The sequence below is a fragment of the Gossypium arboreum genome, unplaced genomic scaffold, assembly GCF_025698485.1.
Source record: "Gossypium arboreum isolate Shixiya-1 unplaced genomic scaffold, ASM2569848v2 Contig00268, whole genome shotgun sequence".
Lineage (NCBI taxonomy): Eukaryota > Viridiplantae > Streptophyta > Magnoliopsida > Malvales > Malvaceae > Gossypium > Gossypium arboreum.
In genome coordinates this window covers 37,337-99,364 of record NW_026440384.1, presented here as the reverse complement: position 1 = coordinate 99,364, position 62,028 = coordinate 37,337, and the positions used below count along the sequence as shown (strand labels likewise).

Below are 62,028 nucleotides of genomic sequence, written 5' to 3'. Positions count from 1 at the left end.
CGTTCATCTATGTGTCCTAGCGCTTGGGAAAGATGATCAAACCGTAGAGGCTTAAGGCAAAAACATCAACCCTTTTCTTCGAATCAGTGCGCAAGAATCAAGTCCTCAAATTCCTCCAAGGAATACACTTACTATCCCTTTTTGCTTGATGCGGCTGCAACCCATTGCTCGCTCATCCCGTTATATTCATCAACTTCTTCAAAAGGGAGGGATGTTGATGGTCTTGAATAGGCCCTATCACCTGAATCTTGGGCAATTAAGTACGCCATGTATTCCTCCACGAGGTACTAAATCAACTTCTCCAAGGTGAAGAACATGTGAGGGTTCCAAAAGCTGCGAGAGCCCGAACAAGTACTTTTCCACCTTTACATCGAGCAAATAGGGTAAATCGCGTAGTTTCATAAAAGAGTTGCTTGACTTCGCCATTCCAACTATTCCATATATCCTTTAACTCTTGCAGTCATTTTGAGTCACACTAATGCGGTGAAATCCCACAACTCCGATTCATATCCCTCGGTCAAACTATCTCCTTTCTCTTGTTGCGTTCTCGCGACACACTCGGACGCGCATTATCCTCCACTCTATCAAGAAATCCTTTTTCCATGCTAAACTCTTCTATTTAGTAACCGACGTAAATCAATACCCTTTTATGATGAGATGCTATCGAAAACAATCAAAAGACAACAAGTTAGTATTATATACAAAGAATAGAATTCAAAACAAATAAGGAGTAAATAAATGCCTAATAGGGTAACCACTAGGGTTCGGTGTGGTTCTACCTAGGGTAGCCTCCTAGGGCTCATTACATGTAGTTCGGTTCTATGGTAAAGGTACGAACCAGCAGATTCCTCGACCTCGCCCATTATAGGCTCATACGGACCGAGTTCGATTGGGAATACATTTCCCCTATCTGGAGATGAAAACCTCACGAAGACGCAGTACGGATGTATCCCAAAAGCGATCCACTATCCTATACTGGAGGTGAAGACCTCACGAAGGAGTAGTTTCTCACTTCCACTTAAGAGGGTGAAATTGACCAATAATGCGATGCAATATGCAAAGATACATCATAGAACTAAACTACTTAAAGCAAACATATTATGAAGAAGGCCATGAAAATAACAAACAATATGCAATGCAGATAATTTAAAACCGATTTTAATTTTAAAAAGACAAAATTAACCAATTTAAGGCTTGACTCTCAAGTCCCGTGGAGTTGCCAAGCTATCGAAACCATTTTTGGATACGGGAATCGACTTTGGTTTTGAAAGTGGAAATTAAAGCGGAGTCGCCACCGATCTTTATTGGGTGTGATCGGATCACCTTTGTTTTAATAAAACATTTTAGTTTACTAAAACGACATTTTGGTCTCTGAAATTTGAGAAAAGCGGGTTCGAGAGGTTACGTACAAGGAAGGATTAGCACCCTCGTAACGTCCAAAATTGGTACCTAATTGATTAATTAGTGTCTCAAAGTCGAAAATTGAAAATCGGAATGGATTTGAAATTCGATCATTTCTATTAATATTGATTTTAAGAGTCTTGAATTAGCTCAAATCGATTGTTTAAAGATTTCTTTATCTCGAGATATCGAGTATCACATCCCGTAAGTTAGGACACAATACCATGAATTCTCGAGCACAAGGTCGTCTTTCAATTTAAATGAGAATTTCATGTGTTTTGAAACTTGAAAAGGATATTGAACATTAATCTTATTTTGGAGACGAATAGATTATATTTCATTAGTCGAGCGAAACCTTGGCGACTAGCATTGTCGACTCTCGGCATGACAAGGGTATAATAAGTAGAGTTCCTTGTCCTAAATTGACATACATGGGAGAAGGTGAAAAAGAGATCAAATGCTTGAAGGCGGAAACCTTGCATTAAAAAATAACACACGTTACAAAAAACACGTGAGGGTGATACATAAGTACAACAGTGATAATAATGCAAATGCTTATGGATACATGTTTGTGTACTGAAGGGTTGTACGAGTGACCAGATTTGACAAAGAAATTGAGTCTGGTTTTTCGTACAAGTTCCATCTTGATATGTTGGAGGATCATCAACAATATGAATCCGGAGGCATTAGTTTTGATGAAGCTGGCATTTGACAGTCGACAATTGAACAACGAGCAGGCATAATCATCACCAAATTTGCCTTCTTTTCTTTGACTGATTTGGTCTATAAATAGTAGTATAAAGTAATTGCAGCTTTGGCATTGAAAATGGTTACTCCTATGCTACTAATTGCTTTCTTGTTTTGATCTGTAAATAGTACTTGAACGAAGGAAGGACATGCTTGATTTCACCAAATGCCTTCATATATACTGTAGTTTAGATTTTATAGCATTTTGAAGTTGGAAAATCAATATGCAATTAAGTTGTTTAGTAGTAGTGCACTAATATTGTTAAAATACTATTTGTTAAAATACTTGGTGGGTTTATTATAAGAAATTAATTAGTTTATAAAATGAATTGAAAAGAAAAACAAACATTTAAATTTATTGATTTATTTTATTTTAAAGTAATACTTAAAACAATTTAAGTATTTAAATTTATTGTCACGTCGCTCACTCGGTACAATCCTTCATACATAAATTTGTACCCAAAAGCATTCGCATTATTATCGCTATCATACTTACATATCACCCTTGTAGGTCTTTTGTCCTCTGATCTCTATTTTCACCTTCTCCCATGTATGTCAAATTAGGACAAGGAACTCTACTTATTATACCCTTGTCATATCGGCTTGAGTCGACAATGCTAGTCGCCAAGGTTTCGCTTTAATTGATGAAATGTAATCTATTCCTCTCGATAGTTATAGTGAAGCCCAGACACACAACTCACCCCTCCAATAGTATTCATCACTGATTTTAATCTCCGGAAGACATCCTATTTGCTTGATTGTGTTAACCTATTTACCTAATACCTTAAGAATGTTGGCTACTCTGCCATCAAGCGCCAAACCACGACATCTACCTTGTTCGGGCTCATCTTATGTTGACCTGATCACTTTGTCCCAAAGCCCTTGTTCTTCAGCAACTCTTTATATCATCTACAGAAACTCTGTCATCTATGTAATGTGCCTAGATTGAATCATGTATGGTCTGAAACAATTTTCAACTTCATAGGGACCGGCAATTTTCGATTTGCAAATGATGGTGTCTATTCCTCGTGTTCATCTTACTTATGTTTCTTCAAATTCAAGAAGGATACTTCCAGGAGAAATTCATTCAACACAAGGAAATGGACCAACCTCCTTTTAGCTTATGTTTCCATGATGAAAAAAGAAAATGAAAACTAAATTATAACATTTGCAGAATTTATGTTGTACAACTGGCAACACAAGGGAAGCTTTTGCTTTGGGGAGCTAAGGTGAGATTCGGATCGATTCGTGAAGTAAATTTCGGAGTCGTATCTGCTTTGGTTTCATTGTAGTTTTGGAAAATGTGGGTTGATCTTTGATTACTGGTAATGCATATTGCATAGTCCTATTGAGAAAGGACAGATTTGGAGGCTGGCCACATATTCTCTTTTGCATGCAAATGTAAGGCACCTTATGGTTTGGTTTAGGATTTCTCAACCAGGAAGTTTATTTCTCTATATGATTGATTAGAATTTGTTGTTTTCAGGTCAATTGTTATTCTTTGAATTCTGTTGGACCTACTGTGGAGAAGTTAAGTGGTTCAAGGAGATTTCTTGCAGTTTACTTGGCATCTGCTATTTCAAGTAACAACTCGTAAACTCATTACAGTAGATTATACATTGCTTGCCTGCTAGTACAATTTTGACTCAATCAGTTGAAAGAAATCTAGGTGCCGCTACAAGTTACTGGTTCTGCAAAGCACCCGCAGTTGGTGCATCAGGCGCAATCTTTGGATTGGTAAGTCCTCGCAAACTTATTCACAGAATAAGATAAATGTTCATATGAAGCTGTTCCGTCTAATATTTGTCTGCCTTGAAATACTTGGCTTTTATTTATTTATTTATTTATTCCAGAACCTCAATTTTCTCATTTTGTAAATCTTTTGGTTGTCTAGGTTGGTTCTGTTGCTGTGTTTGTCATGAGACATAGAGGTATGATCAGAGATGCCAAAGAAGATCTGCAACACATAGCACAAGTTATTTTCCTAAACATGGTATGATTCAAAGCTTTTGCTATTCAATGTATGAGAACCCCAAACAGCCTATCAAATGCTTTAAAAAAAAGAGTTTCTGCTATGTTACTGCTTGATACAATGATTTCCTTTAAGGAATTGTAGCATCAAATGCTTTTGCTCTTATTTTTTCCGAGCTCAGTGGTAATGAATGCGGATCATGCAGGTTATTGGACTAATGTCAAGAGGCATTGATAATTGGGATCATGTAAGTCTTAACTACCGTCCTCCTTACACGTGTACTTGTAGTATACCTGTCTTTAAAGTTTTACTTTTGAGATTGCTTAAAATCTTAACTTGCAATTTCAGCTAGGAGGCTCGCTTGGAGGAGCAGCAGTGTCTTGGCTTGTAGGACCTGCATGAAAGTACGAATCTATGGCCAGTGATGGCCCAAAAATATTCTCAGACCGACCACCACTTTTTTTACCTTACTGACAGAAAACGGAAACCTCGATGAACCAGTGTAAGTATTGAAAATTGTGACACAAGCTCTGATTTAAATTGATTCTAGACATACTTTACAAGGTAGAAGTGAATTCTAATCGAATCAATGATTTACCAGAAAATAATCGAAGGGAAATGGTAATTTCCTACCTATTTTCTGATAAATCACTGACCGTTCAGAGTTCACCACCATTTTGTATTGCATTTTACTAAAACAATCTATTTTCTGATATATGTAGTGTAGTGATGTTTGGAGTGAAGACGGCCCTTTATAAAATATCCTTATTTGGCAGTATGCATATCCACCATCCATCATTAACCTTGAATTATCCTTTAGTGTTGGTAAACCAGAAGTTGCTGTCACCTCTACTAATACAAAAGGATTAACCGAGTATGAATTAATTGAGAGTTTGAAGAAAAAAAGAATTCAGTTTACATATACTTTTAAATCATTTGCCAATGAGGCATTGGTTCTTTGGTTTAATGGCAAGGAAGAGAATTCGAAATTCGAAATTTTAAGATTTCAAGGTCAATTTTTTCCGGAAGAGAGTTCGAGAACTTTTAAGGTTTTGTGGGTCAAATGTATTTTGATGAGTTATTTTTTGGTTTGTGACTTGGAACAGTGAACAACTTGAGATGAGCATAAGCAATTCTAAGCTGTAACGATGCCAACCTATAGAATTTCAGTTAAGCTGTGTTGGATGAGACTAGTCCTTATAAAAATAGACAATAAATAGACAATTTAAATAGAAATTAAGGGTCTGTTTGTTTACTAATAAAAGTTTTCTGAAAAACATTTTCATTGCTTTTCAATGTTTGGTGAAAAATGAATTCTTACTGTAAATCATTCTCAAAAACATGGGAAAATTAATTCCATAATTAAGCATTGAAATTGAGTTGTCAATGTAGATTTTAATTATGAATTCTTCTTGTTGACCGGTTCTATTGTATTTATCGAGCAAGCTATTCCTCACCAAAGTCCTAAATTTTCTAGGCGAGAATCATTAGTTGGAGCAGTTCTTATGAACATTAATCTTATTTTGCAAATAAGTTTGAGATGACTTATGTCGAAACCATTTTTGGATACGGAATCGACTTTGGTTTTGAAAGTGGAAATTAAACCGGGAGTCGCCACCGATCTTTATTGGGTGTGATCGGATCACCTTTGTTTTAATAAAACATTTTAGTTTACTAAAACGACATTTTGGTCTACGAAATTTAAGAAAACGGGTTCGAGAGTCGGTTACGTACAAGGAAGGATTAGCACCCTCGTAACGCCCAAAATTGGTACCTAATTGATTAATTAGTGTCTCAAAGTCGAAAATTGAAAATCGGGAATGGATTTGAAATTCGATCATTTCTATTAATATTGATTTTAAGAGTCTTGAATTAGCTCAAATCGATTGTTTAAAGATTTCTTTATCTCGAGATATCAGAGTATCACATCCCGTAAGTTAGGACACAATACCATGAATTCTCGAGCACAAGGTCGTCTTTCAATTTAAGCGAGAATTTTATTTGTTTTGAAACTTCGAAAAGGATATTTAGCTATTTAGGACCAATGAGAGAACTAAAACCCCGTAAGTTAGGGCACAATTCTTGATGTTCCAAAATGCAAACATTGCCTTATTTTGAAATTTTTATATATATTTTTAATAGTAGCGAATTTGATATTTAAACGACGTGTTATTCGTTCGATTCACATAAAACAATTTATTGGATGAATATAACGGGCTTGATTTATAGGGTGATGATATGAAATGAAGGTGTAATCGACATAGAATGATGATAAAATATTACAAGTGAATGACAATAATATGACAATACAAATAAACGAATCATGTAATGGCGTAATTATACGACATTAATAATCAAAGATAAATGAATTAAATAATCAAAAGATAATAGATAGCATAAAGTTAATTAAAATGGATAAGACGTAAAAGAAACGAAACTAAAAGGATGATAAATGAGTTTTAAATAAATAAATAAATAATATGCAAAAAGAATTTTAAAGAAAGATCAACCATATAAAAATAATTTTAAAAGATTATAATAAGGTTAAAATAGACAATGTATGTGTATCGAAAGTGTGAAACAAATAATGTAAAGAATCTTGAAGTAAATAATAATAAAACATTCCAAAATAAATAAATAGGGTTTTAAAATAAAGTATATATATAACGACTTAAAACAAGTAATGAAAACAATAATTCATAAAAGCAAGTTAAAAATAGTTTATAAAGCAAATTTAGAGTGAATAATATAAAATAACTTAAGATAGTTGATATATGATTCCAATTTAAAATAGAATAAAATAATATATATATATTAACCTTAAGTAAATAGTTTCTTTTAAAAAAAAGAAAAAGGAAAAAAATAAAAAATAAAAACAACATATGAAAACTTAAAATAAATGATATATGGATAAAGAGCTTTAAAATAAATAATCTATAAATCCGGTCTTAACAAAAGTAATAGAAAAAGAGTTTTGAGTAAATAAAATATATGGAGAATAAGGATAAATGATGCTTAAGTGGTTTAAAATAAATAGTGTATAAGAATGATTCAAACGAATAAATAAATAAGAATCTCAAATAGATAATATAGACAAACTTGAAGTAAATAATAATAAAACGGTTTGTAATAAACTATATGTGAAAACTTTGAATATATAAAATAATTTTAACTACATAATATATATAAATTTAAAATATATGATATGTAAAACTTTAAAATAACGGTATATACATAAAATCATAAAATAAATAATATATAAGATAATTTGAAGTAATATATAATAAAACCGTTTAAAGTAGCTAATTAAGAAAATATACTCATAACCTAAAATAATATACAATAACAATTTGAAAAGAATACCATAAATCAGTTTTAAATAAATGGTTCATAAAATGATTTTAAGAGAACTAATATATATATATATATATATATATATATAAAAATAAAAGATCTAAAATAAAATATATAATGGTTTGACAGAATACATATTTTTCTAAAGAATAAGCAAGCAAAATATGCCAAATGGTTTGACATTAGAAGGTTTATGACCAAATTAAAATAAAATTAAATTAAAGGGACAAATTTAAAAGAGAAAGGACTCGAATGGAATGCATGCAAAGAAAGAGGGACTTATAAGGAGAATATCCCCCCTTATACGCTTTATATCATGCAGGACCAAAATGCGACTAGTGTAAAATCCATGGGGCCAAATTAAAGCGCAAAATTAAGAGCCAAAGGGGTGTTGAAAGCGGGTAGTAAAGTGAAGGACCCATAGTGCAAATGCCCCACTTTTGCCTTGAAAACAACTCTGCTGTTTCATGTTTTTTTATTAAGGCCAATTTTCATCTTTTTATTTTTTTATTTTTGCATTCTTTTCTTTTAGAAAAACAGAGTTCTTTAACTCTCTCCTCTCCCTTTTCCTTTGGCCAAAGGGCCACATTGTCCGTCGACCACCCAGACCATCAAATCCGGTGGCCGGTGATGCAAGAAGGACCTTAGCCCTTTTTGAACAGATCCGAGGATGAACCCTCCATGCCCTGAAGATCGAAAGAAAAAGGCCCACTTTCACTCCTTTCATGCCCGATTTCGACCGTGGAAAGAAACTTCCGACGACGGGCCACAAGGTAACTCAGTGAGCCTTTCCTTTTCTTTTATTCTTTATGCCCACTCTTGTTTAATAGATTTTTAAGTCAGATAAAAAGAAATTGAAAAGGAATTGAAGCGAAATGAAAAAAATCGAGAAGATAAACTCGAATATGAACCTTTTGTATATATTTTTGATTCTTGGTGTTCCTTCTTTTTTCTTCCTCTCCCTTTACAAAATTTCTCCTTCGGTTTTATAACTGATTATAATAACAAATAAAAAATGCAACCATTCCTCTCATTGCATTGCTTTTTTGTTGGTGTTTGCGGGGTAGGGTGTGTCGAGCATGAAGGGAGCATATGCCGGTGGTGGTCTTGGAGGAGACTATTGGTTGGCCGAGTGTCTGTCTTTGAAGCTTGAGGGCTACTTGTTTTCTCTTCTCTGCAGGGGCTAGAATTTGGGCTTTAGGATTTGTATTTAATTGGGTTTGGTCTTTTAGTTTGATTGGGCATAATTGGGCTTGTACAACTTACTCATCCAATTATTACTGATGTACCAAGCTGGTGCTTTGAAGAACCAAGAACTTGTAGCGGCACCTAGTTTTCTTTGGTGAGTCAAAATCGTACTTCCATGTAGGTCCTATAAGCCGGACACTGGTGCTCCTCCAAGAGCATACATAGCTGAAATTGTAAGTTTAGATTTTGAACAATTTGGAGTAAAACTCTAATTCGATAACGAAGAAGTATGGTGATTCTTATGATACGTAACGTTACTTTAAATAGCGGTATACTACAAGCACCGTGTAATAGTTAAAACTTACGTGTCCCCAATTATCAATGCCTATTGACATAAGCCCAATAGCATGCATCATCAACATTCATTACTAACATCCAAATGCAGCGCAAAAGCATTTGATCGTTAAGAAAAGTCCGCTGAGGACGGTAGAGACTACACCTTTTTCGAGTAGTCATTGTATCACACCGATAACATAACGAAACTTGAATAAATCTAGACTTACTAAGGCAACAACTCTAGGGACGCATTCGGTATATATGAGACGGGTTTATTGACATGGCTTCACGGTTCCTCCAAATCTCAAATATTGAATTGCAAAAGCTTTGAATCATACCGTGTTTGGGAAAATAACTTGTGCCATGTGCTGCAGATCTTCTTGGTTATCTCTGATCATACCTCGTCTCAAGACAAACACCGAACAAAACCAACTTTGACAGCCAAGAGATTGTCAAATGAGACAAATTCGGCGATAAAAGCAAACAATTAATTTCCCAAGCAAAAAACGAAAAGAAAGAAAACCTAGATTTTAAAAGCGGACAATCATTAGTTGGAAAAGGTTCTTAAGAACATTAATCTTATTTTTGAATATGTTCGAGATGACTTACTAATCCAAAGATTGCACCTAATGCACCAACAAGAGTGCTTTGCGAACAAGCAATTTATAAGGTCTATGACGAGTTTAAAAGTTGTTACTTGAAAGAGCAGAGGTGAAGAAAACTACAAGGAATCTCCTTGGACCGCTTAAATTCTCCATCGTAGGTCCATCGAATTCAAAGAATAACAACCGACACGAAAATAAAAAATTCTATTAAACCAAATATATAAATAAACTTCCTAGTTGAGTAATTTGAAACCATCTAATTTGAAGCCATACCATAAAGCGTCCAATATTAGCATGCAAAGAGAAGATGTGGCCAATCTCCAAATCTCTCTTTTGTCAATGAGGCGTTGAAACCTTAACAATGTAAGGTATTCTTCCCATGGCGGAGTTTTATCCTTCGAATTTCTTTGAGAGCCCAATGCTTTAAGAGGCTCGCAGTAGGCATGGGTTCACAGAGAGGACAGCACCTCGGTTGATGGAGATATGACCTGCAAAACTCACTTTGGAAAGGTGTTAATATATAGTGTAACATTAATTATGGAAATCATTTACGTGTGAGGAGGCTTGAAGCACCAACCTAGGGCATATAGGCAACCTACCTGCAAGTATGATACCACATGAGCCTCCCAATGTAGCTCAAGTGGTATTTTCTCAAAATCTAATACAATTCCACAATTTTATTGTGTATGATTAACTCATGCACCAAACGTTATATTTTTTTGTAATAGTAAAGATAAGAAAGATCTTCTATTTCACTAACTCTAAATGATAATCTAAAGGGGGTGGTGGATACGCATATTGCCATATAAGGAATTTTTATAAATGTTAGCATTAATTAAGTTTCCCTTTCTTTTAACGGATATAATTAAGTGTAATATTCATAAATGAACGGTCAAGATTCAATGAGCTTCAATATAAGAAAAGGGCTATCTTCACTTCAAACTCCACTACACTACGATATCGAACAGATTGTTTTGCAAAATGCAACACGAAATGGTGGTGAACTCGAGCAGTCGTGATTTATCGAAAAATAGCTAGGGAAATCATTATCATCCCTTGATTGTTTCTGTAAATCACCGATTCGATTAGAATTAACTTCACCTCAGAAACCCCTTGTAATACTTTGCATAAAGTATATCTACAACCAATTTAAATTAGAGCCGTGTCACGTTGTCAATACTTAAGGCCGTTTAGCATTGCTTCTAAGAAGCACTTTTTGGACAAAAACACTTTTGAGATAAAAGCATTGCTAAAAAGATGCTTTTTGAGAGAAAAGTACTTTTCAAAACCCAAAATTGGACCAAACGCCTTTGTGAAGCGAAAATCTTAGCTTTTTGCCCAAAAGTGCTTCTAGAAACAATGCTAAAACGCCGTTAGATGATTCATCAAGGTTTCACTTTCTCGATAGAAGGTAAAAGCGGTTTCGATCGAGAATATTCTTTGGCCATTTCGCCATAGATTCATACTTCCATGCAGGTCCATCACAGACGAATGCTCTGCTCCTCAAATCAAGCCTCCTATCCAAATTGTAAATTAAGATGTTAAACAATTTGAATAAAGCTAGTAAATGTCGTATTAATGAAGAATATGGAGATTCTTACAATACATAATCGTTACTTTAAATACGGGTATACTACAAGTACACGTACAAAGAAGGCATTGTAGTTGAGACTTACATAACCACAGTTATCGACGCCTCTTGACATAAGCCTAATAACTGCATGATCAACATTCATTACCACTGAGCTTGGAAAAATAAGAGCAAAAGAACTTGATGCACTAAGAAAGTAGGTGGAGGATTACTAGATACTACAATTTTCTTCAAGGAAATCATCGTATCAAGCAATAACATGGCGAAACTTGAATAAATCTAGACTTACGAAGGCATCTAACTCTAGGGACTGCATTTGGTATGTATGAGACTGGTTTTTGATAAGATATTATATGGTTTTAAGCTCTCAAACATAGAGTAGCAAAGCTTAGAATCATACCATATTTGGGGAAATAACTTGTGCTATGTGTTGCATATCTTCTTTGGCATCTCTGATCATACCTCTATGTCTCAATACAAACACAGCAACAGAAACAACCTAGACAACCAAGAGAATGTCAAATGAAACAAAGACTGGCAATAGAAGCAAACAATTGATTTCACAAGCACAAAAAAAAAAAGGAAGAAGAAGAAAGAAAACCTAAATTTTCAAGGCAGACAATCATTAGTTGGAACAGGTTCTTATGAACATTATTGCGATTAAGTTCGAGATGACTTACTCATCCAATTATTGCGTCTGATGTATCGACTGCGGGTGCTTTGAAGAACCAGTAACTTGTAGTGGCACCTAGTTTTCTTTGGCTGAGTCAAAATCGTACTTCCATGCAGGTCCTATAAGCCAGGACACTGCTCCTCCAAGAAGCAGCTGAAATTGTAAGTTTAGATTCTGAACAATTTCAGAGTAAAGCTGTAACTGTCTGTATTAACGAAGAAGTATGGTGATTCTTCAGAAGTAAATCTTTGAATCATACCGTGTTTGGGAAAATAACTTGTGCCATGTGCTGCAGATCTGATCATATATCTCTGTCTCAAGACAAACACAGCAACAAAACCAACTTAGACAGCCAAGAAATGAGACAAATACCGGCGATAAAAGCAAACAATTGATTTCCCAAGCAGAAAAAAAAAAGACATAAAGAAAACCTAGATATTAAAAGGACAATCATTATATGGAACAGGTTCTTATGAACATTAGTCTTATTTTGCGAATATATTCGAGATGACTTACCAATCCAAAGATTGCACCTAATGCACCAACAGCAGGTGCTTTGCACAACAAGCTATTTATAAGGTACTGTAATGAGTTTAAGAGTTGTTACTTGAAAGAGCAGAGGTGAAGTAAACTGCAGGGATCTCCTTGGACCGCTTAAATTCTCCATAGTAGGTCCATCAGAATTCAAAGAATAACAATTGACCTGAAAACAACAAAGTCTATTAAATCAAATATAGAAATAAACTTCCTGGTTGAGAAATTTGAAACCATCTAATTCGAAACCATACCATAAGGCTTCAATATTAGCATGCAAAGAAAGACGTGGCCAACAAATCTCTCTTTTGTCAATAAGACAATTGAACCCCTAACAATGTAATGTATTCTTCCAGTGGCGTAGTTTTATCCTTCTGAATTTGCTGAGAGCCCAACTGCTTTAAGAGGCCTGCCAGGGTGGGTTAAAGTAGAGTCAAGAGCACCTCGGTTGACGGAGATATGACCTGCAAAACTCACTGGAGAGGTGTCAATATATAGTGTAACATTAATTATGGAAATCATTTATGTGTGAGGAGGCTTGAAGCATCAACCTAAGGCATATAGGCAATCTACTTGCAAGTATGATACCACTTGACCCTCCCTGCATGTAGTTCAAGTTGTATTTTCTAAAAATCTAATATAATTCCATAATTTTATTGTCTACGATTAGCTCATGCACAGAAAGCGGTTATATTTTTTGTATTAGTAAAGATAAGCAACTTCTATTTCACTAACACTAAATGATAATCTAAAGTGGTAGGTGCTGGTCTGGTGGATATGCATAATGCCATATAAGAATTTTTATAAATGTTAGCATTAATTAAGTTTCCCATTTTTAACGGATATGATTAAGTGTAATAATCATAAATCAAGGGTCAAGATTCAACGAACTTCAATATAAAAAAGGGCCATCTTCACTCCAAACTTCACTACACTACAGATATCAGAAAACAGGTTGTTTTGCTAAATTGCAATACAGAAATGGTGACGAACTCTGAACGGTCAGATGTATCAGAATATAGCTAGGAAATCACCATCATCCCTTCGATTATTTTCTGGTAAATCACTGGTTCGATTAGAATTCACTCTTCCTTGCAAACCCCTTATACTTTGCATATAATATAGCTGCAACCAATTAAAATCAGAGCCTGTGTCGCAATTGTCAATGCTTACACTGGTTCATCGAGGTTTCAGCTTTCTGTCAGTAAGGTAAAAGTGGTTTTCAGTCTGAGAATATTCTTTGGCCATTGCTGGCCATAGATTCATACTTCCATGCAGGTCCTACAGACCAGTAAACTGCTGCATCAAACTCTAGGAACTGCATTTGGTATGTATGAGACCGGTTTTTTGATGGTTAATTATATGGTTTTAGGTTAGCGAAAACTTAGAATCATACTGGGCTTGTCGAAATAACTTGTGCTGTGTTGCAGATCTTGTTTGGCATCTCTGATCATACCTCTATATCTCGTTACAAACACAGCAACGGAACCAACCTAGACAACCAAGAGAATGTCAAATGAGACAAAGACACGCAATAAAAGCAAAAATCTATTTCAAAAGAAAATCTAAATTTCAAGGCAGACATGCATTAGTTGGAAGAGGTTCTTATGAACATTAATCTTATTTTGCGAATAAGTTCGAGGTGACTTTCTAATCTAAATATTGTGCCTGATGTACCAACTGCGGGTGCTTGGAAGAACCAGTAACTTGTAGTGGCACCTAGTTTTCTTTGACCGAGTCCAAATACAATATGCATAACCGGTAATCAAATATCAACCCACAGTTTCTAAAACTATAATGAAACCAAAGCAAGAGCTTCCTTGTGTTGCCAATTGTGCAACATAAATTCTGCAAATTATATAATTTACTTTTGTTTTTATACAGACAATTCAATCCTTTGAATGAACATGTAATTGTTTTCACAATCACACAATTCCTTGTGTTCAATGAATTCCTCCTGTAAGTACATATCTTGGATGATCCACTATTTCCAGCATTTCCAAACTTTTTCTTTGTTTTTCTGCATTGAAGAATAAGTAAGATCAACACGAAGGACAGATATCATTTCCAAACCTTTTTCTTTGTCCTTCGCATTCACGGGACATAAAACTCACTGTCAATATATAGTGTAACATTAATTATGGAAATCATTTACGTGTGAGGAGGCTTGAAGCACCAACCTAAGGCATATAGGCAACCTACTTGACCACTTGAGCCTCCCATGTAGCTCAAGTGGTATTTGCTCAAAAATCTAATACAATTCTACAACTTTATTGTGTACAATTAACTCATGCACCAAACGCGGTTATATTTTTTGTAATAGTAAATATAACAGCATCTTCTAATGCACTAACTCTAAATGATAATCTAAAGTGGTAGGTGGTGGATATGCCTATTGCCATAGAAGGAATTTTATAAATGTTAGCATTAATTAAGTTTCCTTTTTTTAATGGATATGATTAAGTGTAATAATCATAAATGAACGGTAAAGATTCAACGAGCTTCAATATAAGAAAAGGGCTATCTTCACTTCAAACTCCACTACACTGCAGATATCAGAACACAGATTGTTTTGCTAAAATGCAACACAGAAATGGTGGTGAACTCTGAACGGTCAGTGATTTATCAGAAAATAGCTAGGGAACATCCCTTCAAAATTTCTGGTAAATCACTGATTTGATTAGGATTCACTTCTACCTTGCAAACCCCTTGTAATACTTTGCATATGGTATATCTACAACCAATTTAAATCGAACCAGTGTCACAATTGTCAATACTTAGGCATTGATTTAAGAAGTACTTTTGGGACAAAAACACTTCTGAGATAAAAGCATTGCTAAACAAGATGCTTTTGAGAGAAAAGTGCTTTTCAAAACCCAAAATTGGCCCAAAAGTGCTTTTGACAGAAGCAGAAAATTTTAGCTTCTCCCCAAAAGTGCTTCTTAGAAGCAATGCTAAAAACTGGCCTTTAGACTGGTTCATCAAGGTTTCAGCTTTCTGTCAGAAGGTAAAAAATACTTGTCAATCTGAGAATAATCTTTGGCCATTGCTGGCCATAGAAAGCATATTTACATGGAGGTCATACAGACTAGTAAATTGCTGCTCCTAAAACCTCCTATCTGAAATTGTAAGTTAAGGTGTTAAACAATCTCGTAAGTAAAACTGTAAATGTCTGTATTAATGAAGTATAAGGAGATTCTTATGATACACAACCGTTACTTTAAATACAGGTATACTACAAGCATGTACAAGAAGGCATTGTAGTTGAGACTTACATAACCACAATTATCGACGCCTCTTGACATTGGCCTAATAACCTGCATGATCAACATTCATTACCACCGAGCTCAGAAAAATAAGAGCAAAAGAACTTGATGCACTAAGAAAGTAGGCTGGAGGATTACTAGATACTACGATTTTCTTCAAGGAAATCATTGTATCAAGCAGTAACATGGCAGAAACTTGATTAAATCTAGACTTACGAAGGCATCTAACTCTAGGGACTGCATTTGGTATGTATGAGACGGGTTTTTGATAAGTGGTTTTAGGCTCTCAAACAGAGTAGCGAAATAACTCAATGTTTGGGGAAATAACTTGTGCTATGTGTTGCATATCTTCTTTGGCATCCAGGCAGCCAGGCAGCAGTTAGCATAGCTCATAACCCTGTACACCATGACCGTACCAAGCATGTGGAAATTGATCGCCACTTTATTACGGAGAAAATTAACAAAGGGGAAGTTTGTGTCATACAAGACAACAAGTAGCAGATGTGTTAACCAAAAGCTTGAGCAGAAAACTGTTCGAAGAATTATGGGCAAGCTGGGTTTGATTAACATCTACACTCCAGCTTGAGGGGAAGTGTTGGAATTCCTTAAATTAAGCAGATTTTCTACCTTAGTTCTAGGAATTTCCTTGTACTATTAGCCATAATCAAATTACTAATTTTTAGGAATAGGCTAATTTCTAGAGATTATTTCCTTTTATTTTCCTGCTATTCTTTAAAAGGCTGTATTCAGATTAGAAGAAATAAGAATTATTCTTTCCTAAACTTGTTCATATAGCCCGGTTTATTGACATGTCTTTTACAGTTCCTCCGACTCTCAAACATTGAATTGCGAAAGCTTTGACTCATACCGTGTTTGGGAAAATAACTTGTGCCATGTGCTGCAGATCTTCTTTGGCATCTCTGATCAAACCTCTGTCTCAAGACGAACACAGCAACAAAACCAACTTAAACAGCCAAGAGATTGTAAAATGAGAAAAGACTGGCGATAAAAGCAAACGATTGATTTCCCAAGCAAAAAAAGAAAAACAAAACAAAAAGAAAGAAAACCTAGATTTTAAAAGCGGACAATCATTAGTTGGAACAGGTTAATCTTATTTCGAATAACTTCAAGATGACTTACTAATCCAGAGATTGCACCTAATGCACCAATTGCAGGTGCTTTGCACAACCAGCAATCTATAAGATACTGTAATGAGTTTAAGAGTTGTTACTTGAAAGAGAAGAGGTGAAGTAAACTACAAGGAATCTCCTTGGACCGCTTAAATTTCCATAGTAGGTCCAACAGAATTCAAAGAATAACAATTGACCTGAAAACAACAAATTCTATTAAATCAAATATAGAAATAAACTTCCTAGTTGAGAAATTTGAAATCATCTAATTCGAAACCGTACCATAAGGCTTCCAATATTAGCATGCAAAAGAGAAGATGTGGCCAACCTCCAAATCTCTCTTTTGTAAATAAGACAATTGAACCCCTAACAATGTAAGGTATTCTTCCCGTGGAGGAGTTTATCCTTCTGAATTTGCTGAGAGCCCGACTGCTTTAAGATGCCTGCACTAGGCATGGGCTTGCAGAGTCGAGAGCACCACGGTTGACGGAGATATGAACTGTAAAACTCACTGGAGAGTTGTCAATATGGTGTGTAACATTAATTATGGAAATCATTTATGTGAGGAGGCTTGAAGCACCAACCTAAGGCATATAGACAACCTACTTGCAAGTATACCACTTGACCCTCCCTGCATGTAGTTCAAGTGGTATTTTCTCAAAAATCTAATATAATTCCTTAATTTTATTGTGTACGATTAACTCATGCAGCAAACGCAGTTATATTTTTTCTATTAGTAAAGATAAACAGCAACTTCTATTTCACTAACACTAAATGATAATCTAAAGTGGTAGGTGCTGGTCTGGTGGATATGCATAATGCCATATAAGGAATTTTTATAAATGTTAGCATTAATTAAGTTTCCCATTTTTTAACGGATATGATTAAGTGTAATAATCATAAATCAATGGTCAAGATTCAATGAGCTTCAATATAAAAAAAGGGCCATCTTCACTCCAAACTTCACTACACTACAGATATCAGAAAACAGATTGTTTTGCTAAATTGCAATACAGAAATGGTGGTGAACTCTGAACGGTCAGTGATGTGTCAGAATATAGATAGGGAAATCACCATCATCCCCTTGATTATTTTCTGGTAAATCACTGGTTCGATTAGAATTCACTTCTACCTTGCAAACCCCTTGCTATACTTTGCATATAATATAGCTGCAACCAATTTAAATCAGAGCCTGTGTCACAATTGTCAATACTTAAACTAGTTCATTGAGGTTTCAGCTTTCTGTCAGTAAGGTAAAAGATGGTTTTCAGTCTGAGAATATTCTTTGGCCATTGCTGGCCATAGATTCATACTTCCATGAAGGTCCTACAGACCAGTAAACTGCTGCTCCTCAACTCAAGCCTCCTATCTGGAATTGTAAGTTAAGATATGAAACAATCTTGGAAGTTAAACTGAAAATGTCCGTATTAATGAAGTATGAGGAGATTCTTATGATACACAAACGTTACTTTAAATACAGGTATACTACTGACATGATCAACATTCATTAGCACCGAGCGCAGAAATTTAAGAGCAAAAGCACTTAATGCGCTAGGAAAGTAGGCTGGAGGATTACTAGATACTATGATTTTCTTCAAGGAAATCATTGTATCAAGCAGTATCATAGCAGAAACTTGAATAAATCTAGACTTACGAAGGCATCTAACTCTAGGGACTGCATTTGGTATGTATGAGACGGGGATTTTGATAGGTAATTATATGGTTTTAGGTTCTCAAACATAGAGCAGTGAAACCTTAGAATCATACTGGATTTATGGAAATAATTTGTGCTGTGTTGCAGATCTTCTTCGGCATCTCTGATCATACCTCTATATCTCGTTACAAACACAGAAACAGAACCAACCTAGACAGCCAAGAGAATGTCAAATGAGACAAAGACACGCAATAAAAGCAAACAATCTATTTCAAAAGAAAATGAAAAAAGAAAACCTAAATTTTCAAGGGAGACATTCATTAGTTGGAAGAGGTTCTTATGAACATTAATCTTATTTTTCGAATAAGTTCGAGGTGACTTTCTAATCTAAATATTGTGCCTGATGTACCAACTGCGGGTGCTTGGAAGAACCAGTAACAGCGGCACCTACTTTTCTTTGACAGAGTGAAAATACAATATACATAACCAGTAATCAAATATCAACCCACAGTTTCTAAAACTACAACGAAACCAAAGCAAGCTTCCCTTGTGTTGCCAATTGTGCAACATAAATTCTGAATATTATATAATTTACTTTTCATTTTTATACAGACAATTCAATCTTTTGTTGAATGAACATGTAATTGTTTTCACAAGCGAAATTACAACACATTAACATCTATAAGGGTGTTGGGCAATTTCCTTGTGTTAAATGAATTTCTCCTGTAAGTATCTATCTTGGATGATCCACTAAAACTCTTTTCTTTGTTCTTCCGCATTGAAGAATAAGTAAGACGAACACGAAGGACAGACAGCGTCGTTTGCAAATCGAAAATTGCCAGTTCTCATGAGTTTGGAAGTTGTTTCAGCCCATACATGCTTCAATCTAGACACATTACATAGATGGAAGAGTTTCTGAATGACATAAGAACCAAAGAATCAATCTTTTATTCTCTCGTTTTTTGTTTTTTTTTTTTAAAAAGATAAATTTGATGGGATTTGTCAACTGGGAAATGGAAAGTAATAGATGGGGAACCTTGAAGGCGGAGCTGGTGGCGGGAGAAGCAGCTGTGGTGATGTGGCACAGCTGAAACCATCAACCCAACAACCAACACCAGAGAAGAACAGTGTCTCAGCGAAACCAAACTGCCCTTTGAGTAATCGAAAACCTTGGTAAAAGCAATAATTTTGCAGTACTTTTTTGAAATTTCATATTTTTTAAAAACTCTAAATTCAATTTAAAATTAACCTGCAATTGAGTAAAATGAAAAGGAAAAAGGTTCATATACTACTAGTTTATTTTGGTTGAAATTAGCTTATAATCTCCTTACTTTACAAAATTAGAATTTAGTTCCCCTACTTGTACTTGTATTTTTAGATTTAATTTTCTACTTTTTAAGACCATTAATATTATTTTAATTTTTAATTATGTTTCTATGACAATTTGAAATAAAAATTATTTGATAAATAATAATTAGTACTATTAAGTATAATATATTAAGTATAAGTATATAATTAGTTATATATAGCATATATTTTCTTTATATATTTATTTGTATATTATTATATTATTTATATATTATTATATATTATTAATATATTTAAATTATATATTTAAATGATAAATAATAATAAAATAAACAAATCAAATCTTATTTATTATATTAATTCTATAATTTGAATTTTCAAAATGGAATAGTGATAGGGATAGGATTTTGTTTAGAAATAAGGAATAAAGAAATTATAGATAAATCCAGCGACACTTTCTTAAATCCAAGTGATCTTTTCGTAAGTGTTTGCCCTCGATCCAATCGAGAGATCGAATTGATTATAGAAACATGAGCTTAATTAGTCGATTTATTAGTGAACAAGGAAAAATATTATTTAGGAGAGTAAATAGATTGACCTTAAAACAACAACGATTAATTACTATTATTGTAAAACAAGTTAGTATTTTATCTTTGTTACCTTTCTTAATAATGAGAAAGTTTGAAAGGGTGAGTCGACTACTAGAACTACTACCCTTAGAACCAAAAATAAATAGGCTTATCCTTCAATTGATTCAACATTATCGAGGCGTGGTCGGTGCTTTTGTCAAAAATTCAATAACCAAAATAGTAGTGTCATAAGAAAAATAAATAAAGAATCGAATCCGATTCGGAAGAAAAAATCTTTTTTATTGATCTTCGCTCATCTTGTTTTGATGACCTTATCAAAATCAAAACTTTTATCATATTAATTTTACTTTACCTTCCCGAGTTCATTCTCGAGAACCCCATTTCATTCAAAGCATTTCATTGGATTCCTTTCGATCTCCTTATTTTCTAATTTCATTGGAAATCATATAAAGAATTTCTTATTTGAGATAGCTATTTGTGCAAGTATTTTACTATTCGAAGCAAATCTTTCTTGTATAGATTGTATATTAATCTACGATAACTCTAGGATACCCCCTACGCAAATTATTACATTTATTTGAGTGATCCACAAACAATGAAAATCCTTTCTTTCCTATCTCTATCTTCATCTCTATCCCGTGAGCTAAAACCTAAGCTCTTATTCTTTGTTGAGTAATAGTTCGAGTAAGTCTTGAATAAGCCCCAAAAGCTTGAAGCAAATAAACTAATTTTTGTTTGACATCTCGAGCTATATATCCGCTTTAATTCGGTCATTGAATAAAAGAAATTTTGATGAATAACTAATTATTTCTATAATAGCCAGTTCGGGCCCTAGTTGGAATAGTAGTTTGGGACAAATTAGTCAGAAAAATATTTTAATATTATTTTCGGTGTTTTACGATATGTGTTTAAACATGTGTGAAGTTTCGTATGAAAATTTTATCATTTGTGCTTAATTTGATAAAAGGACCTAATCGCGTAAATTGTAAAATTGGCCTTCTAATTGTTAAAGTGCCTATTTGCTATGTCTCCTTAATTGTGAGGTCCTTATGTGGTTATTTGACCATGGATTTTATTAAATGACATAAATGGACATTAGTTGGTGGAATTTTAATGATATTAATAAGGTTATTTAAGTAAAATGTATATTAATGTTATTAGATTAATTAAACAAACATGAAAATTAAGCCATTATCATCATCTTGCTTGAAATTCAAAGAAAAAGAAAGGAAAAAGAGATAGTTAGGGTTCTTTAGTTCAAGCATCAATTAAGGTATGAGTTTTGTTCCGCTTTTGATAATTTCTACATTTTTGTAATCGTTGCTTAAGTTCTATCAAGCCCATGCTTCAATTTCTTAAATTTATTATGATTTTAAGATGTGCCATTGTTGATAATGTGAGTTTTATGAAGCTTGATGATATTAAATGGAAGATAGGTGTTAGATTACTAAGTTTTGTCTTTGAATTTTGATTAATTTGAGTAATTTGGACTAAATTGTAAAAATAAGATTTTGAGGGACTAAATGTGAAATAAATGATAAATATGGGCTGATAGGACCATAGGAAAATTCGAATAAGGCATGGTTTTGATGAATTTTGTATATTTGGTGTTTTGTGTAATAAGGACTAAAATGTCAAAATGTGTAATTTTATGGGCTAAAGTGTAAAAATGCCCAAAGATGTGTTTGTGTATTAAATTAAATGTGTTGGTGATTAAATGCATTAATTTTGAATATATATAGATCAATAAAGGAGAAATTTGGACCTAGATCGAGGCAAAAACAAAGTGCTTTCGATTGATCGACTAATATCGTCATTTTTACGTTCGGTAAGTTCATGTATAATACATATTGTTTGTATAATGTTTGTATGTGATGAAATAAATAGAAATGAGATTGAGAAGTTGGAGTATGTGAAATGTGAATCGAATTTGAGGCGCTAAGTGTAGAGAAATGAAATAACTACGACTATTAAAATGGCATTAAGTGTGCGATGTTATTATAGTTGCTGCTAATTAATTGGCACTAAGTGTGCGAGTTTATTGAATGTTCAAGTATGATCGAATGAAGTAGTGCATCGAGCATCGAGTGATAAATGTGATAGACAAAAAGCGTGATTATCTGGTATGTCTGGAACCTATGTGGTTGATGATATTGAGTATGAAGTAGATGAAAGGTTATGTAAATGAAGGATGAGATAAGTTGCATTAAAAGTTAGCTAATTGCTAAAATTATATTTTAATTGATGAGTTAAATGTGTTATATCATGAACTTACTAAGCTTTAAAACTACGTTAAATGTTCTGTTTCTACGTGTTATAAAGCTAGCTGATTCGGGGATCGTCGACAACTCACCACACTATCGAACATCTATTTTGGTACCATTTTGAGAGTTGTATATTTGGTATATGGCATGTATAAGCTAAAATATTTTGGTATATTTTGTGATGTGAATATCTAGCCATGAGATTTGGCTTATAAATATTGGTATGTATGACCTTTTAAAATTTAAATAAAATGATGTGGTGTATATGTTTAATGTGTTTTTCATATAGCAAATGGATCCCAAGCAGCGATAGCTAATGATGTTGAGACAATGCACCCTCAAGAGGGTCAGCAGAGATCTAGGCAGAATCTAGAAATCTAGTAGTCGGGGAGGCTAATAATGACCAGGTGGTTCACGAATTCGTCGAACAATCACGCTCCAACAACCTCCACCCCACCTATTCCTCAACAAGTTTGGTTGTGCCACAAGTAATAGATCTGATTCGATTGAATAAGCCACTGTTGATAAGATTCGTAAACATGAGGTGAAGAGTTTCGAGCTACGGTTGATGATGATGCTTGAGTTTTGAGTTTTTGAGAATACTATCCAAGTATTTGATGAGTTTTCCTATACTCCATATGAATGTATCAAATGTGTAGAATTCTTGCTTAGAGACAATGTATATCACGGTGGAAACGTTGACATCGGGTTCCTAGGGACCGGTTTGAGAATTCTTTCAGACCAAGTTCCAAAATAGTACATAAGCAGAGATTCCTCGATCGAAAAATAAAGAGTTTCGGAATTGAAACAAGGCGGGATAATGTAATAGAATCTGAAAAGAGAATAAATAATCTATAAATCCGGTCTTAACAAAAGTAATAGAAAAAGAGTTTTGAGTAAATAAAATATATGGAGAATAAGGATAAATGATGCTTAAGTGGTTTAAAATAAATAGTGTATAAGAATGATTAAAACGAATAAATAAATAAGAATCTCAAATAGATAATATAGACAAACTTGAAGTAAATAATAATAAAACAGTTTGTAATAAACTATATGTGAAAACTTTGAATATATAAAATAATTTTAACTACATAATATATATAAATTTAAAATATATATATAAAACTTTAAAATAACTATATACATAAAATCATAAAATAAATAATATATAAGATAATTTGAAGTAATATATAATAAAACCGTTTAAAGTAGCTAATTAAAAAATATACTCATAACCTAAAATAATATACAATAACAATTTGAAAAGAATACCATAAATCAGTTTTAAATAAATGGTTCATAAAATGATTTTAAGAGAACTAATATATATATATATATATATATATATATATATAAAAATAAAAGATCTAAAATAAAATATATAATGGTTTGACAGAATACATATTTTTCTAAAGAATAAGCAAGCAAAATATGCCAAATGGTTTGACATTAGAAGGTTTATGACCAAATTAAAATAAAATTAAATTAAAGGGACAAATTTAAAAGAAAGGACTGAATGGAATGCATGCAAAGAAAGAGGACTTATAAGAGAATATCCCGCCCTTATCGCTTTATATCATGCAGGACCAAATCGACTAGTGTAAAATCCATGGGGCCAAATTAAAGCGCAAAATTAAGAGCCAAGGGGTGTTGAAAGCGGTAGTAAAGCTGAAGGACCCATAGTGCAAATGCCCCACTTTTGCCTTGAAAACAACTCTGCCGTTTCATGTTTTTTTAAGGCCAATTTTCATCTTTTTATTTTTTTATTTTTTGCATTCTTTTCTTTTAGAAAGAAACAGAGTTCTTTAACTCTCCCTCTCCCTTTTCCTTTGGCCAAGGGCCACGTTGTCCGTCCTTTCCCATGCCATCAAATCCGGTGGCCGGTGATGCAAGAAGGACCTTTAGCCCTTTTTGAACAGATCCAGGATGAACCCCTCCATGCCCGAAGATCGAAAGAAAAAGGCCCTTTCTCACCTTTCATGCCCGATTTCGACCGTGGAAAGAAACTTCCGACGACGGGCCACAAGGTAACTCAGGTGAGCCTTTCCTTTTTCTTTTATTCTTTATGCCCACTCTTGTTTAATAGATTTTTAAGTACAGATAAAAAGAAATTGAAAAGGAATTGAACGAAATGAAAAAATCGAGAAGATAAACTCGAATATGAACCTTTGTATATATTTTTGATTCTGGTGTTCCTTCTTTTTTCTTCCTCTCCCTTTACAAAATTTCTCCTTCGGTTTTATAACTGATTATAATAACAAATAAAAAATGCAACCATTCTCTTCTTGCTGCTGCTTTTTGTTGGTGTTTGCAGGGTATGGGTGTGTCAGGCATGAAGGAGCATATGCGGTGGTGGTCGCGAGAGACTATTGGTTGGCAGAGTGTCTGCTTTGACTTGCTGTTTTCTCTTCTGGGGCTAGAATTTGGGCTTTAGGATTTGTATTTAATGGGTTTGGTCTTTTAGTTTGGGCTGGGCATAATTGGGCTTGTACAACTTACTCATCCAATTATTGCGCCTGATGTACCAACTGCTGCTTTGAAGAACCAGTAACTTGTAGCGGCACCTAGTTTTCTTTGACTGAGTCAAATATACTTCCATGTAGGTCCTATAAGCCAGGACACTGGTGCTCCTCCAAGACGCCACATAGCTGAAATTGTAAGTTTAGATTTTGAACAATTTCGGAAGTAAAACTCTAACTGTCAGTATTAACGAAGAATGGTGATTCTTATGATACGTAACCGTTACTTTAAATAGCGGTATACTACAAGCACACGTGTAATAGTTAAAACTTACGTGTCAATTATCAATGCCTATTGACATAAGCCCAATAGCATGCATCATCAACATTCATTACTAACATCCGAAATGCAGGCGCAAAAGCATTTGATGCGTTAAGAAAAGTCCGCTTGAGGACGGTAGAGACTACACCTTTTTTCAGAGTAGTCATTGTATCACACCAGTAACATAACAGAAACTTGAATAAATCTAGACTTACTAAGGCAACAACTCTAGGGACTGCATTCGGTATATATGAGACGGGTTTATTGACATGGCTTCATACGGTTCCTCCAAATCTCAAATATTGAATTGCAAAAGCTTTGAATCATACCGTGTTTGGGAAAATAACTTGTGCCATGTGCCAGATCTTCTTGGTTATCTCTGATCATACCTCTGTCTCAAGACAAACACCGCAACAAAACCAACTTTGACAGCCAAGAGATTGTCAAATGAGACAAATTCGGGCGATAAAAGCAAACAATTAATTTCCCAAGCAAAAAACGAAAAGAAAACCTAGATTTTAAAAGCGGACAATCATTAGTTGGAAAAGGTTCTTAAGAACATTAATCTTATTTTGCGAATATGTTCGAGATGACTTACTAATCCAAAGATTGCACCTAATGCACCAACAGCAGGTGCTTTGCAGAACAAGCAATTTATAAGGTACTGTAACGAGTTTAAAAGTTGTTACTTGAAAGAGCAGAGGTGAAGAAAACTACAAGGAATCTCCTTGGACCGCTTAAATTCTCCATCGTAGGTCCATCAGAATTCAAAGAATAACAACTGACCTGAAAATAAAAAATTCTATTAAACCAAATATATAAATAAACTTCCTAGTTGAGTAATTTGAAACCATCTAATTTGAAGCCATACCATAAAGCGTCCAATATTAGCATGCAAAAGAGAAGATGTGGCCAATCTCCAAATCTCTCTTTTGTCAATGAGGCAGTTGAAACCTTAACAATGTAAGGTATTCTTCCCATGGCGGAGTTTTATCCTTCTGAATTTGCTGAGAGCCCAACTGCTTTAAGAGGCCTGCCGTAGGCATGGGTTCACAGAGAGGACAGCACCTCGGTTGATGGAGATATGACCTGCAAAACTCACTGGAAAGGTGTTAATATATAGTGTAACATTAATTATGGAAATCATTTACGTGTGAGGCTTGAAGCACCAACCTAGGGCATATAGGCAACCTACCTGCAAGTATGATACCACATGAGCCTCCTGAATGTAGCTCAAGTGGTATTTTCTCAAAAATCTAATACAATTCCACAATTTTATTGTGTATGATTAACTCATGCACCAAAGCGGTTATATTTTTTGTAATAGTAAAGATAACAGCATCTTCTATTTCACTAACTCTAAATGATAATCTAAAGGGGCAGGTGGTGGATACGCATATTGCCATATAAGAATTTTATAAATGTTAGCATTAATTAAGTTTCCCTTTCTTTTAACGGATATAATTAAGTGTAATATTCATAAATGAACGGTCAAGATTCAATGAGCTTCAATATAAGAAGGGCTATCTTCACTTCAAACTCCACTACACTACAGATATCAGAACACAGATTGTTTTGCAAAAATGCAACACAGAAATGGTGGTGAACTCTGAACGGTCAGTGATTTATCAGAAAATAGCTAGGGAAATCATTATCATCCCTTCGATTGTTTCGTGTAAATCACTGATTCGATTAGAATTAACTTCTACCTCGCAAACCCTTGTAATACTTTGCATAAAGTATATCTACAACCAATTTAAATTAGAGCCGGTGTCACAGTTGTCAATACTTAAGGCCAGTTTAGCATTGCTTCTAAGAAGCACTTTTCGGACAAAAAACACTTTTGAGATAAAAGCATTGCTAAAAAGATGCTTTTTGAGAGAAAAAGTACTTTTCAAAACCCAAAAATTGGACCAAAACTGCCTTTGACAGAAGCAGAAAATCTTAGCTTTTTGCCCAAAAGTGCTTCGTAGAAGCAATGCTAAAAACTGGCCGTTAGACTGATTCATCAAGGTTTCAGCTTTCTGTCAGTAAGGTAAAAACTGGTTTTCAGTCTGAGAATATTCTTTGGCCATTTCTGGCCATAGATTCATACTTCCATGCAGGTCCTACAGACCAGTAACTGCTGCTCCTCAAATCAAGCCTCCTATCTGAAATTGTAAATTAAGATGTTAAACAATTTCAGAATAAAACTGTAAATGTCTGTATTAATGAAGAATATGGAGATTCTTACAATACATAATCGTTACTTTAAATACGGGTATACTACAAGTACACGTACAAGAAGGCATTGTAGTTGAGACTTACATAACCACAGTTATCGACGCCTCTTGACATAAGCCTAATAACCTGCATGATCAACATTCATTACCACTGAGCTTGGAAAATAAGAGCAAAAGAACTTGATGCACTAAGAAAGTAGGCTGGAGGATTACTAGATACTACAATTTTCTTCAAGGAAATCATCGTATCAAGCAGTAACATGGCAGAATAAATCTAGACTTACGAAGGCATCTAACTCTAGGGACTGCATTTGGTATGTATGAGACTGGATAAGATATTATATGGTTTTAAGCTCTCAAACATAGAGTAGCGGCTTAGAATCATACCGTATTTGGGGAAAAAACTTGTGCTATGTGCTGCATATCTTCTTTGGCATCTCTGATCATACCTCTATGTCTCAATACAAACACAGCAACAGAAACAACCTAGACAACCAAGAGAATGTCAAATGAAACAAAGACTGGCAATAGAAGCAAACAATTGATTTCACAAGCACAAAAAAAGTAGAAGAAGAACAAAGAAAACCTAAATTTTCAAGGCAGACAATCATTAGTTGGAACAGGTTCTTATGAACATTAATCTTATTTTGCGAATAAGTTCGAGATGACTTACTCATCCAATTATTGCGCCTGATGTATCGACTGCGGGTGCTTTGAAGAACCAGTAACTTGTAGCGGCACCTAGTTTTCTTTGACTGAGTCAAAATCGTACTTCCATGCAGGTCCTATAAGCCAGGACACTGCTCCTCCAAGAAGCAGCTGAAATTGTAAGTTTAGATTCTGAACAATTTCAGAGTAAAGCTGTAACTGTCTGTATTAACGAAGAAGTATGGTGATTCTTCAGAAGTAAATCTTTGAATCATACCGTGTTTGGGAAAATAACTTGTGCCATGTGCTGCAGATCTGATCATATATCTCTGTCTCAAGACAAACACAGCAACAAAACCAACTTAGACAGCCAAGAAATGAGACAAATACCGGCGATAAAAGCAAACAATTGATTTCCCAAGCAGAAAAAAAAAAGACATAAAGAAAACCTAGATATTAAAAGGACAATCATTATATGGAACAGGTTCTTATGAACATTAGTCTTATTTTGCGAATATATTCGAGATGACTTACCAATCCAAAGATTGCACCTAATGCACCAACAGCAGGTGCTTTGCACAACAAGCTATTTATAAGGTACTGTAATGAGTTTAAGAGTTGTTACTTGAAAGAGCAGAGGTGAAGTAAACTGCAGGGATCTCCTTGGACCGCTTAAATTCTCCATAGTAGGTCCATCAGAATTCAAAGAATAACAATTGACCTGAAAACAACAAAGTCTATTAAATCAAATATAGAAATAAACTTCCTGGTTGAGAAATTTGAAACCATCTAATTCGAAACCATACCATAAGGCTTCAATATTAGCATGCAAAGAAAGACGTGGCCAACAAATCTCTCTTTTGTCAATAAGACAATTGAACCCCTAACAATGTAATGTATTCTTCCAGTGGCGTAGTTTTATCCTTCTGAATTTGCTGAGAGCCCAACTGCTTTAAGAGGCCTGCCAGGGTGGGTTAAAGTAGAGTCAAGAGCACCTCGGTTGACGGAGATATGACCTGCAAAACTCACTGGAGAGGTGTCAATATATAGTGTAACATTAATTATGGAAATCATTTATGTGTGAGGAGGCTTGAAGCATCAACCTAAGGCATATAGGCAATCTACTTGCAAGTATGATACCACTTGACCCTCCCTGCATGTAGTTCAAGTTGTATTTTCTAAAAATCTAATATAATTCCATAATTTTATTGTCTACGATTAGCTCATGCACAGAAAGCGGTTATATTTTTTGTATTAGTAAAGATAAGCAACTTCTATTTCACTAACACTAAATGATAATCTAAAGTGGTAGGTGCTGGTCTGGTGGATATGCATAATGCCATATAAGAATTTTTATAAATGTTAGCATTAATTAAGTTTCCCATTTTTAACGGATATGATTAAGTGTAATAATCATAAATCAAGGGTCAAGATTCAACGAACTTCAATATAAAAAAGGGCCATCTTCACTCCAAACTTCACTACACTACAGATATCAGAAAACAGGTTGTTTTGCTAAATTGCAATACAGAAATGGTGACGAACTCTGAACGGTCAGATGTATCAGAATATAGCTAGGAAATCACCATCATCCCTTCGATTATTTTCTGGTAAATCACTGGTTCGATTAGAATTCACTCTTCCTTGCAAACCCCTTATACTTTGCATATAATATAGCTGCAACCAATTAAAATCAGAGCCTGTGTCGCAATTGTCAATGCTTACACTGGTTCATCGAGGTTTCAGCTTTCTGTCAGTAAGGTAAAAGTGGTTTTCAGTCTGAGAATATTCTTTGGCCATTGCTGGCCATAGATTCATACTTCCATGCAGGTCCTACAGACCAGTAAACTGCTGCATCAAACTCTAGGAACTGCATTTGGTATGTATGAGACCGGTTTTTTGATGGTTAATTATATGGTTTTAGGTTAGCGAAAACTTAGAATCATACTGGGCTTGTCGAAATAACTTGTGCTGTGTTGCAGATCTTGTTTGGCATCTCTGATCATACCTCTATATCTCGTTACAAACACAGCAACGGAACCAACCTAGACAACCAAGAGAATGTCAAATGAGACAAAGACACGCAATAAAAGCAAAAATCTATTTCAAAAGAAAATCTAAATTTCAAGGCAGACATGCATTAGTTGGAAGAGGTTCTTATGAACATTAATCTTATTTTGCGAATAAGTTCGAGGTGACTTTCTAATCTAAATATTGTGCCTGATGTACCAACTGCGGGTGCTTGGAAGAACCAGTAACTTGTAGTGGCACCTAGTTTTCTTTGACCGAGTCCAAATACAATATGCATAACCGGTAATCAAATATCAACCCACAGTTTCTAAAACTATAATGAAACCAAAGCAAGAGCTTCCTTGTGTTGCCAATTGTGCAACATAAATTCTGCAAATTATATAATTTACTTTTGTTTTTATACAGACAATTCAATCCTTTGAATGAACATGTAATTGTTTTCACAATCACACAATTCCTTGTGTTCAATGAATTCCTCCTGTAAGTACATATCTTGGATGATCCACTATTTCCAGCATTTCCAAACTTTTTCTTTGTTTTTCTGCATTGAAGAATAAGTAAGATCAACACGAAGGACAGATATCATTTCCAAACCTTTTTCTTTGTCCTTCGCATTCACGGGACATAAAACTCACTGTCAATATATAGTGTAACATTAATTATGGAAATCATTTACGTGTGAGGAGGCTTGAAGCACCAACCTAAGGCATATAGGCAACCTACTTGACCACTTGAGCCTCCCATGTAGCTCAAGTGGTATTTGCTCAAAAATCTAATACAATTCTACAACTTTATTGTGTACAATTAACTCATGCACCAAACGCGGTTATATTTTTTGTAATAGTAAATATAACAGCATCTTCTAATGCACTAACTCTAAATGATAATCTAAAGTGGTAGGTGGTGGATATGCCTATTGCCATAGAAGGAATTTTATAAATGTTAGCATTAATTAAGCTTCCCTTTTTTTTAATGGATATGATTAAGTGTAATAATCATAAATGAACGGTCAAGATTCAACGAGCTTCAATATAAGAAAAGGGCTATCTTCACTTCAAACTCCACTACACTGCAGATATCAGAACACAGATTGTTTTGCTAAAATGCAACACAGAAATGGTGGTGAACTCTGAACGGTCAGTGATTTATCAGAAAATAGCTAGGGAACATCCCTTCAAAATTTCTGGTAAATCACTGATTTGATTAGGATTCACTTCTACCTTGCAAACCCCTTGTAATACTTTGCATATAGTATATCTACAACCAATTTAAATCAGAGCCAGTGTCACAATTGTCAATACTTAGGCATTGATTTAAGAAGTACTTTTGGGACAAAAACACTTCTGAGATAAAAGCATTGCTAAACAAGATGCTTTTTGAGAGAAAAAGTGCTTTTCAAAACCCAAAAATTGGCCCAAAAGTGCTTTTGACAGAAGCAGAAAATTTTAGCTTCTCCCCAAAAGTGCTTCTTAGAAGCAATGCTAAAAACTGGCCTTTAGACTGGTTCATCAAGGTTTCAGCTTTCTGTCAGAAGGTAAAAAATACTTGTCAATCTGAGAATAATCTTTGGCCATTGCTGGCCATAGAAAGCATATTTACATGGAGGTCATACAGACTAGTAAATTGCTGCTCCTAAAACCTCCTATCTGAAATTGTAAGTTAAGGTGTTAAACAATCTCGTAAGTAAAACTGTAAATGTCTGTATTAATGAAGTATAAGGAGATTCTTATGATACACAACCGTTACTTTAAATACAGGTATACTACAAGCATGTACAAGAAGGCATTGTAGTTGAGACTTACATAACCACAATTATCGACGCCTCTTGACATTGGCCTAATAACCTGCATGATCAACATTCATTACCACCGAGCTCAGAAAAATAAGAGCAAAAGAACTTGATGCACTAAGAAAGTAGGCTGGAGGATTACTAGATACTACGATTTTCTTCAAGGAAATCATTGTATCAAGCAGTAACATGGCAGAAACTTGATTAAATCTAGACTTACGAAGGCATCTAACTCTAGGGACTGCATTTGGTATGTATGAGACGGGTTTTTGATAAGTGGTTTTAGGCTCTCAAACAGAGTAGCGAAATAACTCAATGTTTGGGGAAATAACTTGTGCTATGTGTTGCATATCTTCTTTGGCATCCAGGCAGCCAGGCAGCAGTTAGCATAGCTCATAACCCTGTACACCATGACCGTACCAAGCATGTGGAAATTGATCGCCACTTTATTACGGAGAAAATTAACAAAGGGGAAGTTTGTGTCATACAAGACAACAAGTAGCAGATGTGTTAACCAAAAGCTTGAGCAGAAAACTGTTCGAAGAATTATGGGCAAGCTGGGTTTGATTAACATCTACACTCCAGCTTGAGGGGAAGTGTTGGAATTCCTTAAATTAAGCAGATTTTCTACCTTAGTTCTAGGAATTTCCTTGTACTATTAGCCATAATCAAATTACTAATTTTTAGGAATAGGCTAATTTCTAGAGATTATTTCCTTTTATTTTCCTGCTATTCTTTAAAAGGCTGTATTCAGATTAGAAGAAATAAGAATTATTCTTTCCTAAACTTGTTCATATAGCCCGGTTTATTGACATGTCTTTTACAGTTCCTCCGACTCTCAAACATTGAATTGCGAAAGCTTTGACTCATACCGTGTTTGGGAAAATAACTTGTGCCATGTGCTGCAGATCTTCTTTGGCATCTCTGATCAAACCTCTGTCTCAAGACGAACACAGCAACAAAACCAACTTAAACAGCCAAGAGATTGTAAAATGAGAAAAGACTGGCGATAAAAGCAAACGATTGATTTCCCAAGCAAAAAAAGAAAAACAAAACAAAAAGAAAGAAAACCTAGATTTTAAAAGCGGACAATCATTAGTTGGAACAGGTTAATCTTATTTCGAATAACTTCAAGATGACTTACTAATCCAGAGATTGCACCTAATGCACCAATTGCAGGTGCTTTGCACAACCAGCAATCCATAAGATACTGTAATGAGTTTAAGAGTTGTTACTTGAAAGAGAAGAGGTGGAGTAAACTACAAGGAATCTCCTTGGACCGCTTAAATTCTCCATAGTAGGTCCAACAGAATTCAAAGAATAACAATTGACCTGAAAACAACAAATTCTATTAAATCAAATATAGAAATAAACTTCCTAGTTGAGAAATTTGAAATCATCTAATTCGAAACCATACCATAAGGTTTCAATATTAGCATGTAAAAGAGAAGATGTGGCCAACCTCCAAATCTCTCTTTTGTCAATAAGACAATTGAACCCCTAACAATGTAAGGTATTCTTCCCGTGGAGGAGTTTATCCTTCTGAATTTGCTGAGAGCCCGACTGCTTTAAGATGCCTGCACTAGGCATGGGCTTGCAGAGTCGAGAGCACCACGGTTGACGGAGATATGAACTGTAAAACTCACTGGAGAGTTGTCAATATGGTGTGTAACATTAATTATGGAAATCATTTATGTGAGGAGGCTTGAAGCACCAACCTAAGGCATATAGACAACCTACTTGCAAGTATACCACTTGACCCTCCCTGCATGTAGTTCAAGTGGTATTTTCTCAAAAATCTAATATAATTCCTTAATTTTATTGTGTACGATTAACTCATGCAGCAAACGCAGTTATATTTTTTCTATTAGTAAAGATAAACAGCAACTTCTATTTCACTAACACTAAATGATAATCTAAAGTGGTAGGTGCTGGTCTGGTGGATATGCATAATGCCATATAAGGAATTTTTATAAATGTTAGCATTAATTAAGTTTCCCATTTTTTAACGGATATGATTAAGTGTAATAATCATAAATCAATGGTCAAGATTCAATGAGCTTCAATATAAAAAAAGGGCCATCTTCACTCCAAACTTCACTACACTACAGATATCAGAAAACAGATTGTTTTGCTAAATTGCAATACAGAAATGGTGGTGAACTCTGAACGGTCAGTGATGTGTCAGAATATAGATAGGGAAATCACCATCATCCCCTTGATTATTTTCTGGTAAATCACTGGTTCGATTAGAATTCACTTCTACCTTGCAAACCCCTTGCTATACTTTGCATATAATATAGCTGCAACCAATTTAAATCAGAGCCTGTGTCACAATTGTCAATACTTAAACTAGTTCATTGAGGTTTCAGCTTTCTGTCAGTAAGGTAAAAGATGGTTTTCAGTCTGAGAATATTCTTTGGCCATTGCTGGCCATAGATTCATACTTCCATGCAGGTCCTACAGACCAGTAAACTGCTGCTCCTCAACTCAAGCCTCCTATCTGGAATTGTAAGTTAAGATATGAAACAATCTTGGAAGTTAAACTGTAAATGTCCGTATTAATGAAGTATAAGGAGATTCTTATGATACACAAACGTTACTTTAAATACAGGTATACTACTGACATGATCAACATTCATTAGCACCGAGCTCGGAAATTTAAGAGCAAAAGCACTTAATGCGCTAGGAAAGTAGGCTGGAGGATTACTAGATACTATGATTTTCTTCAAGAAATCATTGTATCAAGCAGTATCATAGCAGAAACTTGAATAAATCTAGACTTACGAAGGCATCTAACTCTAGGGACTGCATTTGGTATGTATAAGACGGGGATTTTGATAGGTAATTATATGGTTTTAGGTTCTCAAACATAGAGCAGTGAAACCTTAGAATCATACTGGGTTTGTGGAAATAACTTGTGCTGTGTTGCAGATCTTCTTTGGCATCTCTGATCATACCTCTATATCTCGTTACAAACACAGAAACAGAACCAACCTAGACAGCCAAGAGAATGTCAAATGAGACAAAGACACGCAATAAAAGCAAACAATCTATTTCAAGAGAAAATGGAAAAAGAAAACCTAAATTTTCAAGGGAGACATTCATTAGTTGGAAGAGGTTCTTATGAACATTAATCTTATTTTTCGAATAAGTTCGAGGTGACTTTCTAATCTAAATATTGTGCCTGATGTACCAACTGCGGGTGCTTGGAAGAACCAGTAACAGCGGCACCTACTTTTCTTTGACAGAGTGAAAATACAATATACATAACCAGTAATCAAATATCAACCCACAGTTTCTAAAACTACAACGAAACCAAAGCAAGCTTCCCTTGTGTTGCCAATTGTGCAACATAAATTCTGAATATTATATAATTTACTTTTCATTTTTATACAGACAATTCAATCTTTTGTTGAATGAACATGTAATTGTTTTCACAAGCGAAATTACAACACATTAACATCTATAAGGGTGTTGGGCAATTTCCTTGTGTTAAATGAATTTCTCCTGTAAGTATCTATCTTGGATGATCCACTAAAACTCTTTTCTTTGTTCTTCCGCATTGAAGAATAAGTAAGACGAACACGAAGGACAGACAGCGTCGTTTGCAAATCGAAAATTGCCAGTTCTCATGAGTTTGGAAGTTGTTTCAGCCCATACATGCTTCAATCTAGACACATTACATAGATGGAAGAGTTTCTGAATGACATAAGAACCAAAGAATCAATCTTTTATTCTCTCGTTTTTTGTTTTTTTTTTTTAAAAAGATAAATTTGATGGGATTTGTCAACTGGGAAATGGAAAGTAATAGATGGGGAACCTTGAAGGCGGAGCTGGTGGCGGGAGAAGCAGCTGTGGTGATGTGGCACAGCTGAAACCATCAACCCAACAACCAACACCAGAGAAGAACAGTGTCTCAGCGAAACCAAACTGCCCTTTGAGTAATCGAAAACCTTGGTAAAAGCAATAATTTTGCAGTACTTTTTTGAAATTTCATATTTTTTAAAAACTCTAAATTCAATTTAAAATTAACCTGCAATTGAGTAAAATGAAAAGGAAAAAGGTTCATATACTACTAGTTTATTTTGGTTGAAATTAGCTTATAATCTCCTTACTTTACAAAATTAGAATTTAGTTCCCCTACTTGTACTTGTATTTTTAGATTTAATTTTCTACTTTTTAAGACCATTAATATTATTTTAATTTTTAATTATGTTTCTATGACAATTTGAAATAAAAATTATTTGATAAATAATAATTAGTACTATTAAGTATAATATATTAAGTATAAGTATATAATTAGTTATATATAGCATATATTTTCTTTATATATTTATTTGTATATTATTATATTATTTATATATTATTATATATTATTAATATATTTAAATTATATATTTAAATGATAAATAATAATAAAATAAACAAATCAAATCTTATTTATTATATTAATTCTATAATTTGAATTTTCAAAATGGAATAGTGATAGGGATAGGATTTTGTTTAGAAATAAGGAATAAAGAAATTATAGATAAATCCAGCGACACTTTCTTAAATCCAAGTGATCTTTTCGTAAGTGTTTGCCCTCGATCCAATCGAGAGATCGAATTGATTATAGAAACATGAGCTTAATTAGTCGATTTATTAGTGAACAAGGAAAAATATTATTTAGGAGAGTAAATAGATTGACCTTAAAACAACAACGATTAATTACTATTATTGTAAAACAAGTTAGTATTTTATCTTTGTTACCTTTCTTAATAATGAGAAAGTTTGAAAGGGTGAGTCGACTACTAGAACTACTACCCTTAGAACCAAAAATAAATAGGCTTATCCTTCAATTGATTCAACATTATCGAGGCGTGGTCGGTGCTTTTGTCAAAAATTCAATAACCAAAATAGTAGTGTCATAAGAAAAATAAATAAAGAATCGAATCCGATTCGGAAGAAAAAATCTTTTTTATTGATCTTCGCTCATCTTGTTTTGATGACCTTATCAAAATCAAAACTTTTATCATATTAATTTTACTTTACCTTCCCGAGTTCATTCTCGAGAACCCCATTTCATTCAAAGCATTTCATTGGATTCCTTTCGATCTCCTTATTTTCTAATTTCATTGGAAATCATATAAAGAATTTCTTATTTGAGATAGCTATTTGTGCAAGTATTTTACTATTCGAAGCAAATCTTTCTTGTATAGATTGTATATTAATCTACGATAACTCTAGGATACCCCCTACGCAAATTATTACATTTATTTGAGTGATCCACAAACAATGAAAATCCTTTCTTTCCTATCTCTATCTTCATCTCTATCCCGTGAGCTAAAACCTAAGCTCTTATTCTTTGTTGAGTAATAGTTCGAGTAAGTCTTGAATAAGCCCCAAAAGCTTGAAGCAAATAAACTAATTTTTGTTTGACATCTCGAGCTATATATCCGCTTTAATTCGGTCATTGAATAAAAGAAATTTTGATGAATAACTAATTATTTCTATAATAGCCAGTTCGGGCCCTAGTTGGAATAGTAGTTTGGGACAAATTAGTCAGAAAAATATTTTAATATTATTTTCGGTGTTTTACGATATGTGTTTAAACATGTGTGAAGTTTCGTATGAAAATTTTATCATTTGTGCTTAATTTGATAAAAGGACCTAATCGCGTAAATTGTAAAATTGGCCTTCTAATTGTTAAAGTGCCTATTTGCTATGTCTCCTTAATTGTGAGGTCCTTATGTGGTTATTTGACCATGGATTTTATTAAATGACATAAATGGACATTAGTTGGTGGAATTTTAATGATATTAATAAGGTTATTTAAGTAAAATGTATATTAATGTTATTAGATTAATTAAACAAACATGAAAATTAAGCCATTATCATCATCTTGCTTGAAATTCAAAGAAAAAGAAAGGAAAAAGAGATAGTTAGGGTTCTTTAGTTCAAGCATCAATTAAGGTATGAGTTTTGTTCCGCTTTTGATAATTTCTACATTTTTGTAATCGTTGCTTAAGTTCTATCAAGCCCATGCTTCAATTTCTTAAATTTATTATGATTTTAAGATGTGCCATTGTTGATAATGTGAGTTTTATGAAGCTTGATGATATTAAATGGAAGATAGGTGTTAGATTACTAAGTTTTGTCTTTGAATTTTGATTAATTTGAGTAATTTGGACTAAATTGTAAAAATAAGATTTTGAGGGACTAAATGTGAAATAAATGATAAATATGGGCTGATAGGACCATAGGAAAATTCGAATAAGGCATGGTTTTGATGAATTTTGTATATTTGGTGTTTTGTGTAATAAGGACTAAAATGTCAAAATGTGTAATTTTATGGGCTAAAGTGTAAAAATGCCCAAAGATGTGTTTGTGTATTAAATTAAATGTGTTGGTGATTAAATGCATTAATTTTGAATATATATAGATCAATAAAGGAGAAATTTGGACCTAGATCGAGGCAAAAACAAAGTGCTTTCGATTGATCGACTAATATCGTCATTTTTACGTTCGGTAAGTTCATGTATAATACATATTGTTTGTATAATGTTTGTATGTGATGAAATAAATAGAAATGAGGTTAAAATGTGTTTTTCATATAGCAAATGGATCCCAAACGGGCGATAACTGATGATGTTGAGAGTAATGCACCTACTCCCGCTCAAGGGGCAGCGTCGGCCGAATCTACGCCGAAATCTAGTAGTCAGGGAGGAGAGGCTAAGTAAGCCTTCTTCCAAATAATGACTGAGTGGTTCAGGGAATTCGTACGAACGAATCCTTCTGCTCAACAACCTCCACCCCTACCTATTCCTCAACAAGTTTCAGTTGTGCCACAAGTAATAGATCCGATTCGATTGAATAAGCCACCTGTTGATAAGATTCGTAAACATGAGGCTGAAGAGTTTTGGGCTACGGTTGATGACGGTGCCAAGAGGGCTGAGTTTTGGCTTGAGAACACTATCCAAGTATTTGATGAGTTGTTCTATACTCCATATGAATGTATCAAATGTGTAGAATCCTTACTTAGAGACAATGCATATCACTGGTGGAAAACATTGACATCAGTGGTTCCCAGGGACCGGGTTACCTGGGAATTCTTTCAGACCAAGTTCCAAAAAAAGTACATAAGCCATAGATTCCTCGATCAGAAAAATAAAGAGTTTCTGGAATTGAAACAAGGCCGGATAACTGTAATAGAATACGAAAGAGAATTTGTACGTTTGAGTAAGTATGCTCGAGAATATGTGTCTACTGAAGAGATCACGTGTAAAAGATTTTTTGATGGATTGAATAAAGATATAAAACTGTTAGTCGGGATACTTGAACCGAAAGAATTCGTAGTATTGGTTGAGAGTGCTCAGAAGTCGATGATCTCAAAGAAAGAAAAGAGAAAGCTAATTCGAGGCTAGAGATTCGAGAAAGAGATCAATGAATAAAACTTATCATTCCTTATCAAAAAAATCTAGAGATTTTAATGATCGATAAATAGCTTCATGGGATATCGAAATAAAGATCGCGGAAAGCAATATACCAACCCTAAAGCTTAAACTACCTCCGTATCTAGTGTTGGTAATGCAAAGGATGTAAAGCCCGAGTGTAAACAATGTGAAAGACGACATTTTGGAGATTGTTGGGAAAAAGGAATAACCGAGCTTGTTACGGTTGTGGTTCATGAGATCACTTTATAAAAGATTGCCCATGCTAATCAAAAAGATAATTAGTGAAAAGATAATGCTCGAACATGAGGCCGAGTAACACTGTAGTTAGAGGTAGACCACCGAAACACGGAAATACGAGTGATGGTAGAGGTGTAACGCGATACACTGTAGCGAGATCTGATGCTAGAGCACCTGCACAAGCTTACGCTATTTGAGCCCGAGAAGAAGCGTCATCTCTAGATGTTATTATCGGTACTTTTACTCTCTATGATACTAAAGTTATTGCATTGATAGATCCAGGGTCTACTCATTTGTATATATGTATGAATTTAGTATCCAGTAAGACTTTGCCGGTAGAGTTTACTGAATTTGTAATTAGAGTATCGAACCCCTTAGGTAAGTGTGTATTGGTTGATAAAGTATGCAAGAATTTTCCGTTGATGATTCAGAATAATTACTTTTTAGCCGATTTGATGTTGTTACCATTTGACGAGTTTGACATAATCCTAAGTATGGATTGGTTAACGATGCATGATGTTGTTGTGAATATTGATTTGAGATGTCAGAATAGTGAGATTATCAGTATGGAATTAGATGATTTGAATGGATTGCCGGAATGATTTCAGTGATGTTAGCTCAGAAATATGTGAGAAAGTTTTGTGAAGCTTATTTAGCTTATGTGCTTGATAATGAAGTGACAAAAAAGATTAAATCAGTGCCAACTGTTTGTGAATATCCAGATGTGTTTCCTGATGAGTTACAGGGATTACCTCCGATTCGAGAAGTTGAATTTGGCATTAAGTTAGTACCGGGAACCACTCCGATTTCGATAGCTCCGTATAGAATGGCTCCGACCGAAGTTAAAAGAGTTAAAATCTCGCAAGAATTAACCGATAGAGGATTCGCAAGATCGAGTTTCTCACCTTGTGGTGCATGCACTGTTCTATTTGTGAAAAGAAAGACGACACGATGAGAATGTGTATTGATTATCATCGCTTGAATAAAGTAACTATTAATAACAAATATCCTCTGCTCCGAATTGATGATTTGTTTGATCAGTTGAAAGGAGCTACCGTGTTTTCAAATATAGATCTGAGATTGGGCTATTATCAGTTGCAAGTAAAAGATTCAAACATTCTGAAAACTACTTTCCAATGAGGTACAAACATTATGAGTTCTTGGTTATGCCTTTTGGATTAACAAATGCACCTGTTGTTTTTATGGATTTGATGAATAGAATTTTCGACCGTATTTAGACCGATTTTTCATTGTATTCATTGATGACATTTTGATTTATTCGGTGATGAAACCGAACATGCCAAACATCCGAGAATGGTACTACGACTTTTAAGTAGATAAGTAGTTATATGCTAAGTTTAGCAAATGTGAAATTTAGTTACGAGAAGTCGGTTTTCTAGGACATGTTGTGTCGATATCCGTATCCGAGTTGATCCGAGCAAGGTTTTGGCTATTTTAGATTGGAAGCCTCCTAGAAATGTTTATGAAGTCCGTAGTTTTCTAGGACTTGCTGGTTATTATCGACGGTTTGTAAAGACTATTCTATGATCGCGACTCTATGAATAAAATTGCTTCAAAAGATGTTAAATTTGATTGGTCCGAAAAGTTTCGAAAAGCTTTGATCGCTTGAAAGCCCTATTGATCGAGACTCCAAAGATTAGTACAACTAGAATCAGGTAAAGAATTTGTGATCTCAAGTGATGCTTTGTTGAACAATGCAGGTTGTGTTTTGATGCAGGAAGGCAAAGTTATAGCTTATGCCTCGAGACAGCTAAAACCGCACGAAAAGAATTATCTGACGCATGACCTTGAATTAGCTGCGATTGTGTTCGCTTTGAAGATTTACCGCCATTATATGTCATGTGTATTCAGATCATAAGCGTTTGAAATTCTGATGACTTAGAAATATTTGAATTTACGACAGAGAAGATGGTTAGAATTGCTAAAAGACTACGAGCTTATTATGAATTATCATCCGGGAAAAGCAAATGTTGTTGCTGATGCTTTAAGTCAGAAATTATTGTTTGCATTATATGCCATGAGTGCTCATTTAGTTTTGTCTGATGATGATTCAGTTTTAGCGGAATTGAAAGCGAGACCTTTGTTCTTACAATAGATTATTAATGCTCAAAAGATTGAAAATAAGATTTTAGCAAAACGAGCTCAGTGTGATATGAATTCTGATTCTGAATTTTGAGTTGATAATGATGATTGTTTGAGATTTCGAGGTCGGGTTTGTGTTCCAAAAAATTCAGAGTTAATTCAGATGATTTTGAATAAAGCTCATAGTAGTCGGTTATCTGTGCGTCCGGGTATTACGAAAATGTATAATGATTTGAAACAGCTTTATTGGTGGCATGGTATGAAAAGAGATATTTCAGAATTTGTTTCAAAATGTTTGATCTGTCAGCAAGTTAAAGTTGAACATCAGGTGTCATCTGGTTTATTATATGATTCCGGAGTGGAAATAGGATAGAGTGATGATGGATTTTGTATCGGGTTTACCTCTATCACTGATAAGCTTGCTGAGTTGTACATTTCTCAGATTGTGAGATTGCACGGAGTACCTATTTTTGTTGTATCGGATAGAGATCCGAGGTTCACATCACGATTTTGGAAGAAACAGCAAGATGTTTTAGGTACGAAATTACACTTTAGCACTTGCTTTTCACCTCAGCACGGATGGTCAATCTGAGCGAATTATTCAGATACTTGGGGATATGTTGAGATGTTTTATTCTTGAGTTTGAAGATACGTGGGAATGATGATTGAATTTGCATATAATAATAGCTTTCAACCAAGTATCAAAATGACTCCTTACGAAGCTTTATACGATCGCAAATGTCAAACACTGCTATATTGGATAGAGCTTGGTAAGAATAAGATTCACGGGGTTGATTTGATCAGAGAAACAAAAGAAAAAGTGAAAGTAATACGAGATAGTTTGAAAGCAACAAATTGTCGAAAATCATACGCAAATTTAAAAACAAAATATATTGAATTTGAAATCAGCGACAAAGTATTTCGAAAGTGTCTTTGTGGAAGAAAATGCTTCGATTTGGCGAAAAGGCAAATTGAGTCCAAGGTTCATCGGTAGTATGAGATTATGGAATGTATTGGGTGGTTGCTTGGAATGTATTAATTGGTTGCTTATAGATTGTCGTTACCACGAGCTAGAAAAGATTCATGATGTGTTTCATGTATTGATGCTTCAAGATATAGATTAGATCCTTCACATGTCATTTCTCCGATCGAGGTTGAAATTCATTCTAATATGTCTTGTGATGAAGAACCGATCTGATTTTAGCTCGTGAGATCAAAAAGTCGAGAATTAAGAAAATTGCATTAGTGAAAGTGTTGTGGCATCGACGGGGTTGAAGAAGCCACATGGGAGCCCGAGGATACTATGAGAAAACAATATCCAAACCTATTCACTGGTAAGATTTTCGAGGACGAAAATCCCTAAAGGGGAGAGTTGTAACAGCCCGGTTCAGACCCTAGCCAAAATAGTAATTTCGGGACCACAAATATGATTCAAAAAAATATTTTAATATTATTTTCGGTGTTTAAAGAATGTGTTTAAACATGTGTGAAAGTTTCATGTGAAAATTTAATCATTTATGTTCTTAATTTGATAAAAGGACCTAATCGCGTAAATTGTAAAATTGGCCTTCTAATTGTTAAAGTGCCTATTTGCTATGTATCCTTAATTGTGAGGTCCTTATGTGATTATTTGACCATGGATTTTATTAAATGACATAAATGGACATTAGTTGGTGGAATTTTAATGATATTAATAAGGTTATTTAAGTAAAATGTATATTAATGTTTAATTTAATAAAAATATGAAAAACCAGCAACTTCCAAACCTCCCATGGCATTTTTTCTGAATAAAAATGATGATATCTCTAGATTTTTCAATTTTGTCTTTATTTTATATGTTTAATTTGCAAAATTCCCAATTTTGCCCTTGTTTCTCCTTATTTTTTTGCGGATTTTTTTGCCCAAACCGTCCAGCCTATATAATTTGGGTCTAATTCCTTTTAAATCCCTCCTTATTAGTCACTTAAGCTATTTAATCACTTTAGCAAAATTTGCACTATTTTCAATTTAGTCCTTTTTAATTAATTGACTAACTAAACGTTAAAATTTTCTAACAAAAATTTAATACTAACTTAATAACACTCCATAAATATTTATAAAAATATTTATGGCTTGGTTTATGAATTTGAGGTCTCGATACCTCGTTTTCAACCCGATTTTACCTAATTAATTCTTTTAAATCACAAAATTCACCAATTAAAAAAATACTTCTATAATCACACTTGACTCATAGGTATTAATTTATTAAATTTTCAACTCACTTGTTGGATTTAGTGATCCCTAAATCACTGTTTTTGACACCACTGAATTTTGGGTTGTTACAAGTTGTTTCTTTTTTTCTAAGCCCATGATCTCAACAAGTCGCACATACACCCTAGTACATGTTCCTCGGCGCTAACGACATCCCCTAAGAGTAAGGGATTTCATGACATTTCTAATCGGTTGTCTTACATTTCTAATAAGTTGTTTAATAGTTGGCATACTAAATCATATACGTAATAGACTGGTTTAGATCGATCTTAACCAGATGATTTTGAATTACTTTTTTTCTATTTAATAGATTAATAAAATATTAACCCCTTAAGCTTAAGTTAAGAAGGAAATGAAGAAAGGGCTTAAATCAATCTTGATTGAATTATGGATTGGTGTTAAATCGTTTCTATTGCTATTTGTTATTTAACTTATTTAACCACTACGAGTTCCACAATTCCATGAGCTTGGGCTTTTGTTGCTGACATAAAAACATCTCTTTCCATATCTTCAGATACAACCCATAGGGGCTTGCTCGTTCTTTGTACATAAACCCTTGTGAAGCTTTCGTGAAGTTTCAGTAGTTCTTTCGCTTCCAAGATAAATTCTTTTGTGTGTACCTCATAAAAAGAACTAGTAGGTTGATGGATCATTACCCTGATGATATAACATAAAAAAAGGATCTTTTAACTCACATAATGAGGCAAAAAGAATAGCTAAAAATAGCTAAAGAATAGAAATAAGAAAAAAAAGAAGAAGATAGAATTGAACAACCGTACATGCATTTTTGTGCATTGCACACTACTTTACAATGGAATTCTATTTTTTCTTTCATCAAAAAAGGAAAAAGAGAAAATATAGAGTGCGTCTATTAGACCCAAGTCACTAAATAATCCAATTATCACCCTTCTTTTTTTCGAAAAAGTTCAAAAGAACTATGATGGCTCCGTTTCTTTATATATTTATTTCGTCTGTGATTTATCAATCCCAAAGTTTCTTTTCTTTTTGAAAAAAAAAAGAAAGAAAAAATAGTCTTTTTTTCATACTCTTTTATTTTATAACATAAATATTGTTAATAGCCTCTCGTGTGAAAAGAAAAAAAGTTTGTGACACTGAGATGGGCCAATGACAACTAAGATAAAATTGGAAATGCTCTTTCTCTCATAATACTCTTTCGATACATAATCTTATATTTTGAAAAAAAAGAAATAAAAAAATTTTCGTATTGAATTCGAAGTGTCATGCTATTATTACTTACTAATTCATATTGCATATGGTAAAGACATAGTCATATTTCATATGGTGAAGGCATAGTCTTCTTTTTTCTTTCCATCAAATAAAAAAAAAACTCATTGGCACCGAGCGTGAGGGAATCTTAGATGTTTGGTAATTTCTCCTCTGACCAGGAAAAAAGATCTGTAACAACCTGTTTTCAATAAAATTAGAATAGTGGTTTCGGGACCACAAATCTGAAGTCAAAAGAAAATTTATTTTAATATTATTTTATGGTCTACTGTATGATAGGAATATTGTATGAAAATTTCGTTAAGAAAGTTTCCTAATTACATGTCTAATCTGATAAAAAAGGCTAAATTGCATAAAGTGCAAAAGTTGAATTCTAGTAGCTAAAGGTATCAAATAGCTATGGAATTTAAAATTGGAGGTCCTTATATGGAAAATAAACCATTTAGAGGAGTTAGTAGATAAGGATGATTATTAATCATTGGAATTTAATAAATTATTAAGGTTAATTTTGGAAAGTAAATGACAAAATGATGATAACTAAATAAAAAAAATGAATTGTAATCATTTTCATCATCTTTCCTAAAATAAAACATGGAAACCCTAACCATGAAAGCTTGAAGATAGACAAGCTGATTTTGCTTAATTAGGTGAGTATTCTTGTCCCTTTTTTTTAATGATTTTTATGTTTTTGAGATCGTAATAGCTTAATCTAGCTATCTCGGGGAGTAATTTACAAAACAGTTAAAGCATTAGGGTTTTTCCATGAATGAATATAGTTTAATTTTGAAGTTTATGGTAGAAAATGAAAGGTTATTGTTAGATAAATAACTGTTGTAAAGAGAATTTTGATGAAATTATGAATTAGGGACTAAAATGAAAAGATGATAAATTTATGGAAAAATTCTAAATTTTTTTGAAATACATCAGCAGCTATTGATATGTATGAAAATTCGGCTAGGTTTAAATAAAAATTAAATTGTATGAATTTCATTTTTCGAGCCTAGGGACTAAATTGTAATTAATTAAAAGTATAGGGGCAAAATAGAAATTTTACCAAAATATCTGTGTTGGATTGAATTAAATATGTGTTGTATTAAATTGAGTTAAATTCATTCGTATAGATCCAGATAAACTTGGTACAGAATTGGATCGAGGAAAAGAAAAAAGTATCAGATTAGTAGCTTACAAATCTATGTATACTTGTCGAGGTAAGTTCGTGTAACTAAATTGTATATTTTTATGTTTTGAATTGAATATTGTTATGTATGTGAAATGTGTAATTTCCATGTAAAATACTAATCACATATCCAACAAGTACCGAGTCTCATTTGAACTTTAGAAATTGGATGGATACAAATGACATGTCATTAAGGGCTCCCGATTGGTTGTCGTCTTGCATGCGTTGCAGATACACCACAGCTCTCACGAGCTTTCCATTATTTAGCTCTTATGAGCATCCCGCTATTTGGCTCTCTTGAGCTTCCCGATAAATGGCTTGTAAGAGCTTCCCATTATGCAGCTCACATGAGTTTCCCGTTGTATGGCTCAAAAGAGCTTCCCATTTACATGTTCGTATGAGCATTCCTAAATATGAATTGATGGATTAAAGTTTTTTTACACATTGTGTGTACTTCCTGTGTATCCAACGATATTTTAAATATTTCAACGGGCACAGATTACATTACGATATTATATAAGAATGACATGAACTGTCTATCCCTGTTACAGGGTTCGACTACACTGACCTTCTTGCATTGCGACTTAAATAACTCCTTGTGTAGGACTTCAATGCTTATGCCGTTTGTTTCTAATGAAATTAGACTCAAAAAGGAATCTGTACATATATGGCATGATTTCTAATTATCTCTGGTTAATTTATAATGAATTTCCAAATTCAGATTAGGGGATCCAGAAATCGCTCTGGCCCTGTCTCACGAAAACTTAAATATCTCTTAAAATACAGCTCATATGACCATATCATTTCTTCCATATGGAAGTAGATTCACCAAGGTTCGATTACATAATTTATTCACTATTTAATTCCATTTCTAATATTTTTAGTGATTTTTTTAAATTCACACCACTGCTGCTGTGAACATCTACCTTTAGGGTAGACTTTACCTATTACATAGTTTCTATGATTCAACTAACCCTTTAGCAAATATAGCACAAATTATGATCATGATGAACCATTCTAATGGCTAATCGTTGCCAAACATTCCATGCCTCTTAATGAACATATACATTCAAGATGACTATAACATTATGCTCAAAACGTATATAAGCCATTTTCGCATGGCTATCCAAAGTTTTACATACCAAAGTTCAAACAAAACATAATAGCCTATACATGCGAAATGTTCTCTTAGACCAACTAAGAAGAAGATACCAAAAAGTTGCAAACTGGTGTGATGACTTCGATGACGGTCCTGAATACGCAAAAAGTCGAGTCCAAGAAACCTAAAATGGGTGACAAGCAAACACCGAATGAGTATATAACTCAAGAAGTCATAAGCATCACACTACCATCCATTAATAAAATTTTCACAAGAGGAAACAGCTGAAATGAGGCTAAGTACTCCATCCATACCGAACTATGCCATAGTTTCTTAGACCTTACGATTCAATCTCATTCCAGGTCCTACATTGACATTTCATACGCTATTCGATAGGATAATTGAGGCATTTCCATACATCATTTTATTTTCGTTACAATCATACAACTAAACGAACTTTCACCTATTCCATGATGAACCTTATGTACGTGACTTCAATTATAATCATCGATAGGTTCAAAACTTACCACGCTCAACTCCATATATAAACATAGCACCTATTAGCCATGAACTCAAGGTACTTACCCTTTCCGCTGTCCGAAATCGACTCGGTAAGGTCGCACCTTAATATAAATAATTGATAGAAAATATATATATATATATATATATAGTGGGTTCGCACACATAGTGCTTAATAATCAACCACGCACACTTAGTGCCATGTACTTTAAACTCGCACACTTAGTGCCATGCATTTCAAGCCCGCACACTTAGTGCCATTCTCTCAACCGTGAACACTTATTGCCCGCACACTTAGTGCCGAAAACCAGCCACTATATACGCTTCACTTCCTTTTTACATTCGACAATTTCATCTCTACATACATATACATTTGTATACATTTCATCTCACTAAACACAATTGCATAGGTATTACGATCATTTAAATCAATACCAACTATATGCTTAATGACTTACCTTGTGTTGGGTAAAATAATTCCAAGTCGGCTACTCGATGACCTTCGATTTCCCTTGTTGGACGCCTCTCCTTTAGGATCTTGAGCTTAAACAAATAAATTAACTCATTCAACCGCTTTGCTACATATATTGGTATTCACATTTTAATGATTTTATGACATACGAGACGGCATGGTAAAACTTTTATCTTGCTACCTTATGCTCTTAGCTATTCAGCTAATAACCATATGCTATCGCCCTACTATCAATAATCCAATCACACATGCATATATATATATGGCCGAATGTACAAAGCTTAGACTCATCATCACCTATGCTCTTAATTTGATGGCGAATATGCATACATATATATATATATATATATATATATATATATATATATAATATCAACTATACTATCATCTTTAATTCACCTAAACACAAAATTTCATCTCATGAACACTTGACTGAATTTTTCCTAATCTAGCATGGCTTCACATATATTTGTAACATCCTATAAATCCACATATATCACATTTCTACATAAATTTTCTTTTACTTTTCCTCTACTTCCATTCACAACATCAAAAGCACCATACACATATATCATTACAAAGCTTCACACTTAGCATGCAAATGACATCAACACAAATCCACCTTAGCGAAACTTAACTCATCTTCATGCCTCATCACCACAACATCAAACATCAAACATCAACCAAGAAGACAACACCCATGGTGAATATCATCCCCATCTCATAGCAAAGATTTAAACCATGGGCTAGGTAGAACTCAAACTAACAACTAAAAACATGCATGAATCTCATGGACAACATCAAACATACCTTAGTCTAGCAAACTCCCATGGCTGATTTTCTCAAGCTCTTCCCCTTCTTCTTAGAACATTCGCCAAGCCAAAAAAATGTGAAAGGATGGACACTTTTTTTCTTTTCTTTATTTTCATCATATTCCTTTTTCATTATTTTATTTCACATCGAATTTATGTGAAATACATGGAAATGATCTTACATGATATATTGAAACATGAAATTGAATGATACATGTATATGGAACTTGCTTGGTGATTATGTTCACCCATGTTTATGGAATATTACATGCGAATCACATGGCTAACATGTTGAGGATATGTGTAAGGCTTTTGGCCAAATTCGTTTGGATATGTTATGAATGCTTACCTTAAATGTGAATAAATGGTAAGTTAAATTCCATGTTATACGAAATTACTAAGCTTGAATGCTTACTCTGTTTTATTTTCCATGTTTTATAGTAATTAGGAAGCTTAATTTTGTTGGAAGTTGGTTGGAGCTACTTCACACAATCCATTAGCCTTTTTGGTACATATAGTAAACTAATTTGGGTTGTAATAGAATGTATAGGTTTATTTGACCAATGATGGCATACAAATATTTTATTGATATTAGCCATTTGTATGGCTTGTATTTGGTATATTTTGATGTATATATACTTGTGGCCTTATCATGTCTGATGTGTGCTTGAAGTGGTTAAATGATGGATAATTTATAAGTATATTTATGATTGGTATGAGATAGTATATTTGGTAAAAATATGCATATTTATGTATTTGGTCAATTTGGTAAGTTTGAATACTTAGATATATGTGGTGATATGTTGTAACAACCCATTTTTAGTGAAATCCAAATACTGGTTTCGGGACCAGAAATCCGAGTCCGAAAAGAAAATTTATTTTAATAATATTGCATGGTCTGCATTATGATAGTAATGTCGTATAAAAAATTCATTAAGAAAATTTTACCGATAACATGTTTAATTGATAAAAGGACCAAATTGCATAAAATGAAAAAGTTGAATTCTAGTAGCTATAGGTATCAAATAGTTATGGAATTCAAAATTGGAGGTCTTTATATGGAAAATAGACCATTAAGAGAAGTTTGTAGATAAGTATGATGATTCATCCATGGAAAATTAATTAAAGAAAATGACTAAATTGGAAAGTAAAAATAATAAAAGATGATAAGTAATTAAATGATGAAAATGTCATATTTTTCATCATCTTTCCCAAATTTTCTTATGGAAACCCTAGCTAAGAGAAGAGAACTCAAGCAAGCTTATTTGGCTTAATTGGGTAAGCATTCAAGTCCTGTTTTAAATGGTTTTTATGTTCCCGAGATCGTAATAGTTTAATCTAGCTATCTCTGGATTAATTTGCTAAGTTATCAAGGTACTAGGGTTTTTCCATTAATGAATATGCATGAATTATGAAGTTTTATGGTAGAAAATGAAAGGTTGTTGATAGATAAACAACTCTTGTAAAGTGAATTTTGATGAAATTATGATTCTGGGACTAAATTGAAAAGTTGTAAAATTCATAGAAAATTATAATTTTTATGAAATACATGGGCTGCAAATGTTATATATAAAAATCTGCTAGGCTTGGAATAAGGATTAAATTGCATGAATTTCATTTTTGAGCCTAGGGACGAAATCGTCATTAATTAAAAGTATAGGGGAAAATGGTAATTTTTCCTAGGATGTGAATTGAATTGAATTGAATATTAATTGTATTAAATTGTGCTAAATTTACTTGTATAGATCCGGATAGATCAAATACGGAGCTAGATTGAGGTAAAGAAAAAGTAAAGGATTAGTAGCATATAAGTTTACGAACATTGTCGAGGTAAGTTTGTATAACTAAATTGTGTATATTTATATGTTTGAATTGGATATTGTATATGCAAATTTTATAAATGCCGTATGTATGAAATTGATCACATATTCGATGATACCTGATAAATAATAAGTCCCGTTTAGATAAATGAGATTCGATGGATACAGGGTTCCCGAATTGGTTGTGGTCCTGCATATGTTGCAGACACACCATAGCTCAAAAGTGTGTCCCGTTATTAGCTCTTATGAGCATCCTGATATTTGACCCTCTCGAGTTTTCCGTTATATGGTTATTGAGAGCTTCCCATTAATAGCTCTTCGGAGCATCCCGATTGGTTGTGATTTTGCATGTATTGTGGATACACCACAGCTTTTATGGGATCCCGATATATGGCTCTTCGTGAGCTTCCCGATTAAAGGCTCTTTGTGAGCTTCCTGATTAATAGCTCTTCGGAGCTACTTGATATGGCTTGCTCGAACTTCCTAATACATGGCTATTCGGGGCTTCCCAATTAATGGCTCTTCAGAGCTACCTGTTATTGGCTTGCATGAGCTTCTTGATTATGGCTCTTATGAGCTTTCCATTATATAGCCCAGATAAGTTTCCCGTTACATGGCTCACATGAGTTTCCTGTTATATGGCTCGAGAGAGGGCTTCCTAATTTTGTGCTCTAATGAGCACCCTTGAATATGAATTGATGATTTCAGATTTGTACACTTCAAGTGTACTACCCTTGTATCCATTGATATTTTAAATGATTCAATGGGTAAAGTTCCGACATGAGATGATATGAATTCTAGATAAATTACTATGAGAAATATTTGAAATGATAAATACATGTATGTGGAAATTGAATATTGATGAGCTCATACATGTTTCTTGATATTTATGTGAATTACATGACTAACATGCTTGATAAGGATATGTGTTTAGGCAAGTGGCCAATTTACTTTGGATGTATTTTGTGTACTTACCTTAAATGTAAATGAATGGTAAGTTAAATTCCCATTATACAAACTTACTAAGCTTTAAAGCTTACCCTATTTATTTTCCATATTATATAGTATTCGAAAGCTCATAAAGGTTGGAAGCTGGTCGGAGCTACGCTAACTATCCTTCAGCTCATTTCGGTATAAATAGTAAAATTTCTTTTAGTTATAATGGCATGTATAAGTTAAGTTTGGCCAAATGATGGAAAATTTGTGTTGGTTGTAATTTTTTATTGGTATGGTTTATGTGAACATATTTTGAAGTAAATATATATGTGTGTGGTTTTATCATGTTTGATATGTGTTTGGTATAATTAAGCAAATATGAGTTTTGATCATCATAGTAAATGTGAATGCTAAGATATATGTGATAAAGACTTGTTTAAGACTTGGTTTGGTTTGATTTGAGTGTTTGACATTGCCTTGTGAATGTATTTATGTGTTGAAGTAGGTGTGAAACAAGTTGGGTGAGAAATAAAGCTTAAAAATGGCCTTATTTTGTCCACACGGGTGTGTGTCTCAGCTATGTGTGACACCTGGCCTGTCACATAGACATGTGTTTTAGCCATGTGTCCTCTACACACCTTAACGTCATGTATGTTTTCAGCAACCAATTTGATTAAGTCCATTTTAGGAAAAAGATAAATTTTGGAAAATATCTTCATTACGGAAGCTTTCTGATTTTCGTGTTGTTTTGAAATCGATTCTTGTTTTTGAAAACGCCTAAAGCTATCCAATTTCAACAGTTAAATTTAAATGTTACCTATCTTAATAAAACATATAAAACCATCAAAAAAATTAAGCGGCCTTATTACATTTAAAACCCAAAACTTCAAACGTAAATATAATGATGTCTAGTTCACCGAAGAAAATCAAACTTTCAGAGCGGTGGCCACTCCGAAATTCCCTCACAGCTCCAAGCCTACTATGGTTGGCGATTACCTGCGTGGATGAAAATAAAAGGGGTGAGTTTGGGGAAACTCAGTGTGTAAGGAAAACCCATTCAAAGCCCAAGTCAGCTCAAGCCTATTGGGCCTAAGCCCATTCAGTAAGGATATCTGGGCGAGCCCTTTTCAGATTACAATAACGGGCCTTAGCCCTTATTCAGATAATAGATGGCCCATAGGCCCATTTCAAAATACATGCAATATCAGTAAACATATGCAAGCCCATTTGGGAGACTACTCAACCCACCAACCACTACACTCCACCCGTACCAGCCATACTCCATGTGGGGAATAGCTCAACCCACCCAAATTCAACATCTCACAGTTGCACTTTGCTGCTTCATGCGAAATGTTCTCTTAGACCAACTAAGAAGAAGATACCAAAAGTTGCAAACTGGTGTGATGACTTCGATGACGGTCCTGAATACAAAAAGTCGAGTCCAAGAAACCTAAAATGGGTGACAAGCAAACACCGAATGAGTATATAACTCAAGAAGTCATAAGCATCACACTACCATCCATTAATAAAATTTTCACAAGAGGAAACAGCGAAATGAGGCTAAGTACTCCATCCATACCGAACTATGCCATAGTTTCTTAGACCTTACGATTCAATCTCATTCCAGGTCCTACATTGACATTTCATACGCTATTCGATAGGATAATTGAGGCATTTCCATACATCATTTTATTTTCGTTACAATCATACAACTAAACGAACTTTCACCTATTCCATGATGAACCTTATGTACGTGACTTCAATTATAATCATCGCATAGGTTCAAAACTTACCACGCTCAACTCCATATATAAACATAGCACCTATTAGCCATGAACTCAAGGTACTTACCCTTTCCGCTGTCCAAATCGACTCGGTAAGGTCGCACCTTAATATAAATAATTGATAGAAAATATATATATATATATATATATAGTGGGTTCGCACACATAGTGCTTAATAATCAACCACGCACACTTAGTGCCATGTACTTTAAACTCGCACACTTAGTGCCATGCATTTCAAGCCCGCACACTTAGTGCCATTCTCTCAACCGTGAACACTTATTGCCCGCACACTTAGTGCCGAAAACCAGCCACTATATACGCTTCACTTCCTTTTTACATTCGACAATTTCATCTCTACATACATATACATTTGTATACATTTCATCTCACTAAACACAATTGCATAGGTATTACGATCATTTAAATCAATACCAACTATATGCTTAATGACTTACCTTGTGTTGGGTAAAATAATTCCAAGTCGGCTACTCGATGACCTTCGATTTCCCTTGTTGGACGCCTCTCCTTTAGGATCTTGAGCTTAAACAAATAAATTAACTCATTCAACCGCTTTGCTACATATATTGGTATTCACATTTTAATGATTTTATGACATACGAACGGCATGGTAAAACTTTTATCTTGCTACCTTATGCTCTTAGCTATTCACTAATAACCATATGCTATCGCCCTACTATCAATAATCCAATCACACATGCATATATATATATGGCCGAATGTACAAAGCTTAGACTCATCATCACCTATGCTCTTAATTTGATGGCGAATATGCATACATATATATATATATATATATATATATATATATATATATAATATCAACTATACTATCATCTTTAATTCACCTAAACACAAAATTTCATCTCATGAACACTTGACTGAATTTTTCCTAATCTAGCATGGCTTCACATATATTTGTAACATCCTATAAATCCACATATATCACATTTCTACATAAATTTTCTTTTACTTTTCCTCTACTTCCATTCACAACATCAAAAGCACCATACACATATATCATTACAAAGCTTCACACTTAGCATGCAAATGACATCAACACAAATCCACCTTAGCGAAACTTAACTCATCTTCATGCCTCATCACCACAACATCAAACATCAAACATCAACCAAGAAGACAACACCCATGGTGAATATCATCCCCATCTCATAGCAAAGATTTAAACCATGGGCTAGGTAGAACTCAAACTAACAACTAAAAACATGCATGAATCTCATGGACAACATCAAACATACCTTAGTCTAGCAAACTCCCATGGCTGATTTTCTCAAGCTCTTCCCCTTCTTCTTAGAACATTCGCCAAGCCAAAAAAATGTGAAAGGATGGACACTTTTTTTCTTTTCTTTATTTTCATCATATTCCTTTTTCATTATTTTATTCTTTCTAACATAACCACTAACTAAACATGTTTGCAACATGTTTCCACTCATAGCATGGCGCCACTATGCTTAAATTTTGGGTAAATTGACATGCAAACCCATCATTTTCACAACATGCATTTATAGGCCACCTTACATTTGCCTAGCACATTTCTAAATTTTCTCACATAAGTCCTATTTGATAAAATTCACTTACAATTAACAAAATCCAAACATGAAATTTTCACACATGCATATGTACATATAATGAGCATCAACTATGACGGTTAATTATTTTTATGACTCGGTTTAGTGGTCCCGAAACCACTTTCCGACTAGGGTCAATTTAGGTTGTCACAAATTCTTTGGAATTTATGTGAAATACATGGAAATGATCTTACATGATATCTTGAAACATGAAATGGAATGATACATGTATATGGAACTTGCTTGGTGATTATGTTCACCCATGTTTATGGAATATTACATGCGAATCACATGGCTAACATGTTGAGGATATGTGTATAGGCTTTTGGCCAAATTGGTTTGGATATGTTATGAATGCTTACCTTAAATGTGAATAAATGGTAATTGAAATTCCATGTTATACTGAAATTACTAAGCTTAAATGCTTACTTTTTTATTTTCCATGTTTTATAGTAATTCGGAAGCTTGATTTTGTTGGAAGTTGGTTGGAGCTACTTCACACTATCCATCACCTTTTGGTACATATAGTAAACTAATTTTGGTTGTAATAGCATGTATAGGTTTATTTGACCGTGATGGCATACAAATATTTTATTGATATTAGCAATTTGTATGGCTTGTATTCGGTATATTTTGATGTATATATACTTGTGGCCTTATCATGTCGATGTGTGCTTTGAAGTGGTTAAATGATGGATAATTTATAAGTATATTTATGATTGGTATGAGATAGTATATTTGGTAAAAATATGCATATTTATGTATTTGGTCAATTTGGTAAGTTTGAATACTTAGATATATGTGGTGATATGTTGTAACAACCCATTTTTAGTGAAATCGAAATAGTGGTTTTGGGACCACAAATCCGAGTCCGAAAAGAAAATTTATTTTAGTAATATTGCATGGTCTGCATTATGATAGTAATGTCGTATAAAAATTTCATTAAGAAAATTTTACCGATAACATGTTTAATTGATAAAAGGACCAAATTGCATAAAATGCAAAAGTTGAATTCTAGTAGCTATAGGTATCAAATAGCTATGGAATTCAAAATTGGAGGTCTTTATATGGAAAATAGACCATTAAGAGAAGTTAGTAGATAAGTATGGTGATTCAACCATGGAAAATTAATTAAAGAAAATGACTAAATTGGAAAGTAAAAATAATAAAAGGTCATAAGTAATTAAATGATGAAAATATCATATTTTAATCATCTTTCCCAAATTATTTTATGGAAACCCTAGCTAAGAGAAGAGAACTCAAGCAAGCTTATTTGGCTTAATTGGGTAAGCATTCAAGTCCTGTTTTAATGGTTTTTATGTTTACGAGATCGTAATAGAATAATCTAGCTATCTCGGGATTAATTTGCTAAGTTATCAAGGTACGAGGGTTTTTCCATTGATGAATATGCATGAATTATGAAGTTTTATGGTAGAAAATGAAAGGTTGTTGATAGATAAACAACTCTTGTAAAGTGAATTTTGATGAAATTATGATTTAGGGACTAAATTGAAAAGTTGTAAAATTCATAGAAAATTATAATTTTATGAAATACATGGGCTGCAAATGTTATATGTAAAAATCATGTTAGGCTTGGAATAAGGATTAAATTGCATGAATTTCATTTTGAGCCTAGGGACGAAATCATCATTAATTAAAAGTATAGGGAAAATGGTAATTTTTCCTAGGATGTGAATTGAATTGAATTGAATATTAATTGTATTAAATTGAGCTAAATTTACTTGTATAGATCCGAATAGATCAAATACGAGCTAGATTGAGGTAAAGAAAAGTAAAGGATTAGTAGCATATAAGTTTACTGAACATTGTCGAGGTAAGTTTGTATAACTAAATTGTGTATATTTATATGTTTGAATTGGATATTGTATATGAAAATTTTATAATTGCCATATGTATGAAATTGATCACATATTCGATGATACCGATAAATAATAAGTCCCGTTTAGATAAATGAGATTCGATGGATCAGGTTCCGAATTGGTTGTAGTCCTACATATGTTGCGGACACACCATAGCTCAAAAGAGTGTCCCATTATTAGCTCTCATGAGCATCCGATATTTGACCCTATCGAGTTTTCTTATATGGTTATTGAGAGCTTCCGTTAATAGCTCTTGAGCATCCGATTGGTTGTGATTTTGCATGTATTGTGGATACACCACAACTTTTATGGGCATCCCGATATATGGCTCTTCGTGAGCTTCCGATTAAAGGCTCTTTGTGAGCTTCTCGATTAATAGCTCTTGAGCTACTTGATATGGCTTGCTCGAACTTCCTAATATATGGCTATTCGGGCTTCCCAATTAATGGCTTTTCAGAGCTACCTGTTATTGGGTCGCATGAGCTTCTTGATTATGGCACTTATGAGCTTTCCATTATATAGCCCAGATAAGCTTCCCGTTACATGGCTCACATGAGTTTCCTGTTATATGGCTCGAGAGAGGGCTTCCTAATTATGTGCTCTAATGAGCACCCCTGAATATGAATTGACGATTTCAGATTTGTACACTTCAAGTGTACTACCCTTGTATCCATTGATATTTTAAATGATTCAATGGGTAAAGTTCCGACATGAGATGATCTGAATTCTAGATGAATTACTATGAGAAATATTTGAAATGATAAATACATGTATGTGGAAATTGAATATTGATGAGCTCATACATGTTTCTTGATATTTATGTGAATTACATGACTAACATGCTTGATAAGGATATGTGTTTAGGCAAGTGGCCAATTTACTTTGGATGTATTTTGTATACTTACCTTAAATGTAAATGAATGGTAAGTTAAATTCCCATTATACAAACTTACTAAGCTTTAAAGCTTACCCTGTTTATTTTCCCTATTATATAGTATTCGAAAGCTCATAAAGGTTGGAAGCTGGTCGGAGCTACGCTACACTATCCTTCAGCTCGTTTCGATATAAATAGTAAAATTTCTTTTAGTTATAATGGCATGTATAAGTTAAGTTGCCAAATGATGGCAAATTTGTGTTGGTTGTAATTTTTTATTGTTATGGTTTATGTGAACATATTTTGAAGTAAATATATATGTGTGTGGTTTTATCATGTTTGATATGTGTTTGGTATAATTAAGCAAATATGAGTTTTGATCATCATAGTAAATGTGAATGCTAAGATATATGTGATAAAATGACTTGTTTAAGACTTGGTTTGGTTTGATTTGAGTGTTTGGCATTGCCTTGTGAATGTATTATGTGTTGAAGTAGGTGTGAGACAAGTTGGGTGAGAAATAAGGCTTAAAATGACCTTATTTTGTCCACACGGTGTGTGTCTCAGCTATGTGTGACACAAGGCACATCACATAGACATGTGTTTTAGCCATGTGTCCTCTATGTAGCACCCCAAACCCGGCCCGAAGTTATGGCGAATCCGCATGCCACATCAAAACGTAAAAAATTTTCCATTCTAAGTCCGAAAATCGTACTTGATGTTCAAAAGATTAATTCATTAAGGGTTAAGGTGAATGGAAGTTGTGCACCGGTAGGAAACCGAAAAGAGGAGGTGAGTCCATCGGACTACTTAAGTACTATGCTCCTTCGGATCCAATCCTAGACATGCACACCGCCATTGCCACACCTTAACGTCATGTATGTTTTCAGCAACCAATTTGATTAAGTCCATTTTAGGAAAAAGATAAATTTTGGAAAATATCTTCATTACGGAAGCTTTTGATTTTCGTGTTGTTTTGAAATCGATTCTTGTTTTTGAAAAGCGCCTAAAGCTATCCAATTTCAACAGTTAAATTTAAATGTTACCTATCTTAATAAAACATATAAAACCATCAAAAAAATTAAGCGGCCTTATTACATTTAAAACCCAAAACTTCAAACGTAAATATAATGATGTCTAGTTCACCGAAGAAAATCAAACTTTCGAGCGGTGGCACTCAAATTCCCTCACGACTCCAAGCCTACTATGGTTGGCGATTACTGCGTGGATGAAAATAAAAGGGTGAGTTTGGGGAAACTCGGTGTGTAAGGAAAACCCATTCAAAGCCCAAGTCACTCAAGCCTATTGGGCCTAAGCCCATTCGAATAGGATATCTGGGCGAGCCCTTTTCAGATTACAATAAACGGGCCTTAGCCCTTATTCAGATAACGTATGGCCCATAGGCCCATTTCAAAATACATGCAATATCAGTAAACATATGCAAGCCCATTTGGGAGACTACTCAACCCACCAACCACTACACTCCACCGTACCAGCCATACTCCATGTGGGAATAGCTCAACCCACCCAACACTTCACATCTTGACCTTGCTGCTCGTTATATAAATTGAGGCAAAGCCTCCAAGACGTGGACAAGCCACTTTCAGTACTTCCTCGTTAATATCCCAGTCCATGCATCAGATAATAACATGGCATGCAATAAATAACAACATCAAACATGCATTTAGGTCAATTTAACCCTAGGGTATTTGGTAATTTATCTCCTAGGGTAAAGCGTAAATTTTCCACTTTTAAAGGTATTTCAGTAATTTATCTATTTTAGGGTTTTTCATGCATATTCCTACCTTTCACGTACTAAGAATCACGCATCGAGGGTTCTTACCGAATTGGGCCGTTGGCCCATCATTCCAATTTGACCCATTAAGCCCAAAAATATCGAGGCACGAAATCATGCACTTTGCGTCCAAACATTGCAGCTTACCAAAAACATTAATCGATTTACCTCACGAGCATTCGCTTTCATAAATCTACAAAATACGGTTTTCGGCATTTGACTTTCGCTTTTGCCGATCTAGACTAAGAAAAGGGTGTTAGTTACACACAGTATCGACGATATCTTGTGAGATCCACACACGAACCGCCTACAATTGGATTACTAACACGTTAATCTAACTATTCAAAGACGAACTACGTATTAACCCCTTACAATATTTGGCCAACCACACCTACAGATCATAGTAAGCTTATAAGAAATCAATAAGCAACTCATTAACAAATTTTTGTCAATGTTTACCACATAATCATAATTTCACTGCAAGCTGTCTTCCTGAGCAACAGTCACTAAATTATTTATAATTGGAGCTACGAAACTCCAAATCAAGTGCCGTTAATTTTCCCTGAAAATAGACTCATATATCTTGTATCCATAAAATTTTCAGAATTTTTGGTTTACCCAATCAATACCAGATTTTTCTCAAAGTTTCCCATGTTTCACTGTTTGACTAATCTAACCACCCTTCATTACGAATCAAATTTCTCATTGTACAGAATTCAAAATATGTTTTTGTTTATGTCATTAGAAACTAGACTCAATAAGCTTTAATTAAATAATTTATTCAGCTTCTAATTCTTCTCCCACAATTTATGGTGATTTTCCAAAGTCACGTTACTGCTGCTGTCCCAAGCAGATTTATTACCAAATCACTCTTTCACACATACCTTGCATGCATGTTATTTAAACATGTATATCACCAATCAATCATCAGATATCTATGATTTTACTTAAGTATAATCTCCATTTCATAATTTTAAAGCACAACATGTTAGCTGATTTTTCCTTTAACATCTAAGGCACATGCATGCTCATTTGTTTGGCTCAACTTCCCTATCTTCCATTTTTCATCAAAAGAACATGAAACAACAACCATTTCCTTCATTTTAATTCATGACTAAATGCTCACAACACAACTAAAAATCAAAATATACTTCAAGAGTTAAGGTAGAATCAAGAAGAACTCATAAACCTCAAAATAGAAGCAAGGTACCAAGAACTTACCTTCAATTTTCCTCCTCCAATGACCGAATACTCAAGAGCTTTCTCCTCCTTTCTCTTCTCTAACTTTCAGCTATGATGAACAAAGATGGACAAAACTTTGTTCTTTTTCACCCTTTTTCTTTTAATAAAACTTCATATTTCATCCATTTAATTCTTTTAATATAAAAGGAACATAATTCTTTATCATGAAACATTTACCTAACCCATTATCATGAAATATTTACCTAACCCATTATCATGGAACATTTTACCTAACCTATTATCAATTTGTATCAATTTGTACCATAAATTATGGATATCAAATGTACATTATGTCATACAACAACATGATGTGAGGCCACTTCATAATAAATGGGAGGTTTGTCATGCAAATCCCTATTTTGCACTCCTATTCATTTGTACACCTCAATTTAGCCTATAGCATTTTCAAACATTTTCACATAGGTTCTATTTCATTAATTTCACCCCCTTTTGTTATGGAACAAAAATTAACTAAAATCGTCGGGTTCTATCTTCAAGTTTGGGCTTACTAGAGGCCCACTAACATAATTAAACCTATGCCAACATTCACAGATTCCTAAAATTGGGGCGTACAACTTACTCCTCCTTAAAGAAATTTCGTCCTCGAAATTTACCTAATCCAAGCAGATGAGGGTATTGCTATTGCA

General features: G+C 34.0%; 1 long non-coding RNA gene and 2 pseudogenes across 1 annotated transcript; 1 reads left to right on the top strand and 2 right to left on the bottom strand.

Annotated features, from left to right (window-relative positions):
- Positions 1 to 2,938: 2,938 nt before the first annotated feature.
- On the top strand, positions 2,939 to 4,616 carry LOC128288722 (RHOMBOID-like protein 10, chloroplastic; annotated as a pseudogene).
- A 13,404-nt stretch (positions 4,617 to 18,020) lies between these two features.
- On the bottom strand, positions 18,021 to 35,358 carry LOC128288721 (RHOMBOID-like protein 10, chloroplastic; annotated as a pseudogene).
- LOC128288720 (uncharacterized) lies at positions 25,914 to 26,516 on the bottom strand. The gene is made up of 2 exons (XR_008278788.1): positions 26,269 to 26,516; positions 25,914 to 26,183 (listed from the first exon to the last, which is right to left on the bottom strand). It is a non-coding gene; the product is annotated as an uncharacterized LOC128288720 (long non-coding RNA).
- Positions 35,359 to 62,028: the final 26,670 nt, after the last annotated feature.